Consider the following 58,739-nt stretch of genomic DNA (forward strand, 5'->3'; position numbering starts at 1 on the left):
TGCATATGGCTAGTTATATTTAAAACCAATTATTGAGCTAAAGTCACAAATCAAGTGGACACTAAAACTGTTTAATGAATTGAAAATTTTCAATATTGAAAAATTAAGAATTAAATTTTTAGTTTTGAAAATTTTAAGTAATGAATTAATGATATAAGGATTGCTTGGTATGCTAGTGACTATTAAAAGGTAGATTTTTTCATTAAATCTTTTGTAGAAGAAATTTGATTTTATAAATATTTTGCATCGACGACAAAATAAATGATTAAAAATAAAAATTATAAGAATAGTACTGTAATTAAATAACTTATTTTTCTTTAAATATTGAGATTGGTTGAATATATTTAAGTAGATAAAAACTAGATCTATTTATGGGCCGAGTCGAGTTTAGATTAGATTAGGTATTATATTTTAGCATTTTAAGCAAGTTCAAGTTTGATCTAGCCTCATTTTTTGGGCTTCATTTTTTGCCCAAATCCATGCTTATATGTAATAATAAGGTCCAAACTCGCCCAAAGTACTAGTATTTAAAATAAAAAAAAATAATTTTAAAATTTTTTAAAATTATTAATTTAATTGATTTAATTAATTTTAATTAAATTTATGAGTCATTTGGGCTTGGGTTTAATTTAATTTTATTGACTGTAATTTAAAATTGAATCATTGTTTTGTATAAAGAAAAAAATGTATTTTATCATATTATAAGTAATAAAGCAAATAAGCCTTATCCATTATAAAGAATAAAGTAAATGGGTTTTGTCCCATTATTATATAAAATATATTCTTTACTTTTCGGGCCGGGTTGAGCCTAGACCTTAAATAGTGAAACCTAAGCTTGGCCTTTTTTTTTTTTATCAGATCTTATTTATTTATCCAGGCCTATTTAACAGATTTAATATGCGTATCTAAATCCTTCAAAATTTTAGATAGGCTTTCGATTTCAGGTACACTGCTTGGCCCATGAATAGGTCTAATAAAAACTACTTAAAGTTTTTAACACTTTTTTTTTATTGAAAATATTTGGTTAAATGGTTTTTAAAAATGAATATTTTTCTTTCTCAGCCAAAATAAGTTATATTGATATATAGAAGAAAGTTTAACTATCCAACACATTTTTGTAGAAACAAAGTCTAACAAAATCACACCAAAGAACCCTAGCTTACAGTACAAAATCATTATCATATGTTTTCACTACATCCAAGCATGAAAAGGAATTAGAAATCTCTAATCTATTTTTGTCAAAAATTATTCCCTTATAAGTATGAACAAAAATTCACCATTCCACTATTTTCTTGGAGCTTATCTATCTCTTCAAAATTTTTCAAACCTCAAAATTTTTCATAATTTTAATGCTGAGATTCACAATTACAAATCCAACTAAAAGCCACCATAGAATTAGACTCAATAATTAAAGCATTCTTTTTCACTTAAGAGGATGCTGAGAACACCTTAACAGCTATTTGTATTGCTAATATCTTAACAATATTTGATTTTTTTTCACTTAAAGGTCTATAAAATAATCCATGACTATCCACTTAAGCATTTCTAAACATAACTCCACACCCAACAAGGCTAGGTTTGTGTTTCGCTAATCAAGACACTTTTTTCTAGTACACTTATCTAAAATAATGCTCTCAATTTAATAGAAAAAATTCCTCATCATCCTTGTCCTTACTTTAAAAAATGACTAATTCTTTTTTAGCCATAAAACTCGTAGGATGGCTCTACACACCAATAGCCATCCCTTTTTCATGAGTCTACTAAATGGAGCCATCTTACATTGCCTTAGCAAAGCCTCAACATGACTAGGTGTTATCCATGTCAAACCCTATTGTTAGGGCATTTAGTGTTTAAAAGGGCATTACGATTCTTTCTTTTATCAAAAACTGTCAACAGACAATCAAAGGCATTTTAGACATTTAAGTTGATATGATATGTCAAGTCAACTTGACATGTTTAGTGCCATATTAGCTTAATCACGTCATTATTGTCTCCTATTAGTCCCTTGCCTCTTACCTATAAATATGAATATCTAGGTATTATCATTCCAAGTTCCATTTTGTTTTAATTCCCTATTCTTCTCTTATTTTGATCTCCATTATTCTAATCTCTGACTTGTGCGTTGGAGTATAAATGTCGAGAATATTCCTTACCTTTGCACCCATCTGTTTTTTTTTCTCTTTTTGTCTTTCTAGGAATACCCTTAAGTTGAAGCTCGGTATAAATATTTGGCGCACTAGGTAAGGTTTTTCTATTCATTAGTTGAGCCTAAAATCATGCCTTTTTAGAAGAAAGCTATGGAAAAAAGAGAAACAACCATGTCAATCGAAACAAAAATACACAAGAACTAGCATACAAATAAACATACTTCACAATAGATTGGTTGGACCATAAAATAATTCTAGGCTCTAACCGAGCAAATACAAGCCTTTGAGCAAATGCTACAAACTATAACCCTATCCCAAGCTTCAAAAGTGCTCGACCTAGTCACTTTTAGCCTACAAGTTATAAAAAAGCAATCAAGCTACAAAGAGCTAAAAGCTTATTCGACCTCAAGGAAGAAGAACATGATGTTCTAATAGTCTACCATTACCCTAGCCATAAATCAACATAAGTAATAACCAAAAATCAAAACAAATTGACCTAGAACCGTAACTGAATAGAGACCTGAAAGCTTAGATGTAAGCTATAGAAAAAGAGCTAAAGGGGATGGTAGTAGCCTTTGAGGACGAGCTCAAGTTCCTAGAGATCTCATCCTTCACTGAAGAGATTGACAGAGATATGCCTCCAAAAGGATTTAACATGCCGACCTTAGAAACTTGTGATTGTACATCTAACCCTTTTGATCATTTTAAGCTTTATAAAACTAATGTGATGATGCAGGATGTATATGAAGCTTTGATTTGTAAGAGTCTAGCTACTACCCTCAAAGGCAAAACTCGATCTTGGTATAGTAGCTTAAAGTTGAAATTAATCACGATAATTAAAGAGTTTAGCCACTCTTTCTTGTTTTATTTTATATACAGTCGGATAATAAACAAATGATTTTGAGCATGATGTCAATTCATTAAGGCAGAAATGAATCTCTAAAAGATTGTATTATGCATTTTAAGATCGAAAACTTTATAGGTAAAAGACCTTGAGCAAAAGATCATTGTAGCTGCTCTAACAAGTGAACTTAATGATAGAAAATACTAACTTAAGGTAACCTTATCTTTAGAGCCACCCAATATGCTAGTCGATATCCTACTTGTGGTCAAAAAATACATAAATACTGAAAATACAATGAGAAACAATCGAGTTGAGAGAGGCTCATCCCTCTTCTTTGGTGACTAAGGTGAGAGAGACTTATTCTCACTTTTCAATTATAAAAAAAAGGTAAAGATTTTTATGACCCTCCCATAAAAGGGATATGACATAAGGTCAAAAGTGCCATTAGAGAAAGAAACTACATTGCATTGAAAATCTTCTGAGAGAGGATTCTAATGTAAATTAAAAAGAATCTAGAGCTTAAATGGCTGAAGCCACTAAAACAAAACACAAAGAAGGATCTGACCAAAAAATGCAACGTCCATAGAAAGATAAGCCACAACACTAAGAATTGCATTAACTTAAAAAATAAAATTGAAGCTCTGATCAAAAAGGTCAACTAGGGAAGTTTATGGATCGACGAAGACAAAGACAAAATAGGCTAGACTACAAAAGAGATCGAAGAGAACTCATAAGGGATATGAGAGGTAGGATAGAGGAAAATAGAAAAAGAAAAGTTTGAAAGGAAAAACAAAGATAGGAGGAAGGTTGAGTTACTAATAATAGACCAATTATTGGGGTAATCAACATGATCACTAGGGGAAGCTCTACTTCGATCGAAAAGAAGTTTAACTAAGGCATGCTTATGGTTGTTAGTTCTTTAATAAAAAAATAGAAAGATTGAAAAGATGAACCGATCTCATTTAGTTTGAAAGACTTGGAAAGAATCCAATACCCCCATGATGATGCTCAAGTGATCACAATTATGGTGTACAACTATGTGGTTAAGAGGATCTTATTTGATAATGAAAGCTCAACTGATGTCATGTATCATGTGATTATGAAAAAGATGAAAATCAATGAAGATTAGCTATAATTGATCACCACGACTCTAATCGAATTTAAAAATGAATAGGTACTAGTTAAAAGAACTATTAAATTATTGATCTCTTTGCGGATAAAACCAAAGACAGTTACATTGATCATAGAATTTAAGGGCATAAATGTCTCATATGCCTATAATATGATATTAGGCCAACCTAGTTTATCTATTATGTGACTTATAAGCTTAGCTCTCCATTTGAAAGTAAAATTTCTAACATCACACGAGGTTAGAAGAAGAGGAAAGACCAGTTTATAGCACGACAATGTTACGTTACAACAATGAAGAGAAGGACTGGGAAGCAGAATGACAATTTGATTAAGGCAAAAAAAGTTAAAAAAGAGAAAGAAGTAATAAAAATTGAAAAAAAATAAGAAAGCAAAAGTAAGCAAACATAACAATAAAAAACTAACCTGAGAAAAGTGCACTTTTAAGACCCTTTAAGCTTTTAAGTTCCACACCAATAGAAATTGTAGTTTCAATCATTTTTGTAATTTTAAAATAGATTTTAAAAGTGATCGAGCTTTTAAGTTAGTAGAAACATTCACATGTTAATAGGACCGAGCTAAGACATCGATAAAAAAAATTAAAATAAAAATACATACACTCTATATTCTCATTACTCATCATTTTACTTACTAATAACATACTAATTGCCATATTGGGATCTGTCTCTGCAAGAAACGATTTTGACCTAATTGAGTAAAAAGAAATAATTGAACAAAGACTTGAGGTAGATAAGAACCGACCTAAACAGTAGAAGACTTTATGTCCATACCATTATGGAAAAACACCTCTAAAATGCAAATTGGAATTAAACTTGAACGTAAAGAGCAATTAATTCAACTTTTGAGAAATAATGCTCACTTGTTTGCTTGGACTCCATTTGACATGCCCCAAATTGATATCGAGGTAATGGTCCATAAGTTGCATTCCAATTCAAACATGAAATCAGTTCAACAAAAGAAAAAAACTTTTGCTTCAAAAAGTTAAAATGTTATTAAAGAGAACATCAGTAAGCTATTACAAGCAAGTTTCATCAATGAGGTTTATTACCCTAAATAGATAGGTAATACGATCATGGTCAAGAAGCACAGTAAAAAATAAAAGATGAGCATTGACTTTACCGACTTTAATAAAGCTTGCTCTAATGATAGTTTTCCACTCTTAGCATAGACCAGCTAGTGAATGATAATACTGAGCATGGCTTTTTTAGTTTCATGGATCCTTACTTTTACTGTAATTAAATTAATATGTTGAAAGAAGAATAGGAAAAAATTACCTTCATTATCGAGAAAAGCCTTTATTGTTACAAGATCATGCCATTTGGTATAAAGAATGCATGAGTGACCTATCAAAGATTGGTCAATAAGGTTTTCAATAAGCAAATTAGATAGAACATGAAAGTATATGTGGATGACATGATAGTAAATAGTAAAAACCTAATCGAGTACTTAAAAGACCTAGAGAAGACCTTAAATTCACTAAAAAAGTATAACATGAGGCTTAATCCAAGCAAGTGTGCCTTTGGAATTACATTGGGCAAGTTTTTCAAGTATATGATCAATAAAAAAAGGATAAAAGAGAACCCAAAGAAAGTTCAAGCCATCTTAAACACGAAAGCATAGACCTCAGTAAAGGAAGCATAAAGGCTAACTAGAAGAATAGTCACTCTAAGCAGGTTTATGTCTAGGTTGACAGAGTGATGCTTGCCATTTTTCAAGATATTCAAAAATATTTTCGATTTCAGATGGACCTTCTAATGTCCAAAAGCTTTTGATGAATTTAAAGAGTTCTTATCCTCTCCATCCATCATTTCCAAGCTAAGGCCCAACGAGGTATTGTATTTTTATTTGGCCATCACCAACTAGGCCATTAGTTCGATGTAGATTCGAGGATGTAGATTCGAGAAAAGGAATTCAATTAGTGATCGGTCAAATAAATAGTGAGTTAAGAGCTAAGGAATAAGGAATTCAAAAATACTTAGACAAAACATTGGCCTTTGTCATTGTTTTCCATAAAATCGAGGTCAGAAAGATATTAAGGTAAAAAATTTCACTTGCAAACTCTTTGTCTAAGCTAGCTGTAAAGATGATAATGAAAAATTCAAGTTAAGTACTAGTGAAAGAATTTGCATTAAAAAGCATTGAATAGAAACTAGTAAGACAAATTAAGGAAAAATAAAACTTGGATGACCTCGATCTAGGCATATCTAACCATGAAAGAGTTGCCTAAAGACAAAGTTCGAGCTAAAGCTTTGATAAAGAAAATTTTTTAGTATACCATGATCAATGAAAAGCTATATAAAATATCTAAAATTCATGGATGATGAGGAAACAAACTATGTCATAAGGGAAATTCATGGAAAGATATGTGGAAATCACTTAAAACCTTGATCAGTGGCTTATAAGGTATTTATGTAGGGGTACTATTAGCCCACCATAAAAAAGGATATGACTTACGTAGTGAATAAATGTGACAAATGCTAGATATTCACCTATGTACAACATCTTTCATTAACCGAACTCACTACTATCATCAGCCCTTTGCCTTTCATGTAGTAGAGGATGGACGTCCTTAGAACATTTACCCCAACCAGAAGGCAGAGGAGTTTTTTTTTGTAGCATTAAATTATTTCACAAAATGGCTTGAAATCGAAGCCTTAGCTACCATAATGGAAGCTCAAGTCGAGAAATTTGTATAGAATAACATAGTTTGTATGTTAGGCCTACTTTAGTCTATAATAATGAACAATGGCAAACAATTTAAAAATTTGATGTTCCAAAAATGGTGTTCTAACCTCCACATAGAATTGAGGTTCACGTCAGTCGCATACACTCAATCTAATGGCCAAGTCAAGGTGGCTAATAAGATTATATTAGAGGCCCTAAGAAGAAATTGGATAAAGCCAATGGCAAATGGGCTGATGAGCTCCTTGGAGTATTATGGGCCCTGAGGACAACCACAAAAGTCCCTACAAGAAGACTTTTTTCCACTTAGCATTTAGAATAGAAGTCGTGGTACTTATTAAGATCAATTTCTCGAGCTTGAAAGTCAAACTTAGTTAAGAAAAAGAAAATGAAGAAGCCTTAAAAGTCGACCTAGATTTGGTTTAAGAACAAAATGACATGGCTTTAACCAAATAGCAACTTACTAACAGATGGTGTCCAACCACTATAACAAGAGAGTTTGACCTAGGAACATTAAGAAGAAAAATTGATTATTTAAGAAGATTGAAGTTTTAGGAGTTGAAGACTAAGGTGGCAAGTTAGCACCGACCTGAAAAGGGCCCTACATGGTTAAAGATGTCATCCATGATGTGACTTATAAATTACAAGACATAAATGGTAGTCCTGTCTTGAGGACATGGAATGCAGATAATTTAAAAATAGCTCAAACTTAGTTGAGCTCGCACTTGTTACCCCAAAATCTTTGAATGAAGTTACGTTGATCATGTTCACTATATGATCACATTCAACCTAATATAACCCTAACTAAGTTTGACTCAAGACTTTAAGTTAAATATGATTACATTTGTTCTAACTCTTGAGCTCAGGCTCCAACCAACCTAATGTCGTCCGACCTGAGACTTGTATTAAGATGGATTCTTAAGTGAATTTAAATCATTCTTGAACATTTAGTTGAATTTTAACCTCACTTGAATTGAGTTGAGGCTTTGAATTATTTTGAATCAAGCTAACATTTTGTTGAGTTATTTTGAGTCATCTGAGATAAGTTTATTGAAGTCATTTAGTGAATTATTGTTTGAGCTTAAACTTGAACTCATTTACTTAAATATTAAAGAGGTAAAAGGGAAGCAAAATCAAATTAAAACTTGAACAAAAACTCTATTTTCCATTAGTAGTCAGTAGGTCTATACAAAAAATTATAATTGATAAAAGTTTGATAAAGTGATTTCACCTAAGGTCACAACAAAAATCCAACCTCACACTTAACAAAAATTTACAAAAAATTAACAAAAGGATAAAAAATAAAAGAAAAAAAAACCTTTAAAGCTTTTCTTCTTTGTCAACATTAGCAGCAATGGTAGCAGGCCCCTCATTGACCTCGGATGCTAGGGTATCCTCGAGCTTGGCATCCATACATCTGTCTTTGTCATTTTCTCTTTCTTGAAGTGCTGTGGAAGAAACCTCAACTTGATGTTATTTAAGTTAATGTCAAAGAGGTCGAGGTTGAGGATAATGTACTTGTATGACACCTTTTTTTTTTTGCGATCTCAAAGGCCCTGAATATGTTTTTTCTTGAGAACTTTGCCTGTAGCTGAGTGAATTTTTTAAGGGCTTTAAACTCTTAGATGACCTCATCCTTGCAGACTTCTGTAGCCTTTTGCTTGATTTTTTCTTTTTTTTTCATCTCAACCTCCAGTTAGGACCTCAACTTAGAATTTCAGCTTGACCTTCACTAAGCTTTAGCTCAACTTGTTCTTTCATGAATTTTACTAAAGCTTTTTTTATGTGCATGCTTTCCAACTTGGCTATCTACTCATCTATTTTTTTTTACTTAACTTCTTTTTTATGGAAGATGCTAAAGCTGGACCTAAGATTGTTTAGGGCTTCTATATTTTTTTAATGTTTTCACCTTAGACAATCAGGTCTTTCTTGGCCTTGAACATGTGAGCCATTGCCATGTAGGCATGGTGCAATCAATTGGCTGAGGTGGCAACTTTTGGTAAATTGTAAAGGCTAAACTCAAACTTAGAAAAATAATAAAGTTAATAACAATGGAAGAACTAAGCTGAAGGGCATTCATTGCTGGAAGGGATCGTAACTTTACAAAACTTTTTTGCTACATTGGCACTATTCAATAGGTTATCATAAAGAATGTATTCCAGGTTGGTGTAGACTTTTTTTGAGTTAGGCCTAAGAACATTAGACTTAAGATTCTCTAAGGTGAAAGAAAGGCTTCGATCCTTGATTTCTTTACATAAGTAAGAGCTACCGATGAGATCTCCTGATGTGTCATAGTTTTATGCTTGCATTTAGCAATGACGGAGGCTGAGTTAAAGAGCTTAGTTACTTATTCAGTGTTAGATTTACCACTTTATTTTTCTCTATCAAGGGAGGCATTAAGCTGAATCTTTTTATTTTGGCCCTTTTTGAATTTTGGTTTGTGTGAAAAGAGGGCGAAGTTGAAGTCCTTTACTAGGTTGGAAGACATTTTTGTAAAATCAAGCTAAGAGTTAAAAAAAATCAAATAAGTTAAAGACATTATAAGGTTATCTTACACTTACCCTAGTACTTGGACTTGTTTATCACTTTGGAAGAGGTCAACTCATAGGCATTTATGACTAGTTCCTCTTTGCGAGTGTATTCCATTATTTTGTCCTGATCTATGAGGTTTAAAACAAAAAAAGCAATAGACACATCAACAAAATTGTAACGTTTATTTATTATCTCCTAGGCCTTGACTTCGAACTCACTGTCCTTATTTTTCTTTTCCTTTTAGAGGCAGAGGAAGAGTAATTTTTAATTTTTTATTAAGCTCAAACAGTCCATGAATAATTTTTTATTGGGCTAAACTATGATGTAAAACCACATTTTATCATTAAGGTATTTTTTTATAGAAAAAAACTCCTTAAATAGAGGGAGATTGAAAAGAACACTTAACTGATAACAAAAAATTATAAATTATACTATGTACCAAATTGAGTTTGGGGTGAGCTGGGTGATTATTAAATTATAAGAATTAAAAATTAAAACAAATAAAGAATAAAAGAGGGAACCTTGGATCGTTACCATTGAATCCTAATATACCCAGAGCCGATGAGGCTCTAGCTTATCGGTGACTCAATCTGAGGAGTTCAACATTAATATACTATACCTTTCATTTAAAAAGCAAAAGTTCACTCTCAGAGAATAGATGTGATGAGTTGAATACATATTTAGGCAGTCTTTAGGATTGGCTTTGCCCTTTAAGTTCCTCTTCACATCTTTAAGGATCATATCTAAGGAGAATAAGGTATATACAAGAACCTTAACCAGCTTATCTGGTTTTGAGAAAGTCTTCTCTTCGCCATTGCCTTCCTTAGTAGAGGTATTCTCCTTTGTCTATTATTCTTTAGAACCCTTCTCATCATCGAAGCTTTTACCATTAAAAAACTTAGACTCTTGAGTAAGAACAAAATTCCTAGTTGGAGTAGTGGTGGAGAGCACCACAACTTTGATGGATAAAAAGGATGAAGAAACTCATTGAAAGAAGAAAGAATGTGAATAGAAGTTGACTAAGGAAGAAGAGAAGAAATAACATAAACATTTATAGGATAAGGAGTATAGAAGGAAGAAGGTTGATGAGATTGAACTTTAAAAGGGGGAACAATCAAAAGGAAAGAAAAGTTGATCATAGAAGATGGACTGACTTGAGAAAGGGAAAAAAATGGATTTTCCAAATTAAAATCTATCTTAGTGCACAACTCATCCTCATTCAAGACCCATTTTCTTCAAGTTCGAGCATTCTTGTCAACTTTCTTTGCTTTTCGTTAGACATCAGCTTAAGCCAATAGGTTGTTTTCCTGTAGTCTTAACCTTTGATGATTGGTGAGACTATATCGTCATCATCATGCCTAAGTTGGCCTCCCCTTGGCTCTACCATAAAGCTCCACGCATCCTTAGAACTAACACTAGAATACATGATGAAAAAAATATGTACCAAAGTAAGTAGAAATAACTATTGAAAGAAAAAAAACTATAAGGTCGAAAGAGGCTAGAAAGCTTTTAAGGTAAGAAAGTTTAGGTCGAATTAAGAGTAAAAAAATAGAAAAGTGAAAAATGAATGTCCCAACAACCCTTTATATAGCCGCACCCTAAATTAGATGAATAGCCTAGATTGCATCACGTGTCAGGATGCCATTGGAGAGCATTTTTTCACCTTCCCTACTTTGAATTTTATTGTCCAAACAACCTCTCTCATTAAATGGGATCTCAACCACCTAAACTAGTTAGACCAGCTAGACTGAATAAGACTTCAGGTTAAACCAGTTTGGTGAACTGATTGCTAAGTCACCTTTAGAGTGTAAACAAGGATTCGAGTTCTTGAAAATGTTCAAGTCTAACATTGGCCAACCGAACTCCGTCAACTTTCCCAAACCCTCACATCTTCATCTCGAGCCTTCCAAGATAGAGTCATTCTGGTAACCTCTAAACAAGCCATATACTTAATCTAAAGAACACATGCAAGAGTAGACCTACACCATGACAACACATACTAGGACAGCACAAATTGAACAGAATAACAAATAAAGCCCCTTGATTCTTGCTTTCACATTGATCTTACAAATTTATGACCTCAGCCTAAAGAAGGTCAGATCCTTGGCAACCCCTTTTAAGCTGACCAATATATGTTAAATCAATTTATCATACACCTAACAGTTTGATACTTAGACTACTCAATGAAAGGACAAAATGTTGGGGGCATTTAGTGATCAAAATGGCATTACAATCTTTTCCCTATCAAAGGCTATCAATAAACAACCAGTGGCATTTCAAATATTTGAGTCGACTTGGCATGCTTTTTTAGTATTATATCAGCTCAATCATGTCATTGTTGTCTCTCATTAGTCCCCTACCTCTTACTTATAAATATAAACATCTAGGTATTATCATTTCATGTTCCATCTTGTTCTAATTCCTTATTCTTTTCTCGTTTCGATCTTTTTTATTCTGATCTTTAACTTACACGTCAGAATGCAAACGTAGGGAACACCCTCTACCTTTACACCAACTATTCTCTTTCTCTTTTTATTTTTCTAGGAATACCCTTAGGTTGGAGCTCGAAACAAACACCTACCAAGTTAAAACATGGTTTTAAACAACCCAAGAGAAGTAACAAGTAACCAATCCTCTTATTCTTGTTTTCACTAATTACATAAACTTTGTCTTTCTTTAAAGGCATTAAATAAAAAACATAAAATTTTAGACTTTTGACGGTACATTACATTTCTAAATAGAGGTGAACCATCCCAGTTGATTAAGTGATAGTACTCTAAAAGTTTTTCAAATTACTTGACTAAGAAAGTATTAGCCTTTTTACCATTTGAATTGTAATACCATTACTAACACATTCCATAAGACAATTCTCATTTTTATCAACCACAATTGATGTCAAAATTAATCAACTTACACCATCACCTATGCAAAACCATTACCTTCAAAATTCTATAAATAAATTACCCACAACATTCATAGAAAATCCACCACAGAGTACACCTAAAAAATTTAAAAAAAAGGTAGAGAAAGTTAACCCCATAGTTTCGGCCTTCTTTTATATCTCGGCCTCTAATAATTGAATTCTTTTTATCATGTTTTCCTCATTTATTGTAAAAGTGATACCAAGTTGTTTACCCACTTTAGATATTGCTTCTGCCTTATTTCTAAGCTGTTCTTCTTCACCATCTTTACATATGACTTTTATTCTAATTTTGAAAATCACCATTTGATATAGATTCATTTGCTATCAAATCATTTCCTTTTGGCCTTATACTTTTGGTGCCCTTTCTTTTACTCTTTTTCGAAATCTCTCTCTTTTTCTTATTAATTTTGCCCATCAATCTCTTCTCTATCTCCTCATATAAACATAATTTCTTTGCCTTAACTTTATACTTTATGTCTCTTCTTTTTGTTTCTAAATCTTCTGTTTTAGCTACAAAGGATGACAGAGGCTCTATCACTATATTGAGTTGAACCAAGCTATCTTTGTCAAGGCCCAAGTTCTCAAACTTCTTGCTATTTTTTTCATAAAAAAAAAAGTCTTTGTTATCCATAATTATAGGTCCAATATTGGTAGCCTTTTTATTTTCACTATTCACCATCTTAACATTCTCTACATTACCTATTATGTTCTCATTTAATATCCCCTTACTTGTGCCTAAGAATTCACATTCTTTTTTATTGGTCCTTTTGGACTCCCTATTTTGAGTTTTACCATTATCAAGAGACATTTTGTTTTCACACCATTTCCTTGAGCTCTAGATAGGTGATCATTATTACCCACACTCTTTACCCTTTTTTCACATTTTTTCGTTTTTATACTAGACAACACCTCTTCAACTTCTTCTAAGTTACCTTTTTCATGAAGTTCTTTTTTACTTTAGCCATTATTAGGATCCATAATTTTGGCATATTTGTGACTCATCCATTTTTTAATATTGAATTAAACTTCTAAGACTCTAACATTATATAACTTATCACCCACCTTCAATTGGATTATACCTTCAATTTTGGATGATGAGTCTATAATAATCTACATGAGACCTTTATCAAAAGAATGAAACTTTAGCGTCTTTTCATCCATGTGCATAAACTCCTCTTAACAGCCAACAATATTTGGGAAACTACTCCTATTCTATGCATGGATTAAGACACCATAATAGGCAATCCAAGTACTTTTGCTATTGATAGAAAATTTTTTAAACCATACCTCAATTTTTTCAAACCATTTGCTTAAACCGGCCCAATTATTCCTTTTCATGCATTCAAAATAACCATAGTTATCAAATGTTACTAAGAACAAACAACCAGAGATTGTTCTAATAACACAGCCTTTTATCCCTTTGTTAAATATATAATCAGATAACATTCCCACCTCTATAAATTTTTTACTATGTCTAACAATACATCTTTTTAGCTAGTGTAGTTTTTTCTCATCTACCATACCTTATCATTGCAAAGCACCTAAATACACCTAATTTTTATAATCTTTAGAAATCAATCTAAATACACCTAATTTTTATAATCTTTAGAAATCAATCCATTCTCACAAGGAGAAAGAGATTCTTCCCTTTTATTCCTTTCCATCAATGCTTCGAGATAAGATCTTTGGATACTTTCGTGATTACCCACTTGGTTTTCATTTTGATTTCCCATTGCATCTGTTCCTTGACTAACCTTTCCATTTACACCCTTATTCATACTTTGAGTCTCAATTACATGAATGTTTTTTTACATCATCAACTCTTTTAACTTTTGCTTTACGTTAAAAAGAAGCTCTAGGATTAAACCTAGTGAAATTAACTCCTATCTTTGTGACACCCTAATTTTATATTGAAATGTTTTAAGAATCTGCTATGATATATAAGTTGAGAGTTACACTCAAACTTATGAGTTACCTTTTGTAGGATAAAATCATAAGACTTTTGGGTTAAAGCGGACAATATCTTGCAACTTAGGTACCGATCTTCATAAATAATATTAAAGCGATTATCAGTCAGACAAGTGCTAAGTGTTACATGGTGGAAGCCACATTGAGAATCCTAATATTTGGTTTAATCTTAATTTTGTGGTTCTATATGCTTTGTGTTGAGTTTGATGGGGACATCACCTACACTTAACCTACAAGGTATTGTTCGCTTTGGCTTGAAAATATCACGATTTTGTCCTACAAGAGTTGCCTCATAAATTTGGTTTTAAGTATCAACTTATATATCATAGCAAATCTAATGAATATCCTGATATGAAATTAGGGTGTCATAAATTCAAACATAATTTCTTTGTACCCAATACAACTACAAATTCATCTATTAATAGCGTTCGAATTCTATTGGTCAATTATCGTATAATAGGAGAATTCTTCACAAAGCTTATAACATCATAATGTTTAAAAATTCCTTGTAACCAAGTATATTACTATTAATAATTTGACAAAAGAACTTTATCAAATATAACCTATATACTTATTGCACAATGATTTATTCTTAGTAAAACATAATCTCGTAACTCAAAATACTCATTCAAAATGTACTTCATTAATGATATCTTTAAATGATCACAACCTTAGTTTTCTCGTAAAAATCATGGCATATGTCTTATACCATAACAAAAGATATTCTTTATTAAACACTATTTAATGATATTTACATTCTACCTCAATCAAAACTTATAATCATAATGTAATCACACTAATTAACTAACAACATTTCATAATACTCCAAAATATACATCTAATGATCGAATTTCAACAAATGCTCAAAATATTAGTTCTTGTCATTAAGTTTAAATGTTATTCACTAAAGTCAAAATCTTGCCTAGGTGATTATCCTTATGTCCATTATAATTTTAATTAACTAAGAATACAAATTTTAAAAATAATATAATAACAATATCCATAAAAATTTCATAGATATCAATATGAAATTACTTCAAATTTACTAATATTGATTCTTGTCAACTCCTATATTTCATACTTAATATCATGCAAATACAACTAGTTCGATGATCTAAGGTTCATAATACATAACTCCAAAACTTTTATACATCTAGAATTTGATTTCAATATTATATGTCTCAAAAGATTTTTTTCATTCTTAATAATAACTCTTAGATATATAATATCCAACTTATCAAAATCCCATCAAAGTCACTTCATTTACAGATATATCATCTCACAACAACTTATATATTTCATACTTTGACTCTAAGATACCACAAAATTTGTACTAAAGGATTTATTAAAGATCCAAAAGTAAAACTCAAATAAATCACTAAAAGTCATAAATCTAACCTCAATTCTATGTATAGGATCTCCAAATATCAAAATAAACCTTTTTAATAACTTGGGCTTAAGGTTACTATTTTATCAAAACTCGTACCAAAATCAATTACTTACAAATTTGCCATTATTTTTTTTATCCACATCAACAAACTTTACCTTTAAAAAAAATTTCAAAGCTTGTGTCTAAATATCAATCACAATAAGGATTCCAAAATTCATAGAATCACAAAGCTGACTCTGATATCATTTTTGGAGATTTTCACCTAGTTTGCGAGGTATTGTCTACTTTGACTCAAAGGTTTCACAATTTTGTCTCATAAAAAACACTTCACAGGTTGGGTGCGGATCTTCACAAATAGTATCAAAGAGGTCATCAATAGGACGAGACCTGTGTGTTACATCATGAGAGTCATCTCTAGAATCCTAATGTCTGATGTGATCTTAGTTATGTGTGCTTTGTATTAGGCTTGATAGGAACATCAAGTTTTAACAGAGGAGTTTGTGATACCTTAATCTCATATTGAGATATTTTGAAGATCTGCTATGATATATAAGTTAAGGCTTAAATTCAAACTTGTAAAGCACATTTTGTAGGATAAAATTATAAAATTTTTAGATCAAAATAAATAATACCTTATAGATTAAATGTTAGTCTCCACAATCTTGTTTTCCAAAAACCAAATGCATTGAGATTCCTGACAACCTTCATCGCTTCTTCTAAAGATAGCATATCACACAAATTTGATTCTTTTCCCACTTCCACTAGGAAAATCTTTTTCCTATAGATAAATACATCAACCACCTTTCCAAAATCATTACATACTTTCTCCAACCATTTCCAATGAATTTTGTCAGGGAGGTTGCTCACGAGAATTGTTACCACCTTCTTCTTATCGTGGAAACGTGATGAGTTTGCCACAGAATGAACACATCTAAAAAAAAATTGAATAATCAAATGCATGCATTAAAAAATTAAATTATTGAAAAATTAGTTTTCAATGGCTTAAAGATTTTCAATAATTTATGAAATACACTCTAAAACTTTAATTACATAATTAAATAACATATAAAAATAGAGTTATATTAATCATTTAATTTCTTAATTGTATCATTTTAAATTGGTTCTAATAAAATTATAAATACAAATTATTATCGTAATCAAGTATTATATTTATATGTAATAAATCACTAGATAATCAAGCACTCTAATTTAAAAAATAATTAAAAAAATCCAATGTATTGAACCAAATCTACACACAGTAATAATCACGTCAGAAACTATCTTTTACACGAGAGAAATTGTTTTTTTGCCCTCTTTCACTAATAAGTGGATATGGACAAATTCTAGTAAAAATGATTTAAATTAAGTAGGAACATATAACTGATTAAAAGAAGTGAGACATATCCCATAGAGGATATTAAAAATAAAATTAAAAAATTAATTACAAAATAATGAAATATGTGTCAGCCTTATCTCTAATTGTGAAATTAAAAAACTGCATCGTTAGTACATCAAATAATTTCTGGTTGATTATCCAGCTATATAACATTTTCCTTAAAATTAATGTGAATGAAATTAATTATGGCAGGTACACTTCCAAGTCAGATTGGCAACCTACAGAATATAGAAATGATAGTCTTGGAAAATAATAGTTTCACTGGTGTCATCCCTCCTTCAATCTTTAACATCTCAACTGCAAGGACCATTTCGCTTGCTTCGAATCGTTTCTCAGGCCAGCTTCCATCAACTACAGGTCTTGGAGTTCCGAATCTACAACGGCTTTATCTTGCACTAAATGAACTAAGTGGACCAATCCCGATCTCCATCTCCAATGCCACTCAGCTTATTCTACTCCAATTGGCGAATAATTCCTTTTCTGGAATCATTCCTGACACGCTTGGCAATCTAAGACATCTACAACGCCTCGACCTAAGTCATAACAATCTAAGTAGCAACCCTTCATCCCGTGAATTGAGCTTCCTCTCATCACTGACAAACTGCAAAGACTTGGACGAGTTGATATTTGATGATAATCCATTGGTCAGCGGTGAACTTCCAATTTCTGTAGGAAATCTATCTGCTTCTCTGACCCTTTTCTATGGTTCTCATTGCAACATTAAGGGCAACATCCCAAGTGAAATTGGTAACTTGAGCAACTTGGTTTGGTTAGGTTTTGACCATAATAACTTGACCGGACCGATACCTACTACAATTGGAGGATTGAGAGATCTGCAAAATGTTAATCTTGGGAGCAATAAGCTAGAAGGAACCATTCCATTTGAGTTATGTCATCTGGAGAGGCTGGCTTACTTGACTTTCACAGATAACAGACTATCTGGACCAATACCAGCATGCTTAGGCAATATCGTTTCTCTGAGAAATCTTTTCTTAGGCTCCAACAATTTTACCTCAATTCCATCTACCTTGACAAGACTTAATGGTATCTTGTTCCTAGAATTGGCTTCAAATTCTCTAAGTGGCTCTCTCCCAGTTGATATTGGAAAGTGGAGTTCTGTGACTAATTTGAATTTGTCAGAGAACCAGTTCACAGGTACTATCCCAAGCAGCATTGCTGATCTCGCACATCTAACTCTTCTCTCCTTATCTGGTAATATGTTACAGGGTTCTATTCCTCAATCTTTTGATGAGTTGATAAGTTTGGAATACTTGGATTTGTCGAGAAATAACCTCTCAGGAATGATCCCCAAGTCCTTAGAGAAGCTCCCAAATCTAAACTATTTGAATGTCTCTTTCAATAGGCTACAAGGAGAAATTCCTAATGGAGGATCATTTGTGAACTACTCCAGCCAATCATTTATGGGCAATGAAGCCTTATGTGGTTCGTCTCGACTTCAAGTCCCACCTTGCAAAACTGATCCCTCTAAGACGGGTACTGAGCTTTTGAAATATATTCTACCAGCAATTGCCTCAGCCATATTAATATTGGCTATGGTTATCATTTTTTTACGAAATAGGAAAGCTGAAGTGCCAATCACTGAAGAAAATTTGCTACCATTGGCATAATGGAGAAGAATTTCTTACCATGAGCTAGATCAAGTTACGGATGGATTTTCTGAAAGCAAATTAATTGGGGTAGGGAGTTTTGGGTCAGTATACCCAGGGACTCTCTCAGATGGGATAAACATTGCTGTAAAAGTCTTTAATGTAAATATAGATAGAGCCCTCAGAAGCTTTGCTGTTGAGTGTGAGGTCCTTCGCAACATTCGTCATCGAAATTTGGTCAAAATCATTAGTAGTTGCTCCAATATTGAATTTAAAGCCTTGGTTCTTGAGTTCATGCCAAATGGAAGCTTGGAGAGGTGGCTATATTCTCACAACCATTTTTTGGATGTTTCGCAAAGGTTGAACATAATGATAAACATCGCGTTGGCATTGGAACATCTTCACCATGGTCATTCCCCACCTGTGGTTCATTGCGATTTAAAGCCGAACAATGTCCTGCTAGATAATGATATGATTGCGCATCTGGGTGATTTTGGCATTGCAAAACTCATAAGTGAAGAGGATTTAATTACACAAACCATGACGCTAGCAACGATTGGATATATGTCACCAGTTAATGGTTTAATTTTATTATATCAATCTTAGATGATATTTGTACTCATATATGTTTATAGAACGTGCATGCCTTTAATTAGATTCATAATCTCTAAAATTTTAAGCAATTTTTTTTTATTATCGCGAAATATCAATGATGAATTTAAATTAATTTCTTTATGCAGAATATGGATCAGAAGGAATTGTTTCTATAAAAGGTGATATATATAGTTTTGGTATTCTTCTTATGGAAACTTTCACGAGAAAAAAGCCTACAGATGAAATGTTTGGAGAAGAAAAGAGCTTGAAGTGTTGGGTGAAAGAGTCATTACCATCTGCGGTAATTCATGTTGCAGACGCTAATTTGCTAAATGCCACAGAAAGAGAACGCTTAGCTACATAGGATTGTATATTATCCATTTTGCAATTAGCTTTGGAATGTTCAGCAGAATTACCAGAAGAGAGGATTGATACGAAAGAAGTTGCTGCGAGATTGAAGCAAATCAAAATCAAGTTCTTACAGGAATTTCAACACATTTAATCAATTAAGAGGCAGAAAACGTGATTTCTGGTTTTCAAAATTATTTTAATAAAAAGAAGACAATTTGTTCCCCGTTTTTTGACTTCGTGTTAAAATTGACCATTTTCAAGTTCAACTGTTTTCTTAAGTCAAGATAACGCACTGCAAAAAATAGCTGTATAATTTTGACTTTAATTGGAAAGACTTTGAGCGATATTATAATATATTCGAGCACCTAATTTTTCTTGTACAATGCAACAAGCTTGAAAATTCATGGAGATTGGAAACGCGCTTTTTTCTTTTGGAAAATTGAGATTTATTTTTATGAATATTGACTTTAGTCGGAAATGGCACTTTTCATCTTGTTTGTGCTGGAATAACGAGCATACGGAATTCGAAATAAGAAAATATAATTAATAAAGAACTTGGATTTGACCAGGTGATTATTGTATCTCTAATTATCTCTCTTTAGTTGTTGATTAGCTCTAGTTTTAGTTAAAGAAAAACTTTGTATCCGTTATTTGATAGTGACAATTTTTCTGGTGGTTCGTGATTTTTTTTTTTTACACCGGAAGATTTTTCATGTAAATCTTGGTGTACTTTATTTTTTTATATTTTTATTATTGATTGTTGTCTATTACTATAAGTTTATTACAATATATTACTTATGCATTGTTGTGTTTATTGCTTCAGGCCTAATAAGTGGTATTAGAGTGAGGGTTATTTTGAGACAACGATACAAAAGCAGTCTAAGATAGAAGTAATTTTGTTTGAGATCATAAAGGGTAATACAAGATCCATGATAAAATTGATAACATCAAATTATTCAATTTGAAAGCCTATGATGGAAGATCATTTATATTGCAAAGATTTGTATGAGTCAGTATTAGGTGATTCGGCTAAACCAATAGATATGAAAGATGAAAACTGAATGAAGTTAGGCAGAAAGATGTTAGCTACAATCAGTTAATGGGTTGATATCAACGTATTCCATCATGTAGTGTAGGAGATAGATGCCCACACTGTTTGAAAAAAATTGGTAGCATTATTTGAAAAAAAATAGGTATGAATAAAACTATGCTTGTTAAAAAGCTTACAATTTTACAATATAAGGATGGACAATTTATTACAGAGCACATGAGTGATTTTTAAGATATATTTAATCAGAGGATTACTATAGAGCTTAAGTGGATGATGAAATAAAAAAATTATTTTTTTAGGTTCATTGCTAGACAACTGAAATACTCTAGTTATAACTGTTCTTAATTCAGCTCTTGATTATATGATGACATTGGAGATAGTAAAAGATAGTATGCTTAATGAAGAAGTAAGATGAAAAAATGTAGACCCTAAAAATCAAGCTTTAGTCACAAAAAATAGGGGTATAAACATCGACAAAGGTCAAAACTCAAAAGGCCGTAGTAAGTCTAAATATAAATCCAAGTCCAAAGATTAAATGAAATGTTTCCATGGTGGTAAAATAGGTCATATAAAATGACATTGTAAAATCTTGAAGTAAGAGTGAAAAGATGAGAAAAATAAGAGTTCAGATGATGGCAATATTGTAGCAGTGAATTTAGATAGTGATTCAGTTACTTTGATTTGTACACATGGTGATTGTAATCATATTAGTGATCTCGACATTTAGTGGATAGTTGACATAGGAGCGATATATCATTGTATTCCTAAGAGAGAGTTGTTTACAATTTACAAAGCAAGAGACTTTAGTTGTACCAAGTTGAGAAACAAGAGTGTGTCATAGATTCTTGGGATTGGTGATATTGTTGTACAAATTAGTACAGACTACATGTTAACTTTGAGGGATGTCAGACACATTCTAGATATAAGAATGAACTTGCTTGCCATTAATGTCCTTAATAAAGAGGGATATGAGAGTCGACAAAAAAAATGGGTAGTGGAAGCTTTTTAAAAGATTTATGGTAGTTACAAGGGAAAACCTTGCTGCATAATGTATAAGACATGGATGCAATTGAACGGTAACAAAGTAAATACCATTGAGGATGATGCTTCAGTAAACTTGTGACACAAAAGGCTAGCACATATGAGTGAGAAAGGGTTACAAGTTTTGGCAAAGTAATCTCTCATTCCATTGACCAAAGGTATGTCTCTCGATTTATGTGATTATTGTTTATTTATTAAGCATCCTAGAGTTTCTTTTCGTAAGAGTTCTGAGAGAAAAGAAAATAGATTAGAATTGATTTATTCTGATGTATGTGGTCCTATTGAAGTTGAGTCATTAGGAGGTAACAAGTATTTTATTACTTTTATTGATGATGCTTCACGTAAGACTTGGGTGGATATGTTGAAAAATAAAAGTCAGGTATTACAGTATTTTTAAAATTTTCATGTTATGATGGAAAAAATCATAGGATTATCCTTGAAGTTTATTTGGACTGATAATAGTGGAGAATACACATCTAAAGACTTTGAAGAGTATTGTTTAAAGTATGAGATCAAATATGAGATGACAGAATGTGGAACATCGTAGCATAATGGTGTAGCTGAAAGGATGAACTGCACTATTATGAAAAAAGTTAGAAGCATATTGAGGATGACAAAATTACCAAAGCCATTCTGAGTGAAGTAGTCAACATAACTTGTTATTTGTTTAGCAGATCAACATAAGTTCTTATGGGCTTTGACGTTCTAAAAAGAGTATGTACAGGGAAAGATGCTTCATACTCTCATTTGAAAGTTTTCGAGTATAAAGCATTCATGCATATGCTGAAAGAATAGAGGTCAAAATTTGATAGTAAAGCCACATAGTGTATGTTTGTGGGATATGGTGATAAGAAATTTAACTACAGGGTATGAGATCCAATGAAAAGAAAGACAGTCAAAAGTAGAGATGTGGTCTATCATGAAAAAAAATCATAGCAGACCTTAAGAAAAATGAGAAGACTACACGAGTTACTGTTGAGTGTGACATTTTAACACCGACAAAGGTTTTACAAGAAAAAGCCACAGATGGTAAAAATGAGCAAGAAACAGAACTTAGGGATATAAATAAGCTAACCACAATTAGTGATGAGCCAAATGCAATTAGTTTTGAGTAGAGAGAGCAATCCTTTCTACTTGAGAGTGTTGAGCAGGGAAAGCTACCTTCGGCATAAGGTGGTGTAGAGTTTTAGTCCAGAAGATCTATTAGAGAGCATATGCCATCTACTAAGTATCCAAGTTTAAATTTTATTTTAGTTACTAATGAGAGGGAGCTAGAAAGCTTCCAAGATGTGCAAACTACTCCAGCTAAAGAGCACTACTTAAAAGTAATGAAAGAAAAGATGGAGTCATTGCTAAAAAATGATACTTATGATCTTGTTAAACTTTTAAAAGGAAAGAGACCATTGAAAAATAAATTGGTATTTAAGTTAACAAAGGATGGTGACAAACTAGTAAGGTACAAAGCTCGATTAGTGGTAAAAGCCTTTTTTTTTCAGAAACCTGACATCGATTTTGATGAAATCTTCTCTCCAGTTGTGAAAATGAGTTTCATTCGAGTGGTGATGGGATTAACAGCTAGTTTGAATATTGAGCTTGAGCAACTTGATGTTAAAACTGCATTCTTACATGGTGACTTATAGAATGACATTTATATGAATCAACCTGAGGGTTTTGAAGTGAAAGGAAAAGAGCACTTAGTTTGTAAATTGAAGAAAAGCTTGTATGGCTTGAAACAAGCTCCGCGACAATGGCACAAAAAGTTTGATTTTTTTATGGTGAGTCACAGCTATTAAAGAACGTTAGCGGATCCTTGTGTGTATGTCAAAAAAGTTTCATGATGGTAATTTTATTATTCTCTTATTATATGTTGATGATATGTTGATTATGGGATAAGATGCTGATATGGTTTGTAGGTTAAAAGAATAATTGTCTAAGTCTTTTAACATGGAGAATTTTGGTCCAGCAAAGCAAATTCTTGATATGGACATTATCCTGGATATGAGAGTTGGAAAGCTGTGGTTGTCATAAAAAAAGCTTGGTAGATTTAACATGCAACATGTTAAATTAGTTAGCAGTCCACTTGCCAACTATTTTCATTTGAGTAATAAATCTTGTCCGGTGTTTAAGGAAGAGTAACTAGCTATGTCTAATATTCCTTATTCTTTTGCAATCAATTCTTTAATATATCTTATGGTTTGTACACGGCCTAATATTGCTCATGTAGTTGGTGTAGTGAGCAGATTTCTTTTTAATCCAAGAAAGGTTCATTAGGAAGCAGTGAAATGGATTTTCAGATATTTGAGGGGCACTTCAAAAATGTGCTTAAGTTATGAAGTTTTACAACCAGTTCTAAAAGGGTTTATTGATGTTGACATGGTAGGTGATCTTGATAGTAGAAAATCTATATTTAGGGTATTTATTCACTTTTGCAGGAGAAGCTGTGTCTTGACAGTCTAAGCTACAGAAGTGTGTTACTTTATCAACTATAGAAGCTGAGTATATTGCAGCAATTGAAGCAAGTAAAGAAATGCTTTGGATAAAATATTTTCTTCTTGAATTAGGGTTGAATCAGAAAGAGTATGTGATGTTTTGTGATAACCAAAATGCTTTAGATTTGAGTAAGAATGCCATATACCATGCTAGAACGAAGCACATTATGTTAGATATCACTAGTTATGTTCAGTGATTGAGGAACAACATATGCTATTGAAAAAAGTTCATACTGATAAGAATGTAGCAAATATGTTGACTAAGATACTTTTCAGGGAGAAGCTTGAACTCTATAGTAACTTGGCCGAAATGAGTTCCTTGGCTAAGGTAAGTTTCAAATGAAACTATTATAGTGATGAATCTCCTCTTAATGGGGCTAGAGAGGGAGATTACTAGGAAAATGGGGTCTAGCCCTATGTAATTGGTTTTGGACCAATCAAAGGCCATGGGCCTTGGTCTTTCTTTTTACACAATGCCCTAGCTACTTAATAAAAAGAGGTGGGGTTTTTTTAAGGTGGTGTCCAAAACCAAGAAGAGAAAGAAAAAAAGCCAAAAAAATAAAAAGAGAATGAAGAAGGGAGAGTTAGTTGAACGAAAGTTGATCCATAGTCCGATTGAGCTAAAATTTTGTTAGCAAGTTTATGATTCAGAGATCTATATTTTAAACAATGACGATCGGGTTTGAAGCTCTCTAAGAACAAATCTAAGGTGTATTTGTTGAGTCACCTATTTGATGAGATTTTTCCAATTGTCTCTCTCTAGTTGCTGATTAGCTCTAGTTTTAGCTAGAGAAGAACTTTGTATATCCATTATTTGATAGTGAAGATTTTTCTAGTGGTCTGTGATTTTTTTCTCTATACTTGAGGTTTTTCATGTAAATCTTGGTGTACTTTATTTTTTTAATATTTTTTATTATTGATTGTTGTCTATTGTTATGGGTTTATTACAATGTATTACTTATGCATTATTGTGTTTATTGCTTTAAGCCCAATAAATTTGACTACAAGAGACAAGTAGTTTTGGAGGATTTCAATATTATGGAGGAAGCTGGTGGTTCAGGTAGGGGCATCACCAGGGAATTCAATGTTGACATAAATGGAAGTACTTTGGAGATTCACTCATACTGGAGAGGGAAATGAACCACTGCCATTCCCAACAGAGGGGTTTATGGACCACTTATATCTGTTACCACAGTAACTCCTAGTAAGTCCATATCACATGGAAGAATTGGCTCCTTACTAAACTTTAGCTTTTCTTCTTTAGACTTCAAGTTTGACACCGAAAAATGGTTATCAGCTGGAGCCATTGCTTCTATTGTAATTGACTCATGTGTGATTGTCATTTTGCTATTGATCATCCTCAGACTGAAAGGTTACTTGGGAGACAAAGATGATGAAAACAATGGTAAAGCCATAAATACAAGAAATATTTGCATAACAATTATCTTTGCCTTTGATTATTACTTTCTTAGGATAAAAAAAAAGAGTAAAATATGTTATTGTTTCTGTTTTTCTCTATGATGGGTTAAATTTTTTTATCTGTTCATATTACAGAACTTCATGGGCTAAAACTTCAGTCTGGCTATTTCAATTAAGATAAATTAAGGCGGCTAACAATAATTTTGATTCTGCAAATAAGATTGGCAAATGATGATTTGGTCCAATATACAAGGTAATAATTGTTGTCATTTTAGTCTAAGATTGGAAGCCTAATGGTTATAGTACTCAGATACTGATGAAGTGTCTATTTTATGACATGCAATCTTAGTACTAAAAGGGAGAAGAGATTATTTTTTAAACTTTTCTTAAATTTTAATCTGCTTGTTTGTAGGGTGTATTATCAGATGGTACAATAATTGCAGTTAAACAGCTATCCTCTAAATCTAAGCAAGGAAATCGTGAATTCGTGAATGAGAGAAGGATGATTTCTACATTACAACACCTAAATCTTATGAAGCTTTTTGGCTGTTGTATTGAAGGAAATCAGCTGTTGCTGACATACGAGTACTTGGAAAACAACAATCTTGCTCATGAACTTTTTGGTAATTGTTTCATTACCATATTAGATAACATCTAACAGTAGTTCTAGATTGATAATGATGACTAACAATCTCTTCTTTTTTCAATCATTCTTTCCAGGTCGTAATGACCAACGTCTTATATTGGAGTGGTCAACAAGAACGAAAATATGCTTGGGAATAGCGCAAGGTCTAGCTTATCTTCATGAGAAGTCAAGACTGAAGATTGTTCACAGAGATATTAAGGCAACAAATGCGTTACTTGATAAGGATCTCAATGCTAAGATATCTGAATTTGGATTAGCAAAACTCGATGAAAAAGAGAACACCCATATCAGCATAAGAATAACTGAAACAATATGAGTCTCTTCCCCTTATCTCTCTCTCTCTCTCTCCCTTCCTGAATCTTTTAAATTTTTTTATTTTTCTGTTATAATTGATTAAATATTGAAATATGGGCTTGAAGAGTTTTTTCTCTTTTGGATAAATATGGAGAAAAAGTTATCTATTCTCATAAAGACATTTCTGTTGATGTTTAGTCCATAAAATAAATATATATGTATATATATATCAGCTTTTGGTAAAAAGAGAGGTTTAACTCAGCGGGTTCGTTTAATCACTTTTAAGAGGTGATATTTGGTCTGAGGCTCAAATCTCAGCACTTGCACAGCTCTTTTCCCTATCCCAAGCTGCGGTCTCTTTTGTTCCAATAAAAAAAGATGGCATTAGGGAATTAGCAGATGGCTTAGTAGTATGATGTGAATTATTTGTAATATGTCAAACTTTGACTGGGGTACTATTATCTGATGCTGCTTTGAGGTTTCTGATTCTCTACTCCTATATTCAACATTTTCTGTGTCTTTTTGTTATCCAGAGGTTACATGGCGCCTGAATATGCAATGAGGGGTTACTTGACAGACAAAGTAGATGTTTATAGCTTTGGTGTTGTTCTTTTAGAGATTGACAGTAGGAAGAGTAACACAAATTACAAGCCTAAGGAGGAGTTTGTTTATCTCCTTGATTGGTGAGCTCTATTTATCAGCTTTTGCATTTTTACTGTGTAATCTTTGGTTTTGTACTTAGTTTTTTCTTTGTTTTTCTTACGTGTTATGCAAATATGCGATGCTCGACTCATTAGCTAACTTTTTTACCGAATATGATTGTAGGCCTATGTCATGCAAGAGCAAGGAAACCTTTTAGAGCTTTTCGATCCAAGTCTCGGTTCAAACAACTGAAAAGAAGAGGCATTAAGGATGTTTAACTTTGCTCTTTTGTGCACCAATCCATCTCTCACTCTAAGGCCATCCATGTCTTTTGTTATGGAAAAACTAAGAAATAAATCAGTGTAGAAACTAAATGTATATTAAAAAATTACTCATTAAGAATTATACAAAAACCTTAGATTTATATACAACTAACTAGGAGTTAAACTAGGAAACTAAATCTTTCTAAAAAACTAATCTTATAATTGTGAGATTGTCTATCTTAATTTTTTATCCTTAATTCTAGGGATACAAATACTTAATTTTAGGGATACAAATATAAATATACAGATTACAAGATTATAACTAGCTGTAAATAAGTATTTTTCCATACTCTTCTTCAAGCTAGTGAATAGGTATTTTCCATTCCCAACTTGGAAATAATTTCTTGAAATGTTGCACTGCTGAGACTTTTAGTCAACACATTTGTAAGTTGACCCTTGGTTGATACATAAGGTGTACAAATCAACCCACTGTCTAGTTTTTTCTTTATGAAATATCGATCTACTTTAATGTGTTTTATTCTATCATGTTGCACAGGATTGTGTGCAATGCTTATTGTAGACTTGTTATCACAATAGAGTCTCATTGATCCATCTCACTTGATCTTCAAGTCTTCTAGGATAATCTTTAACCATAGTAGTTCACAAATTTCTTGAGTCATTGCTCTGAACTCTACTTTAGCACTTGATCTTACCATCACATTCTATTTTTTACTCCTCCAAGTTATAAGATTACCACCTAAGAAAGTGCAGTAACCTGAGATAGATCTTTTATCAGTTACTGAACCTGCATAATCAGCATCTGTTTATGCTTCTAGAACTAACTCTGAATTTCTTTTGAATAAGATACCTCTATCAGGATTGGCCTTCAAATAGTGTAATATACTGTAGACAGCCTGTAAGTGCACTTCCTTAGGACTATGCATAAATTCACTTACTACACTCACAGCATATGCTATTTCAGGTTTAGTATGTGAGAGATAAATGAGTCTTCCAACTAATCTTTGGTACATCTCTCTATTTACAACATCATCTTCATTAGCTTTTTCAATTTTATGATTAGGATCTATAGGGGTATTTGTAGGTTTACATGCGAGTTTTCCAATTTTTTTCAGAAGATCTATCACATATTTCTGTTGTGAGATAAGATACCATGTCGTGAGTGAGCTACTTCAATTTCTGGGAAGTATTTCAATCTTTCTAGCTCTTTTATCTTAAATTCTCTAGCTAAACACTGTTTTAGAGATTCTTTCTCTTTTTCATCATCTTCAGTTACATTTATATCATCAACATACACTAATAAAACTGTGACTCTCCCTAAATCAAAGTGCTTGATAAACAATATGTGATCTCCTTGACTCTGTTTATATCCCATTGCTAGCATCACTTTGGTAAATCTTTCGAACTAAGCCTTAGAAGACTGTTTAAGGCCATATAAAGCCTTTTTTAGCCTGCATACTTTGTTTGCTTCTAGATGACCTCTAAATCTCGGTGGAACCTTCATATATATTTCTTCTTCCAAATCACCATGTAGAAAAGTATTATTTACATCAAATTGTTAAAGTTGCCAATTGTAATTTGCAGCCAATTGTAATTTGCAGCCAATTATAACAAAATCCTAATTGTATTCATCATGGCAACTGGAGTGAAGATTTCCTAATAATCCACTCCATAGGTTTGAGTGTAGCCCTTAGCCACTAACCTGACTTTATACCTTTCAACAGTACCATATACTTTGTATTTTATAGTGAAAACTCATTTACACCCCACTGATTTTTTTTCTTTAGGCAACTCTACCAGTTCCCATGTCTGATTTTTCTCTAAGGCCTCCATTTCTATTTTCATGGCTTGCCTCTATTTTTCACTGGATAATGCCTCGGATAATGTAGTTGGAACAGAAATAGTGTTTAGGCTCACAAGAAAATTTTTGTGAGATAGTGAAAATTTTTCAAATGACACAAAATTAGAGATTGGGTATAGTGGATGCTTAGTACATTCTCTGGTTCCTTTTCTAATGGCAATAGGCAGATCATAATCACTAGTTATAGTTTTAGAAGATTCATGCTCATTTTGAGAAACAGAGTCAAAAACTGTAGTTATCTCATTTTCAGAGTTAAGATCAGGTTTTTGGACTGGCACTGGTTCAGGATCTGAAACTTTTCTTCTTGAGTACACCTGTAATTCCTTCATAAAATTAAAAATAATATTATCCTTTGTCACATCTTTTGTATTTGGAATGGGTTCAAACTCAAATTTAGTGTTTGACTTGGGCTCAGCAGAAACAAGTTTCGACTCAGAAGAATTAATGGGTGTAAATGTTGAAGAAGGAAAAAAATCAAGCAACAAAAAATATTTATCCTTATCTTCCATGAATAAAGTCTCCCCCAGAACATAAGATTGAAAAAAAAAAATGGTTTACTTTCTTCAAAAGTGACATCCGCGGACACATAAAATTTTTTGGTAAGAGGATGATAGCATTTATATCCTTTTTGAGTTGAAGAATACCCTACAAAAATATACTAAATTGCTCTTGGATCCAACTTTTCCCTGTTATGACTGTGAACATGAACAAATGATGTACAACCAAATATCTTAGGTGTGAGATTGTTTGTGGTATTGAGGTTGGGATAAAATTGTGAGAGTAGTTCCATAGGAGTTTTAAATCCCAAAACCCTTAAAGGTAACCTATTTATAATATGTATGGCAGTGAGAATAACTTTCCCCTAGTAAAATTTAGGTACATTTGCTTGAAAAAGAAAGGCTCAGGTTGTGGCTAGTAAATGGCTGTTTTTTTTCTTTGTCACTCCATTATGTTGTGGAGTATTAACACAAGATGACTCATGAATAATCCTCTCTTTTTGGAAATAGGTAGATAGACTTTGGTTGAAGTAGTCTCTTGTATTATTAGACCTAAATCTCTTGATTCTCACTCCAAATTGATTTTGGATCATGTTTTGGAAGCTTAAAAATATACTATTCACATCTGATTTAGATTTAAGTAAAAAAAACCCAAGAGACCTTAGTACAATCATCTATGAACGAAACAAATCATCTTGCACTAAAAATATTAGGAATTGTAGAGGGACCCCAAATGTCACTATGAATCAAGTAAAAGGGAGTAGAGCTTCTTTTGTACTGATTGGAAAAGACACACGTCTATGCTTTGCAAGTTCACAAACATTACAATGAAAATCTTCAACATTTAATCCTTTGAACAAATAAGGAAACATGTTTCTCAAGGTTCCAAAAGAAGGATGTCCAAGATGAAAATGATAAAGCTAGATTTTATTTTTATTGGAAGATTTTTCAAAAAGAAATAAAAAAGGTAAAATATTCTTGATATTGCTTGTGTTATTTGATGTCTCAAGATAGTATAGTCCATCCTTCTCTTTAGCAAGTCCAATCATATTTCCCGAACTCTGATCCTGAAATTCACAATAAGAGGGATAAAAAGTTACTTTGCAATTCCTATCTCTGGTAAGTTTTTGTATAGATATCAGATTAGTAGACAATCCAGGAACATGAAGAACATTTTTTAGAATAAACGAGGGATTAATTTAAACATCTCCTAATCCTGCCACTGTGGTAAGTGAACCACCTGCAACAACAATTTTTTTATTACTAGGACACAAGTTATATGTATTAAACTTTTGTGAGAAATGTATCATGTGTTCTGTGGCTCCTGAGTCAATGACCTAAGAACTCGTAATAGGCTTAGTCGAGACATTTAATCCATGAGAACATGAAGCTTTACTTGAACTAAAAACCTTACCCAAATAACATACCACAGTAGGCTTTTCAAGGATTTTCAATAAGTTTCTCAGCTTTTCAATCTCTTCCCTGTCAAACTCTCTTTGTTTCTGAGACATCTATAGTACTCCAGTGATTTTCTTAGTTAACATTTCCTCAAATTGGGTGGTAGTGATATCTTTCTTTGAAAGGATTCGGCAATGAAGGCCTAACCAAGATTCAGCAATGAAGGCCTAAAAAAGTCAGCAATAAAGGCTGAAAATTTTGCTTCCCAAGAAGAGCCTAAAGCTCTGATATTATATGAAAAAACTAAGAAATAAATCAGTGTGAAAACTGAATGTATATTGAAAAACTGCTTATTAAGAATTATAAAAGAACCTTATGTTTATATACAACTAACTAGGGGTTAAACTAGAAAACTAAATCTTCTTAAAAACTAATCCTATAATTGAGAGATTGTATATCCTAATTTTTTGTCCTTAATTCTAGGGATACAAATACTTAATTTTAAGGATATAAATATAAATATACAGATTATAAGATTACAACTAGCTGTAAATAAGTGTTTTCCTACAGTAAGTATGATGAAAGGCAAGATTCCTGTCCAAGCTCCATTAATCAAGCGCAAGGATGCGGAGCAGGATGCAAGGTTTGAAGCCTTTGAGTTGCTATCACACGACAGCCAGACGAATGTCTCAATATTTTCTCATGATAGTCAGGCACCAAGAAGCGCATCTATGGATGGACCATGGATTGATTCATCAATATCTCTCCCAAATGAGACTCGAGAACATTCTTCATCAAGTATGCTTCTCAAAACTACTTGAGAACAACTTTGATTGATTTCGTGCTCTAAAATTGTTGGTCTTCTGACTCAGATTCTTTGTAATGGAAATATAGATATGAAAATGTTATTACAATCAGATATAAGGTGAAGAAAAATGTTTTGATATAATGTGTAGATGGACATGTCCAAATTTATTGTATAAAGGAGAGTTTATTGAATGAATGGAGATTTTGTTTGATTTAATGGCCACTGGTTTCTCTACTTTGTTATAGTACTGGTAAGCTCAGATGTGCTCTATTTGTTTATTTTGTTGTCATGATGAAATGCAGTAAAATCCCAGTTTAGAAAAGAAAAAAAAAGGGTGGTTTATGGTTATGGTACCATTATTAAAAGGTATAGAAATTACGAGTTGGGTGTGGTGCGTTACCCATTGCAGGGTTTGGCTCTGCAAAAATATTTCCCTGTAATGGTTATAGTTAGCCTACTTAGAATTTTGATCTCTTAGATATAAAATCAAATTTAATGCCTCTCAGATCATTGTAGAGAGACTGCAAGTTATGTAATTAGAGTCAGCTCTTTCTGATCTTATGATTTAAATTTAAAGATTTTAAATTTTAAATTTTCAAATTCTATTAATCAGAATGTTATCAGAAAAAGCAACTAAACTATATTTTGTAAGCCATTCTAAGACCCCATTTGGATGATCAATTAAAGTCAGTGAATTAAGATTATACACTCTAATTGAACTGATCATCTAAGATTATACCCTTTAAGTTACAGGCTATGTTGCTTTTTCAACATGCTGAAGTTATTTTTTCGATTGGAGCTCAAAGCTCTAGGGAAAAACCTCACGAAATATTATATTTTTTTTCAATTAAAACCCTAGCTTTTTTTTTTTTTTACCTTTAAATCTTTTCCTTTTCCTTTTCTTTTTTCTTTTTCTTTTTTGTTTTATTTTATTTATTTTTATTTAAAATTTAAAAATAACTTTGTTAATTTAATATAATAAATAAAATATAATATATAATTATATAATAAAATAATTAATAAATAATTATAAATTAAATAAATACTAAATTTTATAATCAAATAAATATTGAATAAATTAAAAAATAAATATTTTGTAATTAATATGAGTTAAAAAATATATAATTAGATAAATAATAAAAATAATAAGTTTGAGTATAGTATTTTTAATAATCATTTTTTATTTTTATTATATTTTATCTCACCACAACTATTATTTTTACATCTAAATATATATTTTATAATTAATTTTAATTTCATTATTATAATATTCAATCTCATTAATATAGTAATAAATTTTTTTATTATTATAATTTTTAATCTTATTAAAATTAATCATACCGTACAATTATAAATCTTCATCCATATAACTATTTTGTTTTTCTAAATATCTGGTTAAATAATATATTATTATTATTTTTATATGACGGTGGCCTAGTGGGATGTCGAGAGACGCTGATAGGACAAGGCACCAAACACAGTACGGTTTTAGTGCATTTATTGATGCATCTGCTGGATGGTTGAAGATCTATTCAGCACACGTGGCGTCCTCTTTTCGATCATGTAGTACGAGCAACCCTCATAATTATACTTATAATTTTATTTCTCTGCGGATATGAATGTCAAATGAAATTATAAATTTTATTAATACTAGAATGATAACAGTACGATATTTCGGGTCAATTTTTTTATTTTATTATCTTTATTTATTTTTATTATAAAATTTACTTAATTAAAAAAAGCAAAAGGTAACAAAAAACTAAATAAAGGTGGTATATGAATATTTTAATTGTCCTTTTTTTATAAAATTTATTTAATTAAAAAAAGTAAAAATTAAAAAGACAAAAACGAAAAAAATAAGAGAAGAAAAAAATTAAAAAAAAAACTCATAAAGATTGTTACATGGACATTTTATTGAGCTTAAAATTTTAATTTTTTAAATTAAAATATTAAATAATAATTTTATTAATATAATATATATAAAATCAAGTTAACAATAAATGTATATTTTTATATATATTCCTAAATAGGTTAGTAGAGAGCACTTTAAATGCGTTTTCACTCCAATCTTGTTTCTATAAAAAAATTTGACTCATCTCAAATCAATCTTTATCTTATTGAATCGGGATGAATTAAAATCTATCAAATATAAATTATTTTGACATCTTTATTAATTATTATTTTTTATTATAAAATTTATCTAATTAAAAAATTTTAAAAAAAATGGAGGTATCCCGTTGACACTTTCATTTACCTCATTTGTCATAAAATTAATTTAATTAAAGAAAACATAAAAAAATGAAAAAAAAAAAACTCATTAGGGTATCACATGAATATTTTAATTGAGTTTCCAATGTTAATATTTTAAATTAAGATATTAAATAATAACTTTATTAATTAAAAAGAAAAAGAAAAGAAAAGAGAGATAAGTGGAACCATTCTAATTAAGTTTAAAACGTTAATATCTAAAATTAAAATACAAAATAATAATTTTATTAATATAATACATCAAGTTTGTATTGTTTGGTGTTCTTAGCCTTATAATTTTTTCTAACAAAATATATATAAGTATAAAATTAAATATATAATAAAATATATACTTTTATATATATTATGGGATGGTTTGAGGCAGAATATCCTAAATCTACTTGTGACCCATCCCTACTTTTCTAAATAAAAAATTGGTCTGACTTGATCGATACAAATTTTTACAAAAATATCCATATTAAATCAAGAACGATTAAAATATATAGGATATTGATTGTTTTGCTATCATTATCAATTGGCTCATTTGTTGTAAAATTTCTTTAATAAAAATAAAAATTATAAAAAAAAAAACAAAAGGGAGTGCTATGCCAACACCTTCGTTGACATTATTTATTACAAAATTTATATAATTAAAAAATAAATGAAAGAAGCAAAAAAGTAAAAAGTAAAAAAAAAGAAAAAGAAAAAATCAACCTACTAGGTTAGATCGAAATCCATTGGATATAAATTGTTTTGTGATACTTATTTATTGACTTATTTTCTTATAATATTTATCTAATTAAAAAAAGTAAAAGAAAAACTCAATTAGGATGTCACCTAAAAAACTTTATTGAATTTTTTCACAAAATTTATCTAAACTAAAAAAAAAAAGTTTAAATGTGGATAAAATAAAAATCAAAATGGGTAAATTTCATATAATGGATGGATGTGTTACATTTTAATTATGTATCAATAAAGTATGTTTATTAAATTCTATCCTAAACCCTACACTCACATAAATCTTATTTAAAAAAAAAAACTCAATTCGATCTCAAATTAAAAAAAAACCTATTAGCTCTAGATAAATCAAAACCCATAGAATATAAATCTTACACATAAAAAGAAAAAAAATACATTTTTAATCAATAATATTAAATGGATCTCTCACGTACAAATTTTAAAAATATAAAATATTGATTAGATATTAAAAAGGAAAAAAAAAAAAGAAAGAAAAAAAAGAAATGCGTTGGAGTGTCACGTCCACCTCATAAAACCTTCATATATACAAGATTTAAAGTATAAATGAAAGAATGATGGAAAAAAAAATGAAGCCAAATGGAATGGCGAGGAGATTTATTAAATTAAGTAATTAAATAATAATTTTATTAATATAATATATAAATATAAAATTAAATGAATATTAAAATATATATTTATATCATGAATTTAAAAAAAGATCGAAAAAGATACAAAAAGTAAATTCTAAAGTGAAGACGAGTTCTTTGTAATATCTTTTTAAAAAATTTATCAAATAAAAAAATTTAATTAATAATATCAAATGAGCCCCATTTTAAAAAATTTTAAAATATAAAAAATATTAAATAGTAAAAAAAGAAAAAAGAAATAAAAAGTAAATAGAAAAAAATAAAAAGGAAATAAATGACTCGATACGTGATAACTCTTTGGAATTAAGTCGATCACACAAAAAAAAATTAAAATCTTGAAAATATTTATTAAAATTTTAAAATAAGAAAATTAATAGATAAATGGAAAAGTAAAAAAAAAAAAAGAAAACACAAATACTTGATATCCCTTTAGTATCAAGTGAGTTTCATATAAAAAGAAATTTTAAATTTTAAAAATATTTTTAAAAAATCTAAAAATATAAAAGAAAATAAAAAGAAAAAATGTAAGAAAATTGTATAAAGTGGACCCACCTTTAAAAAATTTAAAATTTTAAAAACTATTATTAAATGTAAAAAATTAGTTAAAAAAAAGAGCAACTTATAGGTAACAAACATTAACCATCCAAAAAAAAAAGAATTATATAAAAGATCATATAAGAATGTTTTTCTTTTAAACTTTTAGGAACAATAGCTAAGGTTTATATATATGAAATAATTATGCCAAAATTTGTTGTGAAAAGACTGAAAAAAAAAGGTCATCTTCCTAAACCTCATTTTCTTTTCCATAGAATGAAAGGAAATTGTAAGAACTTTTATTGCTTCTAAGAAATTTCAGGGTTTGTTATTGTTAGTAGAATCATTATAAGTATTTGTGCTAAGCTGAACTGCTAGGTATAAAACCTTAAAATCAAAGAAAAAAAAGAAAGAAAGCGATTAAGACAAATGTTGAATAAGGTTTCAATATTTGTACTCCGATGCTCAAATCAAATATTGCTCAAGAAGGTAAGTAGGAAGAGGAATATGAAAAAGTAAAAAAAAAGCAAGATAGTGAAGATAAATAAATGATACCTGAATAATCCTATTTACACCTGAAAAGTAAAGGGTTTTGGGTAGTTTGGGCTACTCGAGATTAGCCCTAGGGTCAGGGATGACTTGGGAGACATAATTCACTTAAAAGTTGATCATTCACTTAGGGATTGATAAATTAACATTTAGGGAGATCCGTTAGATACACTAATAAGGTGGTCAAGCTAATGTGGCATTGTAGGCTTAAATTGATTTGATATATCAGATCGATCTAATAGTAAAAAATACTCTAATTATCTACTAACAATTTTAAGTAAGAAAAATATCATTTTACCTTTTAAACTTAAAAATACTCTTAATAATAAATATTTAGACTCATCTAGACAAGTAGTAGGTTAATTCATATTTGCAAAGTGATTGTGCTAAATAAAAGGGGTTCTATCTTTAGAATGATTATAAAAATTAATTAAGTTAAATTTTAATTTTAATAAGCATTAATGTATATTTGTTCTTCAAAAAATCCTACTTAAAGCCATACTTAAAATTTTGCACTTGCTATATATATATTATTTTGTCTCCAATCAAGGTTGAGTTAGAAGGAAGCAAGGTCACGATCTCCCAAAAATTTTTATCTCCTTTTTATATAATAATAATAATCTCACTTAATTATTATTTTAATTTTTAAAAAAAATTATTGTGTGACCTTCTTTTTACCATTTTTTTTCACCACTCTCTCCCTGCGTCGTTTGTTAATCTAGAAAAAAGTCACTTGACCATAGAAAGAAATTGAAAAGTCAAAATATTAGGCTATGGGCCTTATTTGTCACATGTTAGATGGTTTATACTAGAGAAGGGCTGCTGTCTAAATATAACAAAATTTACATTTATAGGTAAAGTTTGTAAAATTTTTTTATTAAAAGTAAATAAATAAACATTTAATAAAAAATTTAAATCAATAAATTAATAAAATTTAATGCAAAAATTAATAATATATACAAAATTATTAAAAAATTATTTATTATTTATATTTACTCTGTATTTATTTAACGATAACTCTATAAATATTTTTATTAAAAATATTTATTTAAAAAATATATTTAAATATATTTAAATTTTACATATTTCATTTATACGATGAGATCTTTTAATTTATTAATTTTAATTTTAATTTATTTATTTTTAACAAAAAATTTCATGAAATGAAATTTATGTAAACTCTTTATGTAAGAAATGATGTCACTTTCACGTCTTTACAGCATAAAAAAAAAATGAGAGACTTGCTATGAGAGAAATTGGTATGAAGCTAAAGAAGATCAAAGTCAAGTTTTAAAGCACATTGCATAGGCTTAATGAAGAAGCAATTGTTGATGTTAATGAAGAAGCAATTGTTGATGTTTTTCTTGTTTAAAATAAACCCCGAAAATATTAAAATATACCTTGGTTCTTTACTCCATTCTGGTTCGAATCTGGTGGCCAGATTGCATTCAAGGCTATGCCCATCATGAAGACGACGAGGTAGCCCATTGGTCGTCAATAATGAGAGGCTGTCATATAGCAATAAGGCATTAACGTGGCATCGAGATGAACAAATGAATACTTACACACGGCAATAATGAACATCAATGATATATGTGGAATTGACATGGATGACGTGGTCCATTACTGGACCAAACAGATTGTGGCAGGTTAGATTGTATTGACTAATTGGTGACATAGCAAATTAGAAGCCGCTAGCTAGGGGCAAGTCGTGTATAAGACGCTGATGGTGTGAATATGAAGTAAAGGAGACGGTTAACAATAATAATGTTCCATCTTCATTTTTTCTCCTCTCACGGACTTGTCATTAATTCGACGAAATTTCAAGGTTGCTGCCGTACCTCAATGCAACCGTGCAAGTTATAGATTTTGCTTTTCTTATTTAGAAAAAGTCACAAGTCTACCAAACCAAAAGAAGAGAAAATTTGAGAAAAATTTAAAATTTAATTAAGTTGATTCATTCAATCAGTGATAGGTGACATAAAATAAGTTTGGGTTCAAATTACAATTTTTTTTTTCTAAAAAAAAAATAAAAATAAGAAAAGAAACGTGCATGGAAGTTGAAATGCTATAGTTTACATTGTCTTTCAACTAGATCCATATCTTTCACAAGCAAGTTGTAGTTGTAGATTCGTGGTGGATGCATGAAACGTTGAATTCTCTTAAAGCTAAGCTATTTTATATATATATATATATATATATATATATATAACCAAAAAAAAAAAAGAGGGCAATTACTCGAAGTTGGAGAAAAATGGAAGTCATAATATTTGGACTAAGACGCAATTGACACATCCAGACGAGGTCTTCTCGGTCGAATTTGCCAGTATTTAATGAATTCATGACCAAGTTCAATTGCCCCAATAGTTTCCATTATTTCCAATTCTTCATCAACCCACGTAATATCATGAGGAATACTCGCTTCTTCTTCCCTCTTGTAATTGTGCTTCTGTTTCATAATTTTGTTACTTATTCTTTGTCTGTGGAATCACCCAACATCACCACAGACCAATCTTCTCTTTTTGCATTGAAATCCCATGTAACTTTTGGCCTTCAAAGCCAGTTAAAAACCAATTGGTCTACTGCTACCTCAGTTTGCAACTGGATTGGTGTAACTTGCGGATCCCGGCACCTTAGGGTCACAGCTCTGAATCTTTCAGGCATGGGTCTGGTAGGTACCATCCCACCTCACTTGGGAAATCTATCTTTCCTTTCCTTGCTCAGCATTGAGAACAATAGTTTTCATGGCTCATTACCCATCCAATTGGCTAATTTGCGTCGGTTGAAGTACATAAACTTTGGCAACAACAACATCAGTGGGGAAATCCCATCATGGTTTGATTCCCTTACTCAACTTCAAAGCTTGTTTCTATATGGTAACAACTTCACAGGCGAAATCCCATCATCTTTATGCTATTTTCCAAAGCTAGAAATCTTGAGGTTGGATAACAATAAACTACAAGGGCAGATTCCTGTCATGATTGGAAATCTTTCCTCCTTGAGGAAATTGATTTTGGATTATAACCAGCTTTCAGGTTCCATGCCTCCTTCAATCTTCAACATATCTTCATTGCAATTATTGGATCTCAGCGACAACAATCTCTCCGGGTCGATACCCCCCATTCCACTCAAAATTTTTTCGCTGCAATTCATTGACTTAACCGTTAATGCTCTCAGTGGTAAGCTCTCGTCGGATATGTTCGATAGACTTCCTAATCTTCAAGGGCTTTATTTGAATCGGAACCTGTTTTCCGGCCGAATTCCACCTAGTTTATTCAAGTGCAAAGAGTTAACAATATTGTCCTTATTTCGTAATCATTTTGAGGGAAGTTTGCCAATGGAAATTGGGAATTTGACTAAGCTTAGGATATTGCATCTCAGAGAAAACAATCTCGAAGGTAACTTAGAACACAAACTGTATATTCTTCATCCATGTTTTTCCTTCTGAAATTTATTTTCCTTTTGGTAGGAAGGAAAAAAATGAAAAAGAAAGTAAAAAGTAATTATTTAATAATTGAATTACGCAATAGCAAATGTCGTTATCTTCTACATTTACAGGTGAAATCCCATGGCAGATTGGTAATCGTCTAAATTTACAGAGGCTTATTATTAGTTGGGCTTTGTATCATTGACTATTAAGATTTTTTTTTTTAATGGATAACTAGCTATTAAGATTATTAAGTCAATTGATCATATAATATATTTTTTAGGTAAAATCCCTTCAAGTATTTGGAACTTGACATTTCTTTGGTTCCTTGATTTTTCCTCTAATAGCTTGTCAGGTATGTAGTATATTACGTATCTCTCTCTATATATGTTCTTTTACCCCCAAATTTCCAATTCATAGATTGATTTTCTTATAAAAGGAAGTAAACCCTTTAAAATTGTGAAAAAGACTAACATGAAATTCTATAAATAAAGTTATGAAATTCTATAAGTAAAGTTTGTGAAAGTCTTTTATTGACAATAAGTAAATAAAAATTAAAATCGAAAGTTAAAAGTGAGAATGAAAAATCTCATCACATAGATCAACAGTAACAATATTGATAAAATTTTTATCGTTGAATAAATATCGATTAAATTTGAATTATAAACACTATTTTTAATAATTTTTTATATATTATTAATTTTCACATTGAACTCTACTAATCTATTGGTTTGGATTTTTTATTAAAATTTTTATTTTTTTATTTCTAATAAAAAAATTTTACAAACTTCACCTATTTAATTTCATGTAAGTTTTGTCTTTAAAATTATTTATTTCACAAAATAAAATTAATGTGGGTCCATGACTAGTGGACAATTACTATAACATATGATTTTAATCATTAATGGAGAAGTTAAGAGGAAAGATAAAACAAGCTTTGCTTAATTAAGGAGTAATTGCTATTTATACTAATCTGATTGTAAAGTCTCTAATTGAATTTGATATTATGAGTCAAGTGATACTAATTCAGTTTAATTAGAGATTGAAAAAAAATTATAAAATAAAAAATATATATGTATTGAAAGTAAAGCATGGATCTGCACTTTAAAACCCTTCTACTTTCGTTTGCTCTACTTCAAAAAGTTGCATTATTAGTTATTATTTTTTCTCTTTTTTTTTATTATTGTTAAGTTAACTATAAAGGTTTTCTATTTTTTTCTCTTTTTTATATTTTAAAGATAACTATAAAGGTTTTTCTTTTTTTTTTATTCTTTTAATATTTATCTAAATAATAAAAAATTTTATTTTTCCATGCATATAGTGGGTGTGCAGATGGCTGATTATATTTAAAACCAATTATTGAGCTAAAGTCACAAGTCGAGTGGACACAAATACTGTTTGATGAATTGAAAATTTTCAATATTGAAAATTTAAGTATTAAATTTTTAGTTTTGAAAATTTTAAGTATTGAATTGATGATATGCTAGCGAAAATTAAATGGAGACTAGATTTTTTAAATTAAATCTTTAGTATAAGAAATGTGATGTTACTAGTATTATATATTTATGAGAGAATAAATGATTAAAAATTAAGAATACAAGAATAATAATGTAATTAAATAACGTATTTTTCCTTTTATATTGGAATTGGCTGAATATATTTAGGTAGATAAAAACTAATTAAAGTTTTCAACACCTTTTTATTGAAAATATTTGGTTAAGTGGTTTCTAAAAATGATTTTTTTTTCTCATCCAAAATAAACTTTATTGATATATAGAAGAAGGTTTTGCAATCCAACACATCTCTATAGAAACAGAGTCCAACAAAATCAACCTAAGAACCCCAGCCTGCGGTGCAAAATCATTACAACGAGTTTTCACTGCATCCAAGCATGAAAAAGAATTAGAGAACTCTCCAATCCCATTTTTGCCCAAAATTACTTCCCTGTAAGTATGAACAAATATCCACCATTCCAATATCTTCTCGGATTCCTTCTAGTGCTTTCACCCAGAATAATAGTCTCAATTTAATTAAAAAAAAAAAAAACTCCTCACCATCCCTGCCCTTACTTCCAAAGATCGACTCATTCCTTTCTGGCCATAAAACCCATAAGATGGCTCCACACTCCGATAGCCATCACGAGTCCACTAAATGGAGCCATGTCACATTGCTTTGGGAAAGCCTTAACATGACTAGGCGTTATCCATGTCAAACCCCACCAAGTTAAAACATGGTTTGAAACAACCTAAGGGAAGTAACAGGTAACCAATCCTCCTCCTGCTTACACCGATTACATAAACCTTGTCCTTTTTCAAAGGCATAAAGAGACAAAATTTTGGACTTTCGACGGTATATTACATTTCCAAATGGAGGTGAACCATACCAGTTGATCAAGTGATAAATTCTGGTACTCCAGGAATTTCTGAAACTGCTTGACTGAGAAAGTATTGGCCTCCTTACCATTTGAATTTTAGTACCATTTCGCACATATTCCATGAGACAATTCTCATTTTTATCAACCACAATTGATGTCAAAATCAATCAAATTACACCATCAGCCATCATGCAAAACCATTACCCCCAAAATCCTTCAAATAAATTACCCACAACACTCGTAGAAAATCCACCACAGAATACACCTAAAAAATTTAAAAGAGAGTTAGAGAAAGTTACCCCCACAGTTTCGGCTTCTTTCACATCTCAACCTCCAATAATTGAATTCTTTTTATCACTTCTTCCTCGTCTCCAGTAAAAGTGATACCAAGTTCTTTACCCACTTTCCATATTGCTACTGTCTTCTGTCTAAGCTGTTCTTTTTCACCACCTTTACATATTACTCTATTTCGATTTTGAAAATCACCGTCTGATATAGATTCGTTTGCTATCAGATCATCTCCTTTTGACCTTCCACGTTCGGTGCCCCCTCTTCTACGATTTTTTGAAATCTTTCTCCCTTTCTTATTAATTTTGCCCATCAATCTCTTCTCTATCTCCTTATATAGCCATCATTTCTTTGCCTTAACTTTATGCTTTACGTCACTATATGCTTTACCGTCCCTTCTCTCTGTTTCTAAATCTTCTGTTTCTGCTGCAAAGGATGGCAGAGGCTCTATCACTGTATCGGGTTAGACCAAATATCCTCATTAAGGCCCAAGTTCATAAACTTCTTGCTGTATTTTTTTCATCAAAGGAAGGTCTCTATTATCCACAATTATAGGCCCAATATTGGCAGCCCCTCTATTTTCACTACTCAACATCTCAGCATTCTCCACATTACCTCTTCTATTCTCATTTAATATCCTCCTACTCGTGCCTAAGAATTGGGATTCACATTCTTTCTCATTGGTCCTCCTGGTCTCCCTATTTTTAACTTCACTGTCATCAAGAGAAATTTCGTTTCCCATACCATTTCATTGGCTCTATACAGCTGATGATTATTACCCACATTCTCTACCCTCGTTTCACCTTCATCATTTTTGTACTAGACGACACCTCTTCAACTTCCTCTGAGTTACCTTCTTCTTGGAGTCCTTCTTGACTTTGGCCATCCTTAGGATCCATGCTCTTGGCGTATTCATGACTCGTCCATTACTTAATATTGAGTTCAACTTCTTAGACTGTTACATTATATGACTTATCACCCACCTTCAACTGGACTATGCCTTACAATGTTGGATGACGAGTCTGTCATAATCTGCCTCAGACTTCTAGCAAAGGGATGTAACTTTACTGTCTTTTCGTCCATGCACATAAACTCTACCCAACAGCCAACAATATTCTAGAAAGTACACCTATTCCATGCATGGATTGAGACACCATAACAGGTAACCCAGATACTTCTGCTATTGATAGAAAATTCTTCAGACCACACTTCAATTTTCTCAAACCATTTGTTTAGACCTGCCCAATTATTCCTTATCACGCATTCGAAATAACCATAGTCATCAAATGTTACTAGGAACGAACAACTAGAGATTTTTCTAATAACATAGCCTTCTATCCCTTCATTACGTATATGATCAGATAAGCCTTCTATCCCTTCATTACGTATATGATCAGATAACACTCCCACTTCCATAAATTCTCTACTACGTCCAACGATACTTCTTTCCAGCAAGTGTAGTTTTTCCTTGTCCGCATACTTGAGCATCGCAAAGCACCTACATACACCTGGTTCTCATAATCGTTATAAATCAATCCATTCCACCTGGATAAGGAGATTCTTCCCTCTTATTCCTTTCCATCAACTCTTGGAGATAAGATCTTCAGACACTTTCATGATTACCCACGTGGCTTTCATTTTGATTTCCCATTGCATCTGCTCCTTGACTAACCTTCCCATTTACATCCTCATTCATACTTTGAGTCCCGTTATGACAATGTTTTTTACACCATCAACTCTTCTAACTCCTGCTTTACACCAAAAGGAAGCTGTAGGATTAAACCTAGCGAAATTAACTCCCATCTTGTTTTCCTGGAGCCAAATGCCATTGAGATTCCTCACAGCCCTCCTCGCTTCTCCTAAAGATGCATATCGCATAATTCCGATTCTTTTCCCACTGCCACTCCTTTACCTACATCAATCATCTTTCCAAAATCACTACATACCCTCTTCAGCCATTTCCAATGAATTTTGTCAGTAAGGTTGTTAACGAAAATTGTTACCACCTTCTTCTTATCGTGGAAACGTGATGAGCTCGCCATAGAATGAACAAATCTAAACAAATTAATAATCAAATGCATGCATTAAAAAATTAAATTATTAAAAAAAATTAGTTTTCAATGGTTTAAAGATTTTCGATAATTTATGAAATACTCTAAAACTCTAATTACATAATTAAATAACATATAAAAATAGAGTTATATTAATCATTTGATTCTTAGTTGTATCATTTTAAATTGGTTTTTATGAAATTACAAATACAAATTATTACTATAATCAAGTATTACATCCACATATAATAGATCACTAAATAATCAAATGTATCAGTCAACAAACTAGAATAAAACTAAACAAATCCAATATGTTGAACCAAATTCACACGTAGCGATACTCACGTCAAGAAACTATCTTTTACATGAGAGAAACTGTTTTTTTTTTTTTTTTTTGACCTCTTTCACAGCTAAGTGGATATGGACAAATTCTAGTAAAAATAATTTCAATTAAGTAGGAACATTTAACTAATTAAAAGAATTGAGACATATCCCATAAAGCATATTAAAAAAAAACTAAAAAAATTAATTGTAAAAAATATGAAATATGTGTCAATCTTAACTCTAATTATAGAATTAAAAAACTCCATTAATAGTGCACTGCTAAAAAGAAGTGAGATATATCCCGTAGAGTATATTAAAAAATTAAAAAAATTAATTCAGAAAAAGTAAAATATGTGTCCGACTGTGGAATTAAAAAACTTTGCTGATAGTGCATCAAATAATTTCTGGGTGGTTATTCAGCTATTTAACATGTTCTTTAAAATTACTATGAATAACAAATTAATTACGGCAGGTACACTTCCAAATCAGATTGGCAACCTACAGAATCTAGAATTCATACAATTGGGAAATAATAGTTCCACTGGTGTCATCCCTCCTTCAATCTTTAACATCTCAACTGCAAGGTACATTGTTCTTGCTTTCAATCGTTTCTCAGGCCAGCTTCCATCAACTACAGGCCTTGGACTTCCGAATCTGCAAATGCTTCATCTTGGTCTAAATGAACTAAGTGGACCAATCCCGATCTCCATCTCCAATGCCACTCAGCTTATTCAACTCCATTTGTTGAATAATTCTTTTTCTGGAATCATTCCTGACACTCTTGGCAATCTAAGACATTTACAACGCCTCGACCTAAGTCATAACAATTTAAGTAGCAACCCTTCATCCCGTGAATTGAGCTTCCTCTTATCACTTACAAACTGCAAAGACTTGGACGAATTGATATTTGATGATAATCCATTGGTCAGTGGTGAACTTCCAATTTCTGTAGGAAATCTATCTGCTTCTCTAACCCTTTTCTATGGTTCTCTTTGCAACATTAAGGGCAACATCCCAAGCGAAATTGGTAACTTGAGCAACTTGGTTTGGTTAGGTTTTGACCATAACAACTTGACTGGACCAATACCTCCTACAATTGGAGGATTAAGAGATCTGCAAAATGTTAATCTTGGGAGCAATAAGCTAGAAGGATCCATTCCATCTGAGTTATGTCATCTGGAGAGGTTGGCTTTCTTGACTCTCACAGATAACAGACTATCCGGTCCAATACCAGCATGCTTAGGCGATCTCGTTTCTCTGAGAAATCTTTTCTTAGGCGTCAACAATTTTACCTCAATTCCATCAACCTTAACAAGACTTAATGGTATCTTGTTCCTAGAATTGGCTTCGAATTCTCTAAGTGGCACTCTTCCGGTTGATATTGGAAAGTGGAGTTCTGTGACAAATTTGAATTTGTCAGAGAACCAGTTCTCAGGTACTATCCCAAGCAGCATTGCTAAGCTCGCACACCTAAGTCATCTCTCCATATCTGGTAATATCCTACAAGGTTCTATTCCTCAATCTTTTGATGAGTTGATAAGTTTGGAATACTTAGATTTGTCGAGAAATAACCTCTCAGGAATGATCCCCAAGTCCTTAGAGAAGCTCCCAAATCTAAAATATTTGAATGTCTCTTTCAATAGGCTACAAGGAGAAATTCCTAATGGAGGATCATTTGTGAACTACTCGAGCCAATCATTTATGGGCAATGAAGCCTTATGTGGTTCATCTCGACTTCAAGTCCCACCTTGCAAAACTGATACGGGTACTGAGCTTTTAAAATATATTCTACCAGCAACTGGCTCAGCCATATTAATATTGGCTATGATTATCATTTTTTTACGAAATAGGAAAGCTGAAGTGCCAAACACCGAAGAAAATTTGCCACCATTGCATGAGTGGAGAAGAATTTCTTACCACGAGCTCGATCAAGCTACGGATGGATTTTCTGAAAGCAAATTACTAGGGGTAGGGAGTTTTGGATCAGTATACCAAGGGACTCTCTCAAATGGGATAAGCATTGCAGTAAAAGTCTTCAATGTAAATATAGATAGAGCCCTTAGAAGCTTTGATGTTGAGTGTGAGGTCCTTCGCAAAATTCGTCACCGAAATTTGGTCAAAATCATTAGTAGTTGCTCCAATAGTGAATTTAAAGCCTTGGTACTTGAGTTCATGCCGAATGGAAGCTTGGAGAAGTGGCTATATTCTCACAACCATTTTTTGGAGGTTTCGCAAAGGTTGAACATAATGATAGACATCGCATTGGCAATGGAATATCTTCACCATGGTCATACCCCACCAGTGGTTCATTGCGATTTAAAGCCGAACAATGTCCTGCTAGATAATGATATGATTGCGCATCTGGGTGATTTTGGCATTTCCAAACTCATAAGTGAAGAGGATTTAATGACACAAACCATGACGCTAGCAACGATTGGATATATGTCACCAGGTAATGGTTTAATTTTATTATATCAATCTTTGATGATATTTCTACTCATATATGTTTATAGAACGTGCATGCCTTTAATTAGATTCATGGTCAGTAAAATTTCAAGCAATTTTTTTTATTATCGCAAAATATCAATGATGAATTTAAATTAAATCATTTATGCAGAATATGGATCAGAAGGAATTGTTTCTACTAAAGGTGATATATATAGTTTTGGTATTCTTCTCATGGAAACTTTCACAAGAAAGAAGCCAACAGATGAAATGTTTTCAGAAGAAACGAGCTTGAAGTGTTGGGTGAAAGAGTCATTACCATCAGCGGTAGTTCGTGTTGTAGACGCTAATTTGCTGAATACCACAGAAAGAAAACGCTCAGCTGCGAAGGATTGTGTATTATCCATTTTGCAATTAGCTTTAGAATGTTCAGCAGAATTACCAGCAGAGAGGATTGATATGAAAGAAGTTGTTGCGAGGTTGAAGAAAATCAAAATCAAGTTCTTACAGGAAGTTCAAAACGTTTAATCAATTAAGAGACAGAAAATGTGATTTCTGAAATTATTTTAATTAAAAGAAGACAATTTGTTGCCCGTTTTTTATTTGACTTCATGTTAAAATTGAGCATTTACAAGTTCAACTGTTTTCTTAAGTCAAGATAACGCACTAGAAAAAATAACTGTATAATTTTGACTTTAATCGGAAAGACTTTGAGCGACGTTATAAGATATTTGAGCACATAATTTTTCATGTACAATGCAACAAGCATGAATTGGAAAATTGGAATTTACTTTTGTGAATATTGACTTCGGTCGTAAATGGCACTTTTTATCTTGTATGTGCTGGAATAATGAGCATTTGGAATTGGACATAAGAAAATATAATTAATTAATAACTTGGATTTGACCTAGTCATTATTATAATTCTTTTTCAAGAGGACCTAGATTCAAAATTGGAATTTCAATTCCTAAGGAAAAAAAAAAAGATTTAATAAAATTTTAGTTGATTGAGTAACGTGGATTTGGTTTAATAGAAAACCAAAATTGCTAATAACTTCTGTGAGATAAACTCAAAAAATATAACAATATTTAAAAGAAATAATACATATTAAATCTTAAAATGAAGAATTTGGTAAACGTAGATCTAGAAATAAGTATTCAATTAGCCTTTAGGTTTCAATTAACTGAGGGTTTTTTTAGTATTTTTTACAAAATAGGCCACAAGCTAGGGATAAGGAAAGAGGTCTAGACTTATAATTATTGACATTTAAATTTTGTTAAATGTTATTTTTTAAAGATAATTATGTTAACAAACTAAATTAACTTACACCCTCAACTTTTTTAGTCAATTCAAGTAGGGTTAGTTAAGGTTGATTTTCTTGATCAACTTTTACTAATAAAATAATTTTTCTTACTTACCATTAAATTTAATTTCATGTATATATTAATTTTATATGTTGTCGGTTAAAAATTTTGACATGAAAATTCTTTTCATTTATCCTTTTTTTCACTATCCTTTCTAAAATCAAAACTAATTTTGTTTTTATGTGTAATTGTTTATTTTCGTAAGTAGAGTATCTTGAGTTTTATATAATATTGAAGGTGAGCGAGTTGGTGTAACAAGCTTTAATGTTGATTGTTTTGTTAGGTAAAAAGTTTCCAATCAATCAAGTTAGTGAAAGTAAAATCAAACAATTAATCAAGTATATAAAAGATAATAATTTAACATAATTCAGCTCAAACGACCTATATTCACAGATGAGAAAAATATTCATTAATTGTAGAGAATTATAACTATACAATTTATATCAATTTATACTCAACAATCAATACTCATAAAATCCTTTTAATCTCTTCAAGTTCAATGAAATATTTTTAACCCAAACAAATACATACTTATATACACTCATGTATCATTACTTATGTGGACTCTTTCGTTCTCCTGTAGTCCACTCTAACATACACACTCATAAAGATGTTAATCTCTACTAATTCTATGAGATGTCTATCTTATAAAACCTTATAAGTCTCTTATATCTTTTTTTTTATATATATTTAACCCTGTAGAGACTCCATTTATTTATAAATATATTAACTTGCCTATCAAAAATTTTTTTTCTTTTAAAATTTTTCTTTTGCAAATCTTTTTATTCATTAACTAATATTTAGACAATTTCAAACAAATTTCTTAAAGGATTTGAGTCACTATTCCCAACAATCTTCACATTGACTCAAATTATGTTAATCATTAATCTCCATAATAGACATGCTTGGCTTCATCTACAATGAAAGTCTCATGACAATCTTTTCTATGTATATTCATACTTCATACAAACCGATCTTCAAAACATAAACTTGAACTATTTCCTTGAATCGAACTTCTATAAGCTTGCCTCTTTTCATATCTTGAACTTTCAGCTCTGATATCATTGGTTAGGATCACGATAGCTCAGATATTGCTTGTTAAGCAAAAAGCATTCAATCAACAAGCCATGGGAAGCAAAATCAAACAATAATCAAGCACACAAGAAACAACAAATTAATGTGATTTGACCAAATCGAACTATGTCCACAAATGAGAAAAAAGATCCAATAGTTGTAAAAAATTATAAGCATATAATTCATATCAATCAACACTTAATAATTAATATTCATAAGACCCTCTTAATCTTATATAGTCTGATTAAGTATTCTTAATTCATATAAATATATACCTATATACACTCATGCACCATTACCTATATGGACATTCTCAATCTCTTATAATTTATTCCAACAAATATATCCATACTTATGTGGACCCTTAAAATCTCTTATAGTCCGCTCCAACATATACACCTATAAAGACGTTAATCTCAGCTAGTCTTATGAGATATCTATCCTATAAAACTCTACAATTCTCTTATATCTTTTTATCATATCTAGCCTTATAGAGACTCTATCTATTTATAAATATACTAACATGCCTATCAAGAATCTTTTTCTTTTTAGAATTTTTTTTTGTAAATCTTTTTGTCAATTAAGTAATATCTAACCAATCCCAAACAAATTTCTTATGACACTACAATAAATATTGCTATTAGTGGTGCATTGAATAATGTCGCTAAATATTTATTTTTTGTCATCATATATATTTCGTGATAAAAAATTAAACGCCATGACATTCGTCACGTTTGCATTGTCACTAAAGATCTAATATAACGATACTAAAATATCATCACTTATTATGAATCTATTGTGACAATAAAATCAAGCATCACTTTATGCTTTTTTTTTTTTGTGATGTTAATTTTCGTTAGGTATTTATGAATAAAAAAAGATCATTAAAAGCTATAATAGTCACAAAATAAATGATAAAATCTGATATATTAATGATGAAAGATAAATCATGACAATATTAGTGACACATTTATCGTCATCAATAATTATAAAATAATATCAAATGTGACAATAAAATCAAATGCCACCTTTTTTTTGTGACATTAGTTTTTGTTAGGTATTTATGTAAAAAAATATTGAAGGCTATAATTGTCATAAAATAAATGATAAAATTTTATAAATTAGTGACGAAAGATAAATCATCACTGTCTAGTGACACAATTAACGTCACAAATGATTGTATGATACCATCAAACATGACAAAAAAAAACATTACTGTATGCTTTTTTTTTTTTCATGACATTAGATTTCATCAATTATATATGAAAAAAAAGTCATTAAATGCTATAATCGTCACAAAATAAATGATAAAATCTAATTTATTAGTGTCGAAAGGTAAATCATCACAATATTAATGATAAAATTAACGTCATTAAATCCTATTTATAAAAAAAAAAAATTGCCACAATCATTTTTGTAGAATAATCCTATTTAGTGTTCTTACAAACCTACCAAGTATTTGAATTGGTTTTTAAATGTAGTACATTCTCTAAAGTCTATCCTAAAATCATATAAAAATAATATTATTTAAAAAACAAAAAGGATTAGATTTTAATCCAAGCTTTCAATCTTGTCTTCGAAATCTTGTTTTCAAGCTCTTAATCCAAATCTTGGGATGAGAGCGATTGTGTTGATAGTGAGTTTGTGTCACTTGAAACTGCAATAAATAATTAATAGTAAATATCAAAACAAACCATGATACACACAACAAAATCAAAACAAATATAAAAAACAAACTAATCCATTTTATGCATATCAAATTTTTAAATGAGTCCCTACCCAATATTAAAGAATAGACTTTGTCAAGAAATTTTTAACAACTATGGAGGTTTTATATGATTGCAAACACAAGACACCAAATAGTCAAACCTCAACCGTGGATTCAACAGAGCATAATAACGAGAACTTGACAAAAGTAGGATTCAAAAATCTTAAAATTTGTAATTTGTTGGTAAGTTTATATATCCTTACCTTCACTAATTACTTGAAAATGAGAATAAGTTACCTAAAGGAAAAACAAAAACAAAACCAGAATCACAATCATATTAGAACAACAGAAGTTGCTATACAACCACCCAAGCCAACAATGATCCCGTCCCATGTCTTCTTTGGACTTATATTAGTAAGTGGTGTCCTGCCAATGGCCTGCATCAGAACAGTGGAATGGACACAATCATGGTCATTGGATGATAGATATCCACCACTTAAAATACAAGGAAAAATTCATCCTCATGCCATTTAAATAGCTGTAGTTTTTGAAAATTGAAAAGCAACAAAAAAAAATACTAATAACAGTAGCACTGAGCAACAATGTAGCATTCAGGACATCTTAAAGTTTTTAAATAACCGAAACAAGAACTTTCTTAATCAAGGCTATATACCTTTCCACCCAAAAAAGCATATATATCTGCTGCTATTATGCTGCTGACAGAAATCAAGGTTGCCATAAGGCCTAATGTCCAATAAGCTTAGCCACTAGGAAGAAAAGGCCATCCAGCTCCTATTCCTGTCAAAAAGAAGCTACTAGGTAAAACAGTTTGCTGAAAAAATTTTAACCAATTCCCCTTTCCTTAACCATACATACAAATGAACCAGATGCTAAAAAGAAAGATAAATGAAGTTTCACATCTAAGGAAATAAAAGCTACTTCAAGATCCATCATTTAGAAACTTCAAAATCCTTATTCAAACCACCAAGCTTTTTGCAAAAGCAGTATATAAGCTCTGGATTTAAAAAAAAAAAAAACCATTTTCAGTTCTAACCTGAAAGCTTAGTAAATATCAATGTTCACTGTTCATAGATAAATTTGCTTGATATTTAGATTTACTAGCAGAAAAGTGTGAAAATCCAAATTCTTACTAGTATTCAAGGCAGAAGCAACTAAACCACATCTGAGCTTAATCCAGAAACAATAGAGGTAGCCACAATAAAATAGCCCAAACATGGTACTATTGAGCTGAGCAAGACTAGGATTTCCTCTTTGCAAGGGCAATGCCATAGCCACAACAAATGCAACAGATGTCACTGAAACATCAATATTCCTAAAGTACCTGATAATACAGTAGAAACACTAAATACACTACATCAAATATTTTTAAAAAATTTTACCAGCAAAATAGGAATTAAAAACTTTTGAAGGCAAGATGTAGCAATCCAAATAGAGACACTAAAACCAAAACATTAGTAGATAGCCTTGTGATACAGTAAGAGAACACAAGGTATCCATGGATCTTACAACGTGGGAATAGGCATGAAAGCACATATAACAGAGCAAACTCGTGAGACATATTGTGGAGGAGGTGTCATTCCTACAAACTTTTATTTTAACCAGAATCATAATCATCCTATTCCTTTTTTTTAATGTTTGTGTTCTTAGTATGAGCTATTGCATACAATGCAGGAAAACAAGCTTTCTGTTATTTGTGAAAGAGTACTTGACAGGTGCTTAGCACCATCGATTGTTATGGGTTCAAAACAAATATTGCTTAAACAAGTGAAAGAAGCCAATAAATATAGATTTCTTTCAAATAAAAAATTCAAAACAAAATATCATAAGATTGGAAACGGGCCTTTTCATTCAGATTCTGTTTGGCAAGAGAGTGATGAAAGGGAGGATCTAATCAAAGGTAGCATCAAGAATAGATTCAGAAGGAGAAAGTCAATGAGGGTTTATTAAGTTTCAACAAGAAAATCATCAATAGTAAACAAATAAATCATATTGTCTACCTTTAAGTTTCTGATAAGTGATCAAAAGAAAGGCAGAAATTTAAAAACAATGTATTAACATTATAGAATACATAGAAAAGTCTTAGATAGAAGCTTTAAACTAGGCATGTATTACAAAATTAAATTAATCACTAGTTGTTATATGGTCATATTATGTAGATGTCACACTGTTCGGCCTATAATGACTATGATACAAAGATTGAGTACTGGTATTGGTATAGAAACTACCGAAGCAAAATAATAGAACTAATAGAAGGCTTTAGTTATAACATTAAGAAGCAAGGAAAACAAAAAAGGACTACTGTCTTTAATAGGAACTGAATAAGTCCTAAAATGAACAAAAGATTCAGAAAGAGAAAGTCAATGAGGGTTATTAAGCTTGAACAACAAAATCATGAATGCTAAACAAATAAACATTGGGAATAAACAAAAGAATAAACAAAATCAAAGAAGTCTATAAATGCTCTCACTCAGACTTAATAAATGCAGATGCTGGCTTTTGATTTGAGTTGATATACCCTATGAATTCCAATCTTACACAAAGCCATGCTCTGCTGTTAGATTGAGAACTATACTCCTCATTCGTAATTATATTAAAAATTGGTGTCAGTGCATTTAGTTGCCGTCACGTGTGTGTGTATATATATATATATACTTGCCATATGTAAAACTTTTGGTATAAATAGGTAAGGACGAAGCTGAAACAGTGAACAAGTCTATAAACATGGAACAAATCAGTCAACAAATAACATGCTCTATATTGATAGATCATATATACAAAATACTAATGCAAATTGAAATTAAAAAAAAAAAAAAACTTTTATAGTGTCACTGCCAAATAGAGAAACAGCAGCCAAACAGCCAAATAACAAGAAATAGCAGCTAAACAGCCACTGCCAAACAGAGAGATAAAGATTGTGAGAAACAGAGAAACAGCTAAGCATATCCTGGGCAAAGCCGAAAACCAAACAGAGAAACAGAGAAGATTGAGGACTCAATGAGTTGCTTCATTTTTCTGTGAGGAATTTGGGGAATAAACTTAACAAATATTTTCCCGAGCAAAGCCTAAAACGAAACAAATATTTTATGGAGAGTGATTTTATATACAAACCTTGGATTTGGCACAGGAGAGTGGCCTCTACTCGATTAATGATGTAGTTTAGGAATTGCTTCTACTCGGTTTGGATAACTAGAGAGTGGCTTCTACTTGATTAACGGATTCGGCAAAAAACCAGAAGAGAGTTGGAGGTGATCAAACGGTTTTGGCATGGGATTTGAAAGGAGTATGAAAAACCTAATAAAAAGATAATCATATAAAGATGCACGGAAATTTCAATTAAAATTATTTTTTTATTTGGATATTAATAATTATTTAAAGTTTATTTTTTAATTAAAAGCTATTAGTATGGTTAAGTGTAGTTAAACTTTTTTTATAATTTATTTTTTATTTTAAAAAATTTCTTTTAACATAATTTTAAGATTAGAAATTTTTAAATTTTATTTTTAATTTCTAAATAACATTTTTATTTTAAAATTTTTATTATATGTAATATTTAATTCACTTTTTTAATTAAAAAATTTTCATATAAGAATATACATATTTAGCTTAATTCAAACTCAATATTTTTCTCTTTTCTTTTTCAATAGTTTCTAACAATATATTATATTAAAATAAATAATATTTAAGGGTCATATATGAAAACGTAATTGTTTAGCTAATAGTATGTAATTTGTTAAAAAATTATTAAAATTTTAATTTTAATTATAAAAAATCAAAATTATAAAATTTTCAATTAAGTATTTGAATATTGCTAAAATTTAAAGAATAAATTGATAAGATAGTGCCAATTCACAAAAACAATCAATAATAAATGATACTCCATTAATTATTAAATAGTGAAACAAGATAGCAAATTTTTAAGTTCTTAGATCATAATTAGACTCTACTTTAGCTTTAAGGGAACAAGTAGTAAAATTTAAAAAGCATTTCATAACTTAAAATGTGAAGTTATTTTCTACTTGTAATCAACACAATCCCAATATTCTTAAGAACTTAGCCATGAGATGAGAAAGTGCTGAGATGGCATTGGACCCTTTTAGGCTTTTAAGGAGCAAAAAATTCTGGGTCTGTATAATTAGTATCATTTTTCTTAGGGTGTAGTTTAAGGAAACTTCAATTACAATTATTTTTTGTATGGATATTAATAATTATTTAAAATTTATTTTTTAATTAAAAGTTATTAGTATGGTTAAGTGTAGTTAACTCAAAAATTTTTTAAAAAAAAGTCACCTAAAATTTTTAAAAAATCACAAAATTTTTTTTTATCGAATAAAATTGACAATAAAAGTTTATGACATTTATGTTATTGTCATATAACACTATATTAATGTGACGAAATTTTAATATCATTAATAGTTAACTCAAGTGTTCACTTTGTGACAAAAATTAATAACATCACCTAAAATCTATCATAAAAAAATCATCATAGATAAAATTTTAAATTGGAGATAAATTATAATGTCACCTAAAATTAAAAACATCACAAAAAAATTTTCCATTTGACGACATTTATGTTATCATCTTATAACACTATATATTGGAGTGACAAAATTGTAATATCAGTAATAGTTAGCTAAAATGTTCAATTTGTGAAGAAAATTAATAATGTCATCTAAATCTATAAGAAAAAATTTATCATAGATAATGTAGACACCCTGATCTGTCTTAGGGTCTACTAGATAATGATTTTGTTAATTTAAAAATAAAAAAATAAAAAAAGGAAAAAGAATAAAAAAAACAAAAGAATAGGTGAATTAGTTTGTGTGAAATTGTCTGAATTGGTTGGGTTGGGTTTAAGGTTGAAGTTTGAAAGGAATTGAGATTCCTATTTGGATTAGGTTTCTTTAGTTTAAAATCCTATAAATACCATGCCTAAATCACACAAAAAAAACACAAAAAACAGAAGCAAAAAAAAAAGTGTTTTTAGAAATTTTTTAAAATTTTTGGCTAATTTTTTTCTGGGAATTTTTTGGAAAATTTTTAGATTTTGATCAATTTTTCAATGAAATTCATCTTTTTCGATGGAATTTTCTAGTTTTCAGTGGCTTTTCCCAATTTTTGGTGAAACATTCAACCAGATTCTGGGTTTGTAGAGAGAAAAAGAGAAAAAAGAAAGGGGAAGAGAGAGAGAAAAAAAGGGAGATCTGATAAAAGAGTCGAGATTTAGCTTTTTATATCATCGCAAAATACCATCGTTTTAGCGTTAAGAAACCTCTAGGCTCCGTACATCTCTATTGGAATCAACCCGACCCAATCGCAACCTATTCTGTCAACTCGCATTTCAACAAATCCATACTAACTAAGCCAAGCCGAGCTGAGCCATGTCCCTAAGCTGTGCTTTTGAGCCGTTGTTTCTGTCTTGAGCCAAGCTGAATTCCAACTGCTAAGCCTAGCCATTTCATTTTTTTGTATTTTATTTATGTGTTTTTTTTTAGTATTTTTGCATGATTTAATTTAATAAAAAAAAAATAAAAAAGTGTAAAAAAATAAAAAATTTTAGAATAAATAATAATTATCCAATGATGAAATTTATAGAAATTACAAATGATAAATTTATATAAAATTCTTAAGTGAGAAATTTGATCTAAACTTGTCTCAAATGATAGAATAACTTAGATAAAGTTTCAATAATAATACTTAACATTTATTTTTAAAAAAAATAAAAAAATAAAAAAGTATTAATAAAAATTTTGAAATTAAATATGAATTATCCAAAGATGAGATTCTTAGAAATTTTAAATGGTAAATTTCTAAGAAATCTTTATGTGAGAAATTTTTTGTAAATTTATCATATATTGTGGAATAATTTAGATGAAATTTTAATAAAAGTAATTGTATTTTTTTTCAAATAAAATTTCGATTCTAAATATTTTACAATTATCCAAGGATGAGATTCTTAGAAATTTCAAATGATAAATTCTTAAGAAATCTCTAGGTGAAGAATTTCTTTAAATTTGTCTCAAATAGTGGAAGAATTTAAATAAAATTTCAAGGAAAATAATTGTCATATTATTTTCTTTCCAAAAAAAAAAAAAAGAAAAACAAAACAAGAATTTCTAAATATGCTCAAATGTTGGAGAATTTAAAAATTCAAAAGAGAAAATATTTCTAATTTAGCTCAAATGGTGAAATAATTAGATATATTTTCAATAAAAATAATAAAAATAAAAAAAATCTTTCGATGATGGAGCCTCTTCAAGAAAACAAATGAGATTTTTGAATACTTTTGAGGTAAGAAAATATTTTTAAAAATTCTACTAGATTGATGGAGAATTTTAAGAATTATTTTCAATATTTTAACATAAAAAATTTAAGACCATTAGAGCCAAGACCCTATGATAAATTTAAAATAATATGGTACCATCCTTTGGATGGGCATGTGGGGGTGCTATAACTTTCTTCATATGTAACCGAACTCTTGAACCATGTTCTGGTTTGTAGACCTAAACTTATTCTTTTAGGGACCCTTAGTCAAGCTTAAGAGCTCTTTAAGATGATAGATTCCTTAGATGGCCAATCACACCTAGTAAAAAAGATTGATGGCGATTCCATTTGTTAAGTTTAGCAATAGATTTACGGATCTATATGTTATGACAGTTTGACAACTCCGTTGGGGAAAGCCATAGAGAGTCAAGCCATAACCTTTTTAAATTTATCTTATTCTTTGGTCTAATGGTTTTAAATTATAATGATTTATGTTATTTGTTTACTAACATTTTTGTCTTTTATTTTTGGGGCAAGAAACTTATATGTTCCTTCACACACACTATCACATTTATTTGCATTACATGAGCTCTATACCCAGGCTCCGTCTTTTTTAGGAGGGAGTAAAGTACCTACGCTTTTATGAAATAATAATCTCCGCAATGGCTAGCAAAATA

At 30.7% G+C, this 58,739-nt stretch overlaps 2 protein-coding genes and 3 pseudogenes across 4 annotated transcripts in view; 4 read left to right on the forward strand and 1 right to left on the reverse strand.

The window, feature by feature from the left end:
- LOC149511639 (uncharacterized) overlaps positions 1-487 on the forward strand; it is a 2,753-nt gene extending 2,266 nt beyond the window's left edge. Inside the window, exon 3 of the mRNA XM_089754312.1 lies at positions 1-487. This exon is cut by the window's left edge and continues 729 nt beyond it. The gene's annotated coding sequence lies outside the window, so the exon portion shown is untranslated.
- Positions 488-17,216: 16,729 nt separating this feature from the next.
- LOC149511640 (uncharacterized) lies at positions 17,217-20,092 on the forward strand (annotated as a pseudogene). The gene is made up of 2 exons (XR_016333585.1): positions 17,217-19,211; positions 19,379-20,092. The product of XR_016333585.1 is annotated as an uncharacterized LOC149511640 (transcript).
- Positions 20,093-25,109: 5,017 nt separating this feature from the next.
- LOC111276304 (putative LRR receptor-like serine/threonine-protein kinase At1g53440) lies at positions 25,110-32,224 on the forward strand (annotated as a pseudogene).
- Positions 32,225-38,945: 6,721 nt separating this feature from the next.
- On the forward strand, positions 38,946-48,238 carry LOC111275952 (uncharacterized). The gene is given in 5 exon segments (XM_022861611.2): positions 38,946-40,123; positions 40,436-40,507; positions 45,662-47,641; positions 47,807-48,037; positions 48,040-48,238. Coding segments are annotated over 5 exon segments (3,393 nt in total). The 5' UTR covers positions 38,946-39,066; the 3' UTR covers positions 48,093-48,238.
- Positions 48,239-51,423: 3,185 nt separating this feature from the next.
- On the reverse strand, positions 51,424-54,903 carry LOC149511641 (phosphatidate cytidylyltransferase 4, chloroplastic-like; annotated as a pseudogene). The gene is made up of 4 exons (XR_016333470.1): positions 53,308-54,903; positions 52,932-53,122; positions 52,454-52,578; positions 51,424-52,217 (listed from the first exon to the last, which is right to left on the reverse strand). The product of XR_016333470.1 is annotated as a phosphatidate cytidylyltransferase 4, chloroplastic-like (transcript).
- Positions 54,904-58,739: the final 3,836 nt, after the last annotated feature.

This window comes from Durio zibethinus, chromosome 25 (genome assembly GCF_047325235.1).
Source record: "Durio zibethinus cultivar Kanyao isolate XHJ-2024 chromosome 25, ASM4732523v1, whole genome shotgun sequence".
NCBI lineage: Eukaryota > Viridiplantae > Streptophyta > Magnoliopsida > Malvales > Malvaceae > Durio > Durio zibethinus.